Source organism: Falco cherrug, chromosome 8 (genome assembly GCF_023634085.1).
Source record: "Falco cherrug isolate bFalChe1 chromosome 8, bFalChe1.pri, whole genome shotgun sequence".
NCBI classification, from domain to species: domain Eukaryota; kingdom Metazoa; phylum Chordata; class Aves; order Falconiformes; family Falconidae; genus Falco; species Falco cherrug.
The window spans coordinates 37,012,788-37,084,876 of record NC_073704.1 but is presented as its reverse complement, the minus strand read 5'-3'; the positions used below and the strand labels follow the sequence as shown (position 1 = coordinate 37,084,876).

At 38.9% G+C, this 72,089-nt stretch overlaps 1 protein-coding gene across 1 annotated transcript; it reads right to left on the bottom strand.

Annotated features, from left to right (window-relative positions):
• Positions 1-12,184: 12,184 nt before the first annotated feature.
• SPOPL (speckle type BTB/POZ protein like) lies at positions 12,185-49,774 on the bottom strand. The gene is made up of 11 exons (XM_055718275.1): positions 49,512-49,774; positions 32,312-32,446; positions 32,030-32,151; positions 31,628-31,779; positions 27,579-27,706; positions 22,948-23,125; positions 22,798-22,853; positions 21,076-21,198; positions 18,716-18,858; positions 18,580-18,633; positions 12,185-16,452 (listed from the first exon to the last, which is right to left on the bottom strand). Exons 2-11 carry the CDS (start codon positions 32,387-32,389, stop codon positions 16,308-16,310), a joined length of 1,179 nt encoding a protein of 392 aa, XP_055574250.1. The 5' UTR covers positions 32,390-32,446; positions 49,512-49,774; the 3' UTR covers positions 12,185-16,307.
• Positions 49,775-72,089: the final 22,315 nt, after the last annotated feature.

Sequence of the window (72,089 nt, the reverse complement as noted above, 5' to 3'; positions counted from 1 at the left end):
CTCTGTTCTAATCCCACAGTCACACACCTCCATCCACCACATTTGCTTTTAAGGAGTACCTGAAGCACGCGCCGCACCGGCAGGCGATGCCGAGCAGGCTGGCGCTGCTAACCAGGGCTCCCAGTATGGAATATTCAATACAGATTTTTGAGCAGGTAAACCAAAGGATTAAAAATATTTCAAGTTGCCGTACTGAAGATGACAAGCAAGCCTATTTATTATATAGTGCTTAAGACTACTTAATTCCAATCCACTTCTCATGTCAGATATATTTAACTGTAGTGTTTCTGACTTCAATCACTGAAGATTTGGATTAGCTGAAGTACTCGGGGAAAACAAGAGGTTTCCATGCCCACCAGTCTCCTGGAGGAGATGCCATACAGGGCGGTCGCTCTGTCCTAAGGGAATACCCTCCCCTCTTCCACTTCCTTCTCCTGGCTTTAAAGTAAATATACCATAAATACCAGATCCACAGTGTTTTGCCACAGCCAAGCCCAACCTGGTTGCTCAAGGGGAAATGGGCACCACAGACGAACAGCGTGCAAGGCAGCCCAGACCCACCGGGTCAGCCAAGCTCGTCGGTGCACCAAGACATACTTACTTTATTTGGAAAAGGAGTAGAGAAGGAAATTTTGATTCACCACTCCGGTTATCTTTAAAACAAGCAGAGCCCCTTATTTGAAATACGAGTATAGAATTGTGTTGCCAGAAGCAGATTAATTGCAGCTTCCAGGAAAAACCGAGCTTATTTCACATTGACTTTTATTCCCACTTGAATTAAGTTCCTTATGTTACACCGACTCATTTAAATTTTTTGAATTGGTTTTGCATAGTATCATTTACTGATGTACTATCTTTAATTACATAACACACATACACTCTCCAACTGCATTATTAATGAAAGTGTTTTTAATTAAATGGCTCTCAGCATAATATTCAGTCATTAATTTCACATGCTCGGGATGTGGAGAGATTCTATTCTGATGGTCTGGGGAAACTTTGTCCTTAGATGAGGGATGCTTCCAAAGCAATAGGTTTAGAGTGAGGTTGAAAATCATGATGAGCACTGAATTACCCTCTCGGCAGCTGGTACTGCGGTTCTGCTCTGCTGGGTAATAGCTATTCTTCAGCTCAAGTGCGCCTTTTGCTCTGCCACGCTTCACCACCCGTCATTTTAAAATGCCTCTCCCTGGATATTCACATATAGTCTGCAGTGAATAATATCAGAGTTATCTTTTAGGAACAATTTATACTTAGACAGTGGCACTAAGGCTGCACCCTCCTTTCTAATCTTACGTCACCCACCCACCCCCTGCTCAAAGCCAGTCCTCTTAGAAGTGACAAGGAGCATTCACGCTCTTGGGGACTGGGTGTATTTTGCCAGATGCAGGCACACACCAGCCCCTCACGCTGGCATTGCTGTAAGCATCCTTAACCTTCACCTGCTGCAAAGATTGCCAGCTACGGCCAAGAGACAATAGAACAGCACTAAAAGGGTGGGGGGGCTTTTCCCCCCTGACCAGCACAGATTTACCGTTACGTGACTCTCAAAGACAGCAAGCAGACCTCTCCTCCAGCCCAGCTGGGAAAGGCGGCCCACTCAAGCACCTTGTACAAGCTTTCTCCCTTCCACAAAGTCTCCAGAAAGGATTCATTTTCACCTCGGTTCATACCCTCTGTCTCCTGATCAAAAAGAAATCCCTACTGCTGCTTAGAAAACTTTTAGGACAGCATTTTCGAGGAAGATTCTGGAAGTAAGTTTTTGTCTTTCTAGAAGAGCTCAAAGGAACTTGAGAGTAACAAGACTGCATGCGACCGTGCATGTTTGACCTGTGCATCCTGTGCTAAGTTTTTCCATCTTCCCCAAAGGCAACTGCATATAAAACAATATACTGCTAGGACTGTTCCTGGGACTCGTGTCGTCTAATTAGTCTCTACTCTCCAGGCAATTAGGTCCTAGCAACATGTAGTCCTGGACTTCTGTTTTTGCGTAATGAAGTTCTTCCAAAAAAAGTCCTCTAATTTCTTAGGCTTAAAAGCCTTTTCCCCTGTGCTAACGCACACGAGGAGAGGAACAGCTCTTGCCCATCCCCTTTTCCTGAAAGCACAGCACCCTGGGTTACATCTTACCTACCCATGCCCCCCTGCCTCAACTCAACCTCCTGCTGTAAGGCTCACGCTCTCAGATCCCTCTCTCTGCTGTGGTGCCTTACAGCTGCTGTCCTCTCTGAGCTCGAGGTTGTCCCTTCCAGCTCTGCTCCTGTAGCCTGACTGCGGTGAGATACCCGTCACGAGCTCCTGCAGCCTCCACCACCTCACTTCAGGCGAGCAAAGAAAACCTTGTAAAGAAGATAACAGAGAAGGACCGTATAAATTAGAATAAATGCTCAGAAACCTTCCATCCATAAGATGAAACTAATCCCTTACTTCCTCAGGAACCAAAAAGACTGGAAGGACTTTAGCTAGTAAGTTCAAAAACTTGTTAAAAAGTATCATAGCAAGACCCATCTCAGTGGCCACATGTTAGCGTGCTGGCTGGAGAGGAGCTGCGGGGGCAGACCACAGCTAGCAGCGGCACAGCCCGTATTTACAAAGCCTCTCCATTAAAGATGATTGCTTCACAGGGTTTTTAATGGAAGGGGAGAGCAAAAGGATAAACACAAAAAAACCCTAATAAAAATCTACTATGTCAGAAAGTTACTATACATGGACCTCCAGTGCATTTAAAATGGATTTTAGAGAAGAGACATAACTAATATTTTTCATATGACAAGTCTAATGATAATATATGCCCGCATTCCCAGCATTTCATGTCTACATAAAACATTGCACCATAATGAAGATAATTGAAAGTATGACTTTCATCAATATTTAATTAGCATTTGGTGCTAACTCATTATTTCAGTACAATTAATTTGACATCTTGCTGCATGGCCCACACAGACTTTCTTCTAGAGGGTTGTTTTATTGGCAGGACATAAGTGTCACCAGACATGGGCACCTTCCCGGGGGCTTCTAGAGGACTATGAAATATGGAGAATATGACTGATGTTTTAATCTCCTGCAGGATACACAAGCGTAATGCTGAAGCTCAAAAGATGTACGTGTATTTGGCTGGTGCGTTTTTGTAATAAGGGAAATGTTCTATTGAACTAAGGTTTTCAGAAAACAAATTGTACCATCAGCATGCCTGCCTGGCTCCCCTGGCTTATGTACCCAGCGGTAATTCGGCAACCCATATCAGCAGTGCCTTACGTTAGCAATCTGAAACCTCCTAACAAGTCTAAAGGAGGATTCCCCATGAATGTGCAGAAACCTCTACAAATAGCAGCTCTTCAGATGATCACAGAATACGAGATGACTCCTGGGATACACTTCCCAAGAGCAGGCAGGCAAAGAACAAAAGATGCCGGACAGTCATTCTGTCCGTCCGACTCACAGAGTTATTTTAGCGAGAGCTTGGTAGCAGACATAACGCCAAGTGCACAGCTTTCTTCCTACACCCCACCCAGAGGATACTACACCCAGGTGGTACACAGGGCATCGCTGCCACGGAGGAAGAAAGTAGGTGAGCTGTCCCGGCTGGAGGGAGTTGCACATGTACTGCTTACATTGCCAGATGTGAAGTGCAGGAATAGCGTGCAGCACGCTCAGGGATTTATGAACGGCCTGGAGTCAACACAGAGCCCGTTTCCCAAACGGAAAGCAGCCGTATACATGCTTGGTTAACACCTAACCCAGCATTTTCCAAAGACAAGGGACTACGGTTGGTAAAATGCACGATAGGGCTTTCAAAGCTGTTGCAACAGGTTCAGAATTGTCATTGATTGGAAGTCTGAACAGTTTTAAGCATCTCAAAAGTTGGCCATACCCTCAAAATTTGAGATTGCTCAAATAATTTTCCTGCACTCAGGACATTTGAATGAGATGATTAAGAAAGCTTTAACGAGCATTACAAATGACGAACCAGTACAGACAGCTGTAAGTGGGAAGTTTTAAGAGCGGCTTTCCTTCCCTTCACACATACTCACTTTTTTTTTTATCAAGGAAAAATCCCCTCCGGCTGATTTGACTTTTGGAATTTTCCTCACTTCTACATTTTCGAACATGTACTACTTGCAATTTTTAAGGAAAAAAGGTTCTTTGATGATTTTCAAGTAAGGTAAATCTAATGAACAGATTCTGTAACTTTTGTTATTTTTGAAAACTAGGAAGACAATAATATTGATGTCTAGCATGCTAACGTAGCAACATATTTAAGGAACAACAAGTAATCGTTCTTTAACATTAAAAAATGTTTCTCAGCTGGCTTAGTGCATATCATTTTTGACATGCAGGGTCTTTCACGTGTGTTTGTTCAAATCCCTTTATTGGGCTCCAGAAGGGCACACATCTCATCAACGCCCAGTTCCTGGGCAAGGACCAAGGAAAGGTCCTGCTCCCTTGGGAATTCTTCCTGCAGATCTTCCCAAGCACAGCCACGGCTGCTCTGCCATACACCTACTCAGAAACAGGCTACTGACCACAGCACTCACAACAGAGCCAGAATCCCATTTTATAACGTCATTTCTCTTCACCCACTCCCTTAGCAGCTGCTACCCAGGAGAGTGGGAGAAAAAAAAAAAATTCAAGGTGAAATGGGAAAGAAGAGTGCTTGGCTGACAATGGAAAGGTGGCATCAAGTCCTGCCAGCTCCAAATAAAAGCACTCGTCACCAGTGCACACTCTCGCTCACTGATTATTTGGCAAGTCCTCCATTTCAAATATTTGACAAAAACACAAAAGAAAAAACCCCACAACATAAACAAGCTGCAATTGCCGTGCTCTTTTTCTGGTTTGCAGAAGGCATTCCCACCTACAAGTGCTCACAGACAAGAACAAAGCATGAGCAACCTCTTAACAAACTCCAGTGGACTTTTTTGCTGGGTGTGCATGTGCACGCACTCGAAGTGTGCTTCAGGGAAATTCATCTGAAATGCATGGAGCTTGTAATCAAGCCAATGGTACGTTCAGCTGCAAACTCCAATGATGCAGCATGCTCAAATACATTTGTATTACATTCGAAGAACTGATCAGGAAAAACACAAGTGTTTCTACAGGTGCAAAAAAGGCGCTGACATGACAGCTGAAGCAGCTGAAGACCAGATACAAGGTGTATACGCACCATGAAAATCACCACTGATCAGGGCTCCAATACAGTATTTACTGCTCAGCCACTCGTTCCCACAGCCCTGCTGGAGAGCACTGGTGTGGACAACACAAATGCCCTCCTTCACTTCACCTTCCCCATTTAAGCTAAAATTGCTGATAAAACAGCTTTGACAACAGCGTAGAAGGACGTTAGCAGATGAGCAGTGATGCTTCAGCTCTACCCAGACAGCCAGGCCCTTTGCTTTCCTCCTCCGCAGAACTGGCATTTCCCTTATCTAAACCTTTTTGTCTGCAGGAATAGAAGCCAGGTCTGACACTCAAAGTTTAGCCTTACAAGCAGCAAGTAAACTTTACAAAACTATGCCAGCACTATCGATGTTTCTGTGATAGGAAACTCTACATACAGCTAAATAAGCTCATTTTTATTACCAACGTGGTCTCTGCCAGCCCTGGTTTGTGTGCTTGTTTTTAAAGAATGAAGAAAAACATTCATGCCAGGAAAACTTACTTTCATTTTTGTAATTCATGCTAAAACACAAACAAGGATTATAGTTAAAGACAGTCTCAGTGCAACAGCACCTTCCTCTACACATTTCTGTCTGGAGGAATTGGGAATAAATATTTAGCTTGCTTTCTGCAAACAAGCAACAAGGGAAGATTATGGACTTGCTGATAGCACTGACTTAAAGTACATACAGTGAGTGCTCATAGAATGACTATGACCAAGAACATGAGAAAATTAATTATTGCACAAAGTGAGCCCAACTTAGAAATCCTCTCAGTTTTATACCACGTGGAGTATCCTCAACAGCTGATGATTTGATATACTTTTTTGAAGTCCCCCCCAAACCAGACCTTTAACATTTCTCCTCTTAAAAGTCATAAAATACCTGTACTTTTTACCTGCTTCTTCTAACTGCCCAGAGTATCACCTTACTGGAAAACTGCAGCCACCTGCTAAATATGTACCTTGGTTGCTTGGCCCCCATCTCAACACTTCCTGAACATCCATACTAACATTTATATTTTCAGGATAATTCTTCCAGAGAGCCAGTTTCAATATTCTGCTTAAGTAGTTCAATTAAAATTTGCACAGAATATTCAGAGGTGAATATAACAGAGGCACACTGCCTCAGTAAACACCATATATTTAACTAAACAAGTGGCAAGACAGCTAAAATGAAATAGCTGTTGATTAAAAATAGTTGAAATGGCAAGCAGTCCATTTCTTTAATAGAATATGTATAAAGAAGTAGCCTTTTTATAGCTACCCAAATTGATGCCGACTGCAGACGTGCAGACCCTGCAACTCTTGCAGGTTCCCAGAGCTTGGACAGACCGATTCCTACATTCCTGCCAGTTCCAGTGGTCACCATCAGCAACCACCACCAGTTCAAGAGACTTGAACCAGTTTATGAGCAGAAGCCAACCTAGCATATATTCAAAAAGCTTTTACAAGTTCTACCCAACCACGGAGTATCCTAATAAACATCTGCAATATCCGTCCTCTAACCCGCAGGCAGGAGAGCGGCAGAGGTGGGGCAGTCCCTACGATCCCATGCCCTCAGCCCCTTAACTGATGTGGGCTACGGCAGCCCTCTGCTGTAACTGCCTCGTGGTGTTCACCTTGCAGCTCGTGGTTGTTTAAATCCACACGTTTTTTCTCAACCCTGCGAAAGAGGACAGACCATGCAAATGACTCCTTGTGATTTTTATCCCCTGAATGTTGTCTGTCTCCATGTTCTCCCAGCCATGGAAAAATGCTGCAAAGACCTAGAACCAAACGGTGATTTGGGCAAGAACAAAAGCGGAACACAAACATTTACCATGTCGCTTCAGACCTCAGCGTGATACCAGTCTGTAAACCAGTCATGCTGACTTCATTTCTGCAAGGTTCCATCTTGCATGGTGTTCATTATAGCCTCAAGGTATTTTTCTTTATTAGTAGCTTTAAGGCACCTCCTTTGCACAAATCTCTTTCAGCCGATTATTCTGCCAAATATTAAGTTCTATTTCTTCAAACTGAATCTTTACTTCCTGCCAATCTCTTACAAAGTTTTATCCTACTGCCCTTTTTTCTACTACTGCGAACATACTTCTGTTTGATCTCAGCTCTTTCCTCCAGATGAGCATTTGTATCAGAAGAGACAAGACTAATTAAGCAGAAACCAAAACTGTTTTTTCCTTTAAGAGTCAAAGGTTAGATACCTGCAGAGCAGCACGAAAAGCTTGAGTTCCTATGCAGTCAAAAAAACCCACCACACTGGCTTTGAAAACCTCATGCTAGTGATTTTAAACACAAAACTAATACGATGGTAACATTTTGATAAATCTCTCTATGCGTGCATGTTAAGAGTAGGATAAAATTGAACGACAACATGAAGACGGCATGTGAAGACTCTAAAAATGAGAAGAAAAAAACCCCACCCAAATGGCAAAAAACAAAACAAACCCTGGAAAAGCAGATGCCCTCCAGAATTGAACTGGTTTTACAGTCTTGCAAATCTAACTTTCCAAAGCTGATGCAACTCAAGGATGAGTTAAGGCTCCCGATGATAGCTTTGCATCCCTGCACTCCCTACCTATCCACTAAAGGGTAGCTGGGAAGAAACTGCTTTATAGAAAAGAACCAAGAACTGTGTTACGCCCACATTATTTCTTATGGAAAAAGCATAGTAAGCCTACCTCATGCATCTACTATATTCTCCCTGTTCAACCAAAAATACAGAACTGAAAGTCTGGAAAACCCCAGCACCCCAAAGAAATAACAAACCTGGCTTGCCCACATACTAAAAAAAAAAATAAAAAATATGTAAATTTGTGTAACACCGAAGCCTGCATATGCAAAGCATAAGAATGTAGTAATTATCATTAATCATTCCTTTACAAAGACTAGAACTAATTGGAGAAATAATTTGAGAAAATTGAAGTACATGACAGAAAGCATTAAGATTCATTACGTTTCAGCTCTCTGGTCTGTCAGCTTGTCAAAAGTAGATGCCAGCTATTCTAGCATTACTGGTAAAAGACTTCATATTTTCCTAATCTTGAATAAAATTTAACCCTTATATAATTGCATAACAAACTAACTACATCTGAAATGATACATTTTTTGTTAAAAGACATTTGTGTCTACATTTTTGTAAATCAGGGAAACTGAACTTGCTGAAGTTTCATTATAAAGCATTTGCAGATTCATTAGGTATTTTGTATTTATTTATATTATTTGAGAGGTGCCAGCACACATTCCAAAAAACAAACCAGAAAAGAGGCATTTGAATAAAAAGTTACATTGGAAAAGACATCCACACTGCTCCACACCTATGCCTCAAATTCACTTTGACCAGAAAAGCCAATAAACATGCAACAAGTTCTGACATTATTTGTCCTAATGGTTACAGCGAAGAGTGTGAGTAACTACAAAGCAATTGCAAAGATGTAAGACAAACTTAGAAGCTCGTCTGCACATAGCCATTAAATCAAACAGCTCTGGTTAACTTCAGCTGTGCTTTCAGCAACCTCAGCCTTGGTGAGCACACCCTGCACCCATCCCAGTCCTTGCAACAGCAGCAGGGAAAGAGACAAACAAATTGTATGTCCCTCTATTTGTTGCCCTGGGATAACCCTCCCCAGGTAAGCTGTACTGCTACAGGCTTTTGATCCATTGTAATAGAACACAGTCCTGCTGTAGGGGAGAAACAAAGACTTGGTTGTGTAAGAACTCCCACGTGTCTGAAAGGAACAGCCCATCTGCAAGATGGGACAAGATGCAAAATTTCATAGACTTTCCTCACCCCCCTCCTCTTAAAACATATGGTGTGGGCTTTACGGAGAACATCACAGGTCTTCACCTGGGGATGGTGCGACTACCCTAGCAAGATTTAGTCTTTGCCGACCACCGTAGATAAACATTTTAGTTGCATACTTCAGTAGCAAGTAGGTGGTTTGTCGTACAACTTCAAAACTTGATAAACACAGCTGTGTTAGAAAATAATGTACATAATGCATAAAATTTTAAAGCTTACAGAAAGTTACCAACTTGATGAAAGATGTAAATAGTTTACTTGGCAATTAAGGTTAAAATAGGAGGCTAGCCTGCAGTTAAAGCTTCCATGCTTTAAGAAGTCACCCTATTAGAATTTTTTTGCATATGCTTCAAATTTTACCTTTATTAACCGAAATAGCTCAGTCAACTATGCAGTGAAAAACGTGGGTAGTCAAAAAACCATAACTGCTTAAAATGCAGCACAAATTGCCTCCATTCTGATCAGCGCCACAAAGTTTGACATAGTACAATTTATTTTCTACATGACATCACTGCCAACACATGAAACATACCTAAGTTTGGCAAAGCACAGATCTTCACTCATTATATACACTGTATTTCAATCAAGGGCGTACCTGCACAAAAATATTATTAAGCTCCAAATTCTGCTAAGAATGCAAGACAAAACATTACTGTCAGGTAATGTTTTCTAAAGGAGTCCAGTCCACTCTCTGCTTTATGAGATGATCACCACATGCTGCTACAGCTCTAAGTCTCCTTCAAAATACTTTAACTGAGAAGTCAAACCACTCTTCATAGTCTCTCTACAAGCCAAGGACAAGGGAGGTCTGTAAAAAAATTCTTCCCCTCCTGAGTCTCAAATCACAAGCTCATTTCTGTTATTTATACTTGGCTTTGGAGAAACCCAGTGTTCCACTTAAAGCATCAACTTCACATACTCTTTAAAATACAACCTATTTGACAACCACTGGAATGCCATCTCCATTTGAAGCCACTCCTGAACAGTCAAGAGCTGAAGTCTGGGTGTTGGGGGGTTTTGCCTAGGTGCAGTGCTGGTAGTGGAAAAAGCACGTCCTTTGCATCATGCATCTGAAATGCTTCAGCTGACTCCTGCACTTGTATTTCTTCCAGCTTTCTCAGAGAATAAAGAAGGAATCTTCAAAATTGGCAATAAAACCACGTTCCCCTAGTGGAAAAAGTACCAAGAAGTTTGCAGAAAGATAAAACTGTTCAAAATTTCAACTAATTTTAACAGCTATTAACAGCGCTTCCTCCATTACCATACCATCACAATGTTAGGTGCAAAGTTTTGTGTATAAAATGGAGGCGGTTTGATCATTAATGTAATTTACTTAATAAATGTGGCAAGTAGTGGAATGGGTAATGCTAACTTAAACAGTAATTATAACAAAAGTAATCCAAAAATAGAAAACCACTAATATTACAAGGTTTATTCTTCCATATAAACATAGCTACGTGTACTGAATTACTTAATAAAACAGTAAGTTAGGTAAGATCTTAGAAAAAAAATCAGTATTTCTCATGATAAAGTTAAGATGTCATGATTAGTTCGTAACAGCTGTGATGTCTGGAGAAGTGGCTCAGGGACACACTTGAATCTGTATTTCTCACCTGTGATGGCTCAGGCTGCGCTGTGAAATACTTCTAGTGGCAGTGACAGGGACTGCTTAAGCTGGCACTACTCGGTAGGACATCAAACTATGCCTTCAGCGTATGGCAGGGGCAGTTCTGTACAGCGAGAGATGCTTTTTACTCTAACAGCATATCTTACCAACCAAGGTTCCTTTCCGCTTCTAAAGAAAAGGGAAGGATGTATGTTGGACTTCAAATGAGAATTCTCAGAAAGCTGCTAAAGTTGTTACTAGTAATATCTTAGTTAAACCAAGATTCAGATAAATTAAGACCATAAAACCTTTTAGCAGAAACATTCAACTAAAAGGAGGAAAAGCTTTATTTGTGTGCCTGGTTTCCACACAAAGGACTATTAGACTTCATTTTAGAAGGAAAATAGTTGCTTTTTTCAATCAATGCTAATTGAACCCGTTTTGCTGAATAACAAAGAAAACTTTCGTATGATGACAAGATAAACAGAAGAAAAATTACTTCATGAAGACTAAGGATAAAAATACAGCCTTCTAAAAAAACCCAACAAATTAGTGAAGTTTAACAATTCTTCACCAAATTCTTGAACTGAGCTTCAGATTTCAGGGATTGAATAAATAATTTTCATTACCATTCACAGTGGTAACCAGTCACGTTTACCTTGGAGGTTACTAAACTGTCTGGGAAGGTGTAAGTCATGCCATTGTTCATATAAGCCCCACAAGGAACTTTGAGCTGAATCATTACAGAGAAACTTAAGGGATGTATGTTTTAAGCAAACATTGAGAATTTTGCATGTACCTACACACAAAACAGCAACGTGCTGTGCTGAGATACTCAAGACCGCCCTGTGACGACAGCGAGGTATCCTTATTTGTTACCCAAGTCATCCTAGGAAGAACTGCAGTGGTTGACTGTGCCACATTCTTGCCGTAGCCTAAATAACACAAGACAGGTAACTGCGTGTGTTCAAATGACCTGCATCATGTTTATAAACTTACCTTGGCATCATGGTTTTCTGGAGTTTGGTGCATCCAAAGTCAAATACAGAGCAGCCTATCAGTAGCGCTACTTGTCTTCGCAAGGTATCGGTAAGCGTATTACACCCCACGAACTGCCCAGACAGATTATTCTTACATACCACTGCTCCCATAACAAATGCAAGCAACATTTCTGTGGTCACAATAAGCCTATACTCCTTGACAAGAAAAAAAAAAAAAAACAAGACGGTTTGCAATGGTAAATGGAAAAAGAAACCAAATCTCTTGGAAACCATGAGGCCCATCTTCATTACCACAGGATCAACTCTTCTTCCCACTGAGCATCGGTTCTGACAGTCTGTATAAAGGCAGTCATTTCTCAGGCAAGTTACAAGCTGTTCGGAGGTCTAAGTTATTTGAGTGTCAAAATGGAAAAAATAACAAAGTTATGGAGATCAGAGCAAGACTGCAATATGATCCTCCCCAGGAAAGGTTTCCAGAAGGACAGCAGCATATTTTACACTAGACTGATTGACAGTGCTAATAAAATGCTTCTCTCCTTTGAGAAAGGTTAAGGTAGCCATTGGGAACATATACAGGGGGAAAAAAAAAAAACCAAACATATACAAGCCACACAGACACATTCTGTATAAGTAACAACTTTATTGTAACTTGATGTGCTGAAATGCAAAAATATTTTCAGCAACAAGGTACAAAAAGTATTTCACCATTAACATCAGCTGATAAAAAAGGCTGGATGGTTTGATACAACTGTTTACATATCTGAATTCTCTTTAATCATTTCCACCCCAAAACAGGTCTAAGTTATTTCACTGGTTTAATTTCTAAAATAGGACTCATTGATCTTAAGCCTTCAAAAACCAGGTTACAAATACAGTGAAGTTCCTTGCAAAACACTTGAAATAGTGAATTCCCTTTACAAACGTAGTCCATTTACTGTAAGCAGAAGCCAGGTTATGAGATTAAGTCAGTATCTTGTTAGCTAAGGAGCTAAACTCTGCACTAAATATGCTATCAACACCAGACAAAGAGGACAGTTAACATTCCACTTGTCAATTACAAAAAAATAAATCAATTAAGCTTAGAAATTTTAACCAACTGTAAAATTCAACAATATTTCAGGTAGCAATACCTCACATTTGCAATTCACTGTCTTTTATGAAACACAGTTTCAAATACTGCACATAGTTTTATTCTCCCAAGGGAGAAATCTTACCACGAGCATTTAAAAGGAACATAATCTCCATGTAGATCTTCTACTGACCTTCTGTGCAAAGGTGAATTTTATACTAAGTACTCAACGTTTAGAAAAACATCAGAACTAGAGTAACTTGTAAAACTAACTTTGTGTCCATGATTATCACATTTTGACATACACTTATTTTGTAACAGCAAATATTTTCACATTTTCACAAAAATATACCATTACTTAACTTGTATCTGTAATGCTTATTTTGTGTGTAGTTTTTACCTCAGTGAAACTGAATTTAGGAAGCAAGAATCAACATGCAAGAGAGCTCACATGGGTAATTTGTAACTTTTCCATCTCAACTGTGTATCAAATAGCATTCTCCTTCACCTTTAAAAATCCCTTTTAAAAAGATCTTGTATCCTGTTAAATCTTCTCTTCATCATTACAACAGTTTCCTAAAAGGCACAATGTGTTCATACTTCTGCATGCAGTAAATGGACTAGGAGATAAGGATTTATTGAAGCATCTTCCACCCAAAGTATCTCCTTAGGAGAGGTTCAAACGGGAAAAAAAAATAAGATATATATATAATACATAGTAGCATTTTAACAGCAAATTTGAGTCCTTATTTTTAGAAAGTCAAAGTCATTCTTGACAAAAAACACCACACAGTCATACACACGCGCACGCACACACAGGACACATGCAGGGTTCTCCCCAGAGAAGTATGGAAGCGGTGGTTCACACGTATCTGAGGGAGTAGTGTTGGCAAGCCAAAACATGGCACCTTCATACATTATATTCCTAATCTGTATAGAAAACTAAGAAACCCCCGCTAAGATTTCAGCCTGAAAAAAAACCTGTCCGTTGTATGAGATAGTCTTATATCTGCTGCACTTAGAACTGGCAACTGAGGTTTAAAGGGCAAGCTCTTGAGATGTGGAGAATAAAAAAAGCTACTGAATCCAAAGGAGAAGGTTGCAATTACCAGCTATCCCGTTCCAGTGAGAACACTGCATGTAGTTATTAAAGAATAGAAGCAGTGAATAAATTAGTGCACTCACTTAAGAATATGGCAACCATTTTACCTTTTTCTTAAGAGCTGACAAACCTTGAAAACATACATAATAAATAAAATCAAATCTAAACAAATCAATTGTCATTCTTGTTGGGTTGGTGGGGTTTTTTTCCTGTTAATGCATGGTATACACTGCCTGACTTGAGAAGTGGACACTCTATGATGAAGACAATAGTACAGCACAGTGTCTGACATTTTTTGGTACAAAGTGTGCTATTAAGCTTCTAAAAGAAAAGTTTTCATGGAAGTCTAAGCTTTCCATTTGACTACTGTATGTTGTTACTTTAGAACAAGCTGAACTGGACAATCATTACAGCATTAAATATTCAAGTCACTTCGTATGTCAGAGCTGCAAGTTTTACCAGTGATAAGTATGAGGATATATAGTTCTAACGCATTACACAGTGCAGCAAAAACATCACTATTTTGGAGGGAACAATTATCTTTACATCTTATTGTGAAGAATGCTTACGAGACCTTATTTTAGATAAATATTTAAAAATTGATAAAAGGATAAATCTTTGTAAATATATAATTTGATGCCTTACATACTATTAAAGTTTCTGATTTTACACTTTATCCATCAAAGATTTAGTTAGAAGGTAAGAAGAAAATGCACATTTAGAGGTTACTTTATTCTTCAAACTTGGACCGGGCGTTTTTTCCAATTTATCTTTGCTAATGGTTTACTAGATGCCAAAGTATAAAACTATACACTCTTTCCTCTAAAAATTTTGTTCAGCGCAAATTTAGGTGAATCTTAATGAAATGAGGATGGAGATAGATTTTTAAGATGGTAAATCTGAAATTCTTCCTCTCTCCTCCCTGCATAACTCCTTTTAATAGAGAAACTAAAACCCTTATGCAAATATGTTTATAAATTAGGTGAGATCTCCTCCCATTCCCCACTGCTAAACCCAAGTCTTCCCAGAAAAGAAATATAGCATATTATCACTATTACAGTAAACTCAATGCAATAACTCAGGAAACATTTAGAGTGTGCACTACTGCAGAATTTTCCTCCCAATTGTAAACAAAGCTATCAAACACTGAGGATGTTGATATTAAAGCTAAGATTTATATAATAAGGAACTGGCCCATGACAAGCAGTTTACAAATGTTTCATCCTTTTCACATTATGCAGAATTTCAATACCATCCACAATGCTAGCACAATAACTGAAATGCAAGACTGAGCAAGTCTCTGCTTGCAAATACCATCTGACATTTTGGGGAAATATTCCTCTTGATGTGCACGTAACCTCCTTAGGTGTTAATGGAAGCTGTGCACATCCGTCAAGATGGGAAAAAAATCCCTTCAAAACTTTACCATTCACATGCCTTTTTCAAATAAGCGAAAAATATTCTGTTAGTTAAATATGAAAGCTTGCAATAGCCACCTTCAATTGAGTCTTAAAAAGACATGCCTTTCTTTCTAACAAAACTAAATCCCATGTGGCTGTGGGCATCTTAAAATGTATCTAAAAAGTTAAGCCACAATTACCTGTACCTCATTATCATCAAAAGCAAAATATATATGTACCACACAACATACAAAAGTTACACGTTAAAAGTGCATATTCAGAATCCATTTGGCCCATTTCTTCAATTTACATTTGGTCATTCTATGCATCCTTTACTTTTCTATGAAACCATACACGTGGGATATATTTTTTCCATACACAACACTATTCTGTTTTCACATTGAACTCTTTACCTCTCGGTCAGTTCTGCATTAAATGTAAACTAATGATGGACCGTAAAGAAACACAAGCAAGAGGTTTATTCTGTGTTTCTTTTTACCATTTGGACAGCTTTGACACACACACAATAAGCATTACAAACTGTAATGAAAATACATTTTTGGGCCAAACCATTGCATATTTGCCCCCACAATGAAAAATAAATTATGTTCAAAGCAGTATATTGCCATAAATAGCCTATAGGCATCTGCTGAAGGTAAACAGGCTCTCCCTATATTTAGCACTTGTCTAGGGTACATGATGTGCCTCTGGTTCAAGTGCTTCTAATGAGAGGCTAGTTAAAACCTTCCAGTTAGCACAGGACCAAACTATAATCATTTTCTTTTCTTCTGAAAATAATGGAAGATCCCTTTCAAAAATTAATCTTCAGTTATCAACTTTACTGCATTATGGAGCTAGTGCAATCCTGCAGAGCCTAGTCAAAAAGACAAGGCACATTTAAAAATAATAATAAAAAAATCAAGATACATTAAACTATATGGACTAGAGAGTCATTGAAGATAATTTAAGGCCTTTCAGTGAATTAGAGTAATCAGTCTAATTTAAAGCTGAGGATTAAACCATAAATTATCCATCTGAAAAGCAAACAATAGGCTTTTTCAGCTTCTGTTCTGTGGACAAGGATAACAAAAACTCTTGTTATGGTTTGTGAAAACACCTCTGGACATGGAGGAGTAGAGTCAATTCAATTTCTCTAAAGTTCATGGAAGATTTCATGACTGTTTTAGCCGTTTGCGTGGAATGCCAAACTGTGGACACTGTGCAGATGCTAGTGCGCGAAAGGCCTCTGCTACTAAGTGAGGGTGGGAGTGGATCATGGACTTCCAACCTGCTGTTTCCATTATGTCTGTTGCTTGGCTGAAAACAGAAGTATTAAGAATGGTCACACAATTTTACAAACCAAATGCACAAATGCACAGTGGAGAAGAGCAGGCAAGGCAGATCTACTGCAGAAGAGCAGTTGAGCACTATCAGACACTAGGCTTTATGAATGCCAGTAAAATTGCCATTCAAAGGCAGCAAATTGCAATTTGGTTATATTAATATCATCACATGTAGGACACAGGGTACTTACTCTGCTCTACTCTGTACCAGCAAGACCTCAGGTAGCAAATAGTGTCCAATACTGGGCACCGTGTAAAGATAACTGCCTTGAAATTGCTCAGGAAAACCAATAAAAATAAGAGGGAAATTAGAAGCGAGGTCTAGTGCAGAGACAAAAGGCAAGGGAAGACACGGTAACCTCATTACCTAGAAGGGCATGCTCAGTTTGGGGAGAGAGAAGGATGATAAGATGAATCAGCTGAAACTGCAGCAAAAATGATGTAGTTCATGCACTAGAAAAGCCACAAAGACAGATTAGCTGGCTAACTACAGAACCCTTTACTGGGAGCTCGCAGTTACAGTACCAGTAGAGCATACTTGAGAACATTTACTCTTTCTTCAGTACAAGATAACGGACTACATTTAGAATGGCTTTCAATGGCCACTGTTGATTTTGAACTAACACAGAAGGAACAACAGATTTCAGCAAGTAGAACACTGACATCCAGGTGATTAAAAACTATGTATTTACTTTCTTATGAAATAATGTAGAATAAAACCATAAAATCCATTCTGTACATGAAGAATATTACACTGGTTGGGATGCATCCCACATTGACACAGGATCAATTTGTAATTTGGAACCAACAGCTTATGCCTCAAGCCCAAGTTTCCACGGCCCTGCAATTTCAAAAGCCTCTCATGAGCACCTTCACACCTTCACACTGCTTCAGGACCACTGTCAAGCATAAAGTTAACAGCTGACCTCTACACTATACGATCTCTAAAAAAACCTTTTGCAGATTTCTAATGCAAGCCTTTAATCTTCTGCTGCAAGTCAGTAAAGGTAAGTGCCTGAAGAAACAAAACCAAAGTTCATACTCCCTGGTGCCCAGAGCCAGTAAATTAAACCAGGCCCTCTCACATTACTTCTTTGGTTTATTGCAGATGCTTTAGCTGAAGTTAAGATGACCAGCATCTTCACTACCAATTACCAAAGGCAGAATTCAGCTCAGTAAATTCCAAATCACTTGAGAAGGAACATGTCAACTAGTTTACATTATTGTGCATTCTGACTTATCTTTTTTAATTTTCCTACTGGCATTTTACTATTTACCTTCCACCACCCACTTCCTTGTCCATGTAATGCTTAATCAATAGGCCTGTGAAGATGTTTCTGGCCTTTTTTTAAAAAAAAAAAAAAAAAAAAAAAAGCGAAACACTAGTATTAACTGGTACAACACAGCTTATAACTTCTCTGGAGATTCTGACCGTAAGTAATAAGTGCTCTGCTATTCTTTTACTGTTCCAGCCTACCACTGGCTATTCTGAAGCTGGCTGTCTTCTATTCCATGATTCACTTGAGCTGTTCTAAACATATGCTGCAATCTGTCCTACAGTCCCACATATTCTCAACCTATTTCCAGTGTAGGCATGAGCACTTACGGACTCAGCCAGATCAGAGGGACCTGACTGACCAGTTGTGTGGCCTCAATACTAGCGCTGGCATGGGGGAAGGTGCACAAACATGTTGCCTAAGGCAAAAAGAGCAACTGCCCTCCTTTCTTTGGAAAGGCTGCAGGCTCAGATTGACCTAAGGAAGTCTGGAAACCACACTGGGGTTGTCACTCCTCCAGCCACAAACCTGGTTAGTCAAGAGAATGGTTTCCTTCATAAAGGTTGCTGACACCACCTCACAGCACTGCTGTGTCCCTAGGAAAGGAAGGAAAGCCAGCTACGGTTACGATCTCACACCGAAGGGCAGTTAACTGTCCCTGTCGTTTAAGGAGGAAGTCACAATCACAACCGGGTTAGCATCTGCTGAAGCCTACTTCCGATCAGTGACTGCCCTCAGCAGTGTGGAAATGAATCAACAGTTCTTAAGATCTGCAGTCTGTTTAGCATTGTTTGCACAGAACATTGTGAGGCAGGGAAACTTACTTGCTATTCCAGTTTTTCCCATCTTTACACCCAAGTTGTCTAAGAACACTGCACCTGTAAGAGAGAACTGTGCTAATATTGAAAAGGTACACAAAGCATAAATACAAATATATTTAGAGTCTCAAATATTACTTGCCTGTTAATAAAGTCTATTGCTTGTGCTTTTAACTGTTCAGCGCTGTGCAAATCTGCGAGGATAAGAATGTCAGCAACATTTTCTACCGAGAGGTTACTACACAGTGCTTCCTCACACATGACCTTCAGCCGTTCCAGTGCATACTGATAAAAGAAAAAACTACACTAATCATTCTTCAAACTCGTTCTTTCTACCGTTATCTCTACAGCTTAACACAGTTCCAGTCATGAAAATGCTTGGTGCCTCCCACACTTAACAAACTGCTTCCAAACAGGTAATTCAAAATTCAATATGCTGCACTGATGAGTCCTCAAAGGGTAAGAAATGCATTAGGTTTGACACAAACTGAGCAAATGCTTACTAAGAGAACTTTTAATAAAACAACAAAACCAACTTATTCAGAAGTTTTCTTTTTCCTTCAGTTTGGTAAGGGAAAAAAGAGCAAGGAACAGACATGGGCTCTTTATCAAAATCATCATTAGATGGGGTTACATCTCTAAGCAAGAGACAAGAAATTATACAATGGAAAGTATTTGTTAAACTGTCCAAGGGAAAATACATTAGCCTGTTTGAAACTACCTTGTTCCAAGTTTAGCCCCATCCCCATCTGAATTTCTTAATTTCTTCCATACCCTTGACACAGCCTACCAGAAAACTGAGTAATTGCATTCCCACATTATATTTGCGTGAATAAACTGTGCTTTCTTGAGGCATGCCATGGTCTGAACAGGTTTCATTCAGCTGTATACATTTCTACTGAGATCTTACTCATCCCATTTAGTTTAGCATCTTTCAGATACAGTTTTCAAGTCCAAAAAGAATTTCAGCCACATAAGTGGCATATATTCAAATTGCCAGTCACACGTTTGTGTTAGCAACTGTTCATGCAACAAAGAAACACCACTTAAGAAAACTCAATTTATTAGGCTAACATCTATCTAGACCTATGCATTTTTACTTCCATTTTATTACTACAGTATTCCTCAGGTTACCTCTACTTACAGTAAATACATATAAATTGCAACAATCTGTACCCACCAGGTAATTCAGCAGTGTAATGCCTTTGGTAATATGCAGAACACTCATTTCTTAGATTATTATTATTTCACATTCAGAACAAATAGCAAAAATTTTCTAGCAGTTTTTTACTGTTACAAAAAGCTACAGGGACCTCCTAGATCACCATTTTTGTTTTCTGGTATTGTGGACAAGCATGCAACTGTACATTATAATATTCTCTACATTTATCAATCATGCCCTAAATAAAGGCCATCATTCATAAAACACCACCATTTCCCCTTCCTGCTTGAGTGTACTGAAACTTAACAAAAGACCATCAGCTTTGGAAGGTGAGATGCTGGCAGTGACAGGTGAAAAGAGTGGTAAGTCAAAGGGCAGCATCAGGTCAAGAGATGATGAAAAAAAAAAAAACAAACACCAAAAAACAGAACACATTAAGCTGCCAGAAAAGAAATAAGTGTTTCTTGAAATTAACTACTGGGATGACTTACACTACCTTAAATGACTTAATTGAGATTGATTATGAGAATAGGCTGGTTTTATCACTAATGTTTTACGGATATGACTGCACAGCCAATGCAGAAATTGCAAAGTTAGTTTAACAAATTGCCACACTCAACTGAGAGTGAAAAAAGTTTCCAATTACACAAACTGAAATTAGTATTTTCCGGATTCTAAACTACTTACGCCTCCTCAGGGAAAGACAACTGTGTGCCCTCTGAGGAAAGTTAACTAAAATTTCTACCCAAGTTTTAAAGCAGTGAAGAATAAAACCAAGGTATGGGTCAAGTTTTTAAAGTGTAAGAAAAACTGTAAATGATGCTATGAAAGGGAATAATCTCACCTTAATTTCTGTGCTGTTATAAGTCCCCTCACCTCAAAAATAGTAAAAAAAATATTTCACAGAGCAACAATTTAAAGAATAGAAAAGAGCCCAATACAGAAGCTATGAAAGATTAGAATTACTATATTTGTAAGGAAGACAAAAAATGTCTGAAGCAGCAGTATTTTAGGGAGCAGAGTTAATTCAAACACTTGTATAAATCCTCTTTAAGAATACGAAGATCTAGAATACATTTCATTTGAGACCAATTTTCCAAATCATATTGCTGATAAAAAAATTTGGATAGTAAGTATAATTAATATCTGAAACTTCTGATCAAGAAATATTTATAAGACTTCTACTGCTAAAGATAAGTCTGTTCTCTCCCATCTTTCTCCATTTCTGATGAGATCTGGTTTTCATATTAATATCAAAATATATATCAAACTGAAAAGATACTTTTATTTTAGAAGAATGTTACAAAGATTAGGTTTGAGAACCGGAGTCCGTTACTTACTTTGTCTGCAGCTGCCAACAAATTGTCAGCCATTTTTTCAAGGTTTGGTGCTTTTCCTGTGTAAATGAATCTCATCATTTCTTTAAAAACTTCAGGGTCTACATCATTTATTTCTACACGATTCTGGTGAAGAAGAATAATCAATAAAAGCCTCTGGTTTAGCTACAACTTTAAAGTGAACATATCAAGTATCATCTGCACGGACACTACGAGCATTTGCCATCCATCATACAAAAATTCTTACACATTTAAGTTAACATTCAACCATATTAAGCAAAAAGTAATCAAAATCAGTAGCTCTTAAAGTCAGGCAGAAATCTGTTGGAAAAGCCTCAACAATAAAAAGTTATTGCTGCTTTTTTTTTCTAGAAATGTCTAATTCTGGACTCTATTGCACAGGCTGTACATAAAACTCAAGGCACAGTTTCAGAAATATTTAAAAGTGGTGCAGAGTTTCCAGCTTGACAATGATGTGTTTGGAACATCACAAGTCAGAGCAGCAGACAAAGTGAGCCATTTTTGGCTTGACTTAAATTGAGTCAACACAGCCTGTTTTGTTCTCAGAATCCAAAAAGCAAACAAAGCAGCACATCTAGCTGACATTGTGTAGCTGAAGACTGTCCTGATAGAACTGTGGTATTGTGTGCTTCATCCATGCTCTAATAGTATTCCCTATAAGCAACTAATGAAGTAGGAAATAATGTCAAAGATATACAAGCAAGCAACAGACTTTTGAACGGAGTACAAAACTCACAGGCTATCTATCAGCCCATGAGATGTAAACGTTCTGGTTCCCTGTCCACTGAACCACATACAGCATTTAGGAGTAGGGCTGCACTACTGAAGCTGTGACACGTCCAAGTTTCTTTCAGTCCAAAAATCTCGATAAAATGCTTCCAATATTCCAATTCTACCTGTGAAAGTTTCCAGACTAGAGAAGTGCAGCGGAGAAAAACACCACGTCAGTGAAACACTGTTGTGCTACAGCACCATATTTCTCTGATTTATTTGTTCACACAAGTGGCACCATTGCAGCCTCCGTAACTAAGTGATGATCACCTACTACAGTCCTTGAGGGAGCTGATCAGTCCCTTGCTTTTTCATGGATTCTGCCTGTAACCAACCCATTTTAGATATTATTCTTCATGAAATACACAAACAACCCCTCATAAAAGCAGAAGCAGCTCTCTGCTGATTAAGTAACTACCCTTCCAGAACACTTATACAGGTCAAGTGCCTGCAGGAACTGTGAATGAGGAGAGCTTCACTGCCTCCGGGCTTAGTTTGAGTCATAATTCACCTATTGTTTGTGTCATAGCTACCATATAAAATGTTTTAATGCACTACAGCAAAATCTTAATCAAGTCAATCAGCTTACGTGAAGGAATAAAAGCACAAAGGGGAAGAGATTACTAGGTCAACTACATCAGTAGCTAATGTTAAAAAAAAAACAACCAACCAACACTGATCTCGGGCAGATAGTACCTGAAAGAACAAATCCTCCCTCCAGAACATCCGTATGGTCAGCCCTATCTGCTTTTTCTACGCAAAGAAACTCCCCCAGAACTCAACAGGAGAGTGTTCAGGAGTAGTACCTCCTCCACTCATGCACCACCATGCAGTACTCATCTTCCTCAACTGGCAATACTTGAAGATCTCTGCAACTTTCCCCTTTTTCATAAGGTACAAATATTTACAGGTAAAGTTTTCTGTCAGGCTTACCTTTTTGCTTTCCTCCATTTCATGCTCAAACATTGCATTAAAAACCGGAGATCGTGCTGTATCAAGAAAGGTAAATATTAAATATAATCAAATTTTAAACTTTTAGCAATTTAAATTACAAAATAATAGCAATACAAAAGTAGAAAGTACCTGCAAGGACAGATTTATGAGCTTTGAATTCTTGTCCTCCTACATAAAAACTGCAATCTGTAAATCTTGTTGTTTCCCAGAGATTCCCTAAATCTTCTGCTAGTCGACATTCAGGTACCTTCAAAGTGTTTGTATTAGACTGTCCTGATATATTTACTGAGTCTTGGACCACGCTTACCTAACAGAAAATCACAGCAAGACAACTCCTTCATAACTGAATGCTAACAATAAATAAATTACAGTACCTATTGCTAGAACTTCAGCAATTCCAAAGCAAAGCAAAAAACAGTAGTTTCTGGCATTAGGCCAGAGCCATAAAAGCAAACTGTAAAGCATTGGTTTAAGTATCATAAAACAAACACAGCTTTACATACAGACTCTAATATTGTGTATTTATCCAACCAAAACAAAAAGAGAGAGCACAATACCACATGCCACCTGACAGAAATGCCAGAGTAAGTAAGTCAAGGACAGATATGGGTTTTGGGATACCAGTGGGATCAAAAAGCAAGTTAATGCTATTTCAGAGATAAATTTAACACTTTAACGTTCTTCGCATGTGTAATTAAAATATATACACTACAAAATCCTAAACAGATCATCAGGATCACAAGGTCACTGAAAATGTGAAGATCCACATAAAGTTTGAATAGTATGATATTTCTAATTTTAATTACAGTAAGTTTATATTTAACGTGCAATGTGATAATGCAAATTAAGTGCAAGTAACATAGTTCCTTCATTATTTCATTTTACTGTGTCCAACTGAGGCAGGAATCACAAGTGATTGTCTTCCAAACGAGATTAAAAGCCATTATTTTAGAAATAATAGCCAATGAAATACAAGATGTAGTAGGTAACTTCAATAATGAAACACATGGTCACAGGATATAATTTTCGTACAGAACTAGTTAAGAAAACTGCAAAATATGCGCATTTGAAGTGAATATACTGCTATTATTTTCCATCAAGTCTTTTACATAAAGACAGTAGCATTCTTTTTTTCATGTATCTTTACATACTAAGTCATTTTAATCAGTACGTTGTGAAAACAGAAGAATCCAGCAAGTTTCACTTCTGCTGTCTGAGATCACATGCCTGAGAATAAAACCTTCATAAGGAAGAGCCATACTACAAGATCTTGATAACTGCATCTCCCAAATACAGAAAATTAGGATTATATATTCAAGAGAAATGCTGACACTGTTAAGATCAGTGCTTTGTTTGATTTCCTGAGGCACAGCATCTGGAATAAATCTGGCATAAAGCAAAAATAGCATAGCTAAGCTTCACAGAAGTTGGAGCACTGCAAACCAAGCTCCAGATCAGAAGAGGGGGACGATCCAATTAAGACAGAAGCTTGGGGATTTGAATCATTGCTTAGTGCCCTGTTTCATCCCATACCCCCTTGTGATTATAATAAAATCCTTTATGTTCTTCCACCTTTTAAGGGGGAAAAATATATATATACCCCAAAGCACTGAAATTTCACTTTCACAGTAAGACTAGCTATTTACAGCACTGAAAAAAAAATCTATAGAGCTGTTGTGTACTCTATTTCACAGTTTTCATACACACAGAGTGATTTCAGGAGATATACACACACACAACAAAGTTTTAGCTTAGCAAAGTTGTCTTCTGTTGCCAACGGAGAACTCTGCTTCTTAAAACTTCACGACCCAAGCTGTCTGCAGAGCAGCCTCTTGTTAGCTACAGGCAGTGCCTAGGAAGTTCATCTACACATTATTTACAAGTACTTAAACTGATCTCTGATGTTCCCAGCTTCTATTTCAGAATGGCTAATATATAGACAGTTGTGCAACACAACCATTTGTTGAGACATCCTTTAAGGATATAAGCCAAGCAAGATTTTAGTTCAAGTCTCCTGCATCTAAGTGGCCTGGCATGTATTGTCTATAGATAATAACGATTTAAAGATTCTGAATACAAACACAGGGGTTTGATATTTCATCTCACTTGTCCTGACAGTAAGCTTAACGAGTAGGTTTTTTATTTAAATCAAGCTGAAATCCAATCAAGTTTATCCTACATACAAACTGAAAACTCATCCTCGGCTAAAAGTGACTGGTTTACGATTGTCTCAACACTTGACACAAATCCTTACACTTCAGGCACCTTAGAGCTGTGTTCATAAAAATCACTCACAAGAGTGAAGGTATTTCTTCACTAAACTGCAGGAATGAAGATGCTAAAACTAACAGCAGTCTAGCCAAGACTTCCAGGTACCCTACAAGGTCTGATTTACTTAGGAATCAATCCAACATGAAGCTTCTGCACAGCATACTCACTCTAGGGGCACAGGTCCTGTTTGCATTGCCTACCCTCACGTGTAAAGGTATATAAAAATCTATAAACTAGAACCTGAACAAGTTGTGTGTGATGACAGTTAACATTGATAACGTCTATCGTTTTCTTGGGTTTGAATCTCTGGTGATCCAATAGTAAAGATGCTGTAAGTGATACCCTAGACTACTCAGCCTAAGCTAAGTAAGAGATCTGTGAAAGTACTCACTAGGAAAAACAATCCTGCAGAGAATTGTCTGTTCTATCAGCAAATGAAAATAATTGCAAGGCTTCAGTAATTTCAAATCATATGGAAAGTGAGAATGAGTGAAAGAGATCAGTTTTCTTAAACAAATAAAAGTACAAAGTTGTATTAAATCAATAGGTCACTTGGTGGTGGCAACATCTGACTTTGCAAGAAGTATTTAACAACCATTCACCTTCCAAGCCAAGAACACATCCAACTGATCTTAAGAACGTTTAGCAACACAGAAGGAGTATCTTTGCTGCCAAGGAAGGCCAAATAATCCTCCTGCAACCCAACAGGGAGAAAAGAAGAGCCAAACAGCACAGTTGGTACTCAGTGACCTTTACTAAATACTTGCTCTATCTGGCAAGTTTAATCAAGCCAAGTGCAATATAGTTTTAAAGAAGTGGTAAGTCAGCCTTCCAAGCAGGGTACAAGTAGGAAGGCAAACACAGAAATTAGAACTTACACTTAAGTTCTATAAGGACAAAAACTTCAGATTTGTCTATAGAAACAGGTCCTTCAGCCAACATCTGTTATTTCTAATGACAGCTGAAGAGCTAGAACACATCCAAATAACAACATTTAAAAAATATGTTTATTTCCAATTTTTTTTTTTTTTGCTTTAGCTTGAAACACGCCAGGAGTTATTTTAACATGTTCACTGTGCACATTCAAATGTTGCACCTCCTTCAGCATTTATAATCAGGGTAGGTCAAACACTTCACAAAAGCCACTCACATTAAAACACGGAGAAGCATTGTAGGGAAACACAGTTATATTTAAAGATTACCATCAAAGCGTAACCAATATTTCTTCTGGAAAATTCAGTATTTGTTCCATTTATTTTTTTAAAAACTTTATCTCTAAGATTAGATAGCGACCTCTTTCCAAAACCAAACAATTTTTAAGTGTTCAGTTACATCAAAGTATTCATTACAAAGAAAACTTAAAATGAGAAAATACTCGAAAGTATCTTTACAGAAGAATAACACACTTGTTACATCTGTTTTTATCATCCAAATAACTGTACTCATAACAAATTTATCATACAGCTAATTTAACTTGTCTAAGTGAAAATAAGATGCACTATACTTGCAATATCTAGTCTCAGGGGCCACATTTCAATTATTCTTCCTACACAGCATAATGACATATAATTAAATTATAATCTTGCCAAAACAATTTTACACGTTTCCTGTAAATACACAGATCAAAGCAAACATAGGAGCAGTTAGAGCATCTATCATCCTCCTAAGTCACTAATCACTTTATGGCACCAAAGATAACCAGTCAATGTATATTTAACATACACTGTACTTAAACTGCAACTTCCTCTGGTTTCCATTTTTAAACACTGAGTAAGCTTTTCTCTGAATTTTAATATGACAATTTAGGTTAGCAATGTAACTGATATAGTAGAAGTGACCCATAATGCACCATCAAGTTACATTTACACCACAGCTCTCAACATCAATTCTCAGTATTAAGCAGTCCTTCTACAGGATACTTGCATTTGTTCAAAAAACAAAATGTTTAACAATTATTATAAAAATGAAGTGTTTAATTTACTGGAAAGGCCTGTTCAATGGTTAAAGATGTCAATTATGATATTATAGGAATACAGACTGACAAATAGGTTTGTTTTTTTTTTAAATTAAGAGAACCAGCATGTAGACATTTCCTTTTGCTTATATATTGAAAAACAATCCTATAATTCCAAATACAACTTCAAATAAAAGTGACCTCAGTAAAACCGTACATGCTGTCTATAAAAGTATCAGCCACCTTTTACTAAGTATTTCTACAGTCAATTCTAATTTAATCTGGCAGATTCATGGAGAAGCCCAACAGTTTATAAATGATCAATTCAGACTTCTTCTACACTACACTTTAGTAACATGTATCCAAAAAACCAAACAAATACAATACAGCCAAAGCAAATATGTACTTTAATATATTTATAGTTTACAGAAGACAATTTTTATAGCATATTACTGCTTGAATCAACATAAACATCTATCTACTAGAGCGGAAAACATTTTATTTGAAAGTTTACTACTTAAGAACCTATACCCACCTCACAAAATAATGTAAGCTTGTCATCTGGTAGAAGACCATTAGCTTCATCTAGTAAAAAATCTCTTCGGATAAATTTCTTAAAACCCCAGTCCTTGCCTTGCACAAATCGATATGCTCTTTGGCTTTCTGATAAAAAAATAGTTATGCACAAATAAAGCAAGTTAAATAAAAATCTTAACACAAAACACCACCTAAAGTCTATATTAAGGCTAAGTGTTTATCAAGAAATGAATCAATTTAACACATTTGGATCATGTGTCACACTCTTAGAAACCCCACAAAATTAAAACTTTTTAAAATGTTGTAATGGTGTTATTTCATAGAACACTTGACAGTAGAGCACAATTTGCAATTCAGACTATATCATCTCCTTAAATGTTATCTTAGGCACTATCCAGCAAGAGAGGAGTTTTTCAGTTGGTGTTTAAGAATGCCAATGTGTCAAAACAGAAATTGTTCACAGGGAAGTACCATTACAATGAGTTTGTCATCACAAATGCATTCTGACAACACTTCTGCAGTTGTCATAATCTGTTTTGACTTCTTCTTGAAACAGAAAATCTTGTTTCACAGGTTGAAATTATTTTGAAATACAGTAAAAGCATTAAAAAAGCAAAACAGAAATAAAAGCTTTCACATAAACTATTTTTTTGGCCATAGAAAGATATTTATATTTACCTTTTAACCATAGTTAGGAGAATTATTTTTTTTTAATCCATCAGATTTGATGTGATCACACAACCCTTTTCTTCCAGCTCTAAGGTTCATAGCCCACAAAGGGTTCTCCAAGGTCGTATTAGTGCAAACACAACTAATTCAGTAAGATTAGCTGTTTTACATGGCAGGTCCACTGAAAGGTGGCCACTTGTTCCACAAACCGAACCACAGTAAAGAGCACCATATACTTTTACATGGAACTAAAACATGGGAAAGAAGTTATTTGGGAATAGCTTTGAGAATGTAAGTAGAATAAATCATACTCTGAATTATGTTTAGAAAGAGTCTTCAAAATGAAGAGAGCAAGAATACTTCTGAAATAAGACTGGAGGGGAGGGCGGGTAATTTCAAGAAGAGTTCTCCAAGATGGAGCTTTCCTTTCATTCCAAAAAAGCTGGGTGAGAAAGATGTCACCATTTCATTTGCTGTATAGATACTTTAGCCCTCTGGAGAGCAAATTAGAAGTTAAAGTCCAAAGTATGTTATAAAAGCCAAGTATTTTTCATTACAGAACATATTAAAAATATCATTCCTTCTACAATGCCCAAGTTAGGCATCAGGAAAGTGTGTTCTCTACACTAGATAAACTGGTAGCATCACTGAAACAGACTTGACCATGCAACACACTCTGTATGTTACATGTAAAATACGTTGTCCTCACTGCCAATAGCTGGAAAAATGATATTCATAAGTTTTTCACTAGAATTAAGCAAAATGTTGTACAGGTGGTTGACTGGGGGTGGGTGGGTTTAACACAATGAACCACCACCCAGGAACGGAGAATGCATGAGGTGTCTCTACCCTTGTCACCTTATTACACTCACATATTCAAACAAAAAAAACGACGCAGAGCACAGAAGCAAAGCTAAAATGCACTTACTGAAGTGCAGCGTGGGCTTTGAGGGCAACAGAACAAATGTAAAATACTGTTCACATTTTTTTAATTTAAAATATATATATATTGTTTAGGGTTTTTTGGCATCTGGATTAGTGTTTTCACATTTTTACCAACTTGCCAAAAACTCACACACCTTAAGAAATAGAATGAAAAATCAAAATCATTTTAAAAAGGTTCAAAAATGTGTTCTCTATATTCAGCCCAATTCTTTATTCTGCAGACTTTGATTTTACTGTATCAGCAACAACCAGTGTGAACGCTCTGAAATTAGGTGATCAGTAGTAATTTCAGTACACAAAACCACAAAAATACAGCAGCATAAAAGCCTACACATATTTTCCTCCTAATAATGTTAAAATGTTAGTTTGTTACCTGTTTTATACACAGCTTCACCACTTGAAGCAGTTGTCTATGCATGAATTATCAATTTACAAAGGACATCTTAAGTCAGGCATCATTATACTGTATAAATAAAAACACAGCATCTCCAGAAGCAGATGGCAAATGGCTGGGAAGCCCAAGAATCAAGATTTCTGTTGGTAATTTCCCAAAACGAAAAGATGTTTAATGTTCCTGTTGTGCCAAATACAGGACAGCTACTACTGCAAAAGCTGCAGATGCATCTACCCACTGGATTTTGGTGGTTTAAGACCTTATGATTTTTAGCATTTAAGGTAACACTTGGCAAATACTCTTCAGGAGTGCCTCTCTGAAATGCCTGTAAACTCATGTATACAGCATGAGGAAGAAACAGAAGGAACTACAGGTCTGAGTGCAGCTGCAGGGATACAATCTCCCTGGCCTCACAGAGACACAGTGGGATGGCTCAAGTGACCGCAGTGCTGCAGTGGACAGGTACAAGCTCTTTAGGGAAGCCATGCCAGGAAGGTGAGGGAAGGGAGCTACCCCTTCCACGACAACTGCAGGAATGCACAGAGCTCTACTTGCAACAGATAAACCAGTTGAGAGTTTATGGGTCGGGATTAGACGGCAGCCCCATGCAAGTAATATCATGCTTGGTGTCTGCTGCTAGACCTACTGACCAGGAAGAAACAGGTGACTGGCAGTTGGGGTCCTAGCAGACAGCAAATGAACAAGAGTCAGCAATAAACCCCTAAGGCAAAAGACAGTCAGAAGTATAGAACAGGTTGCCCAGATAAGTTCTGGAGCCTCCATCCTCGCAGATATTCAAAGCATGACAGATCCTAAGCAAACTACTCTAACTGACCTGCTTTCAGCACGGGGTTTGGACTGGACAGCCTCCAGAGGTCCCTTGCAACCTCAATAATTCTGTGATACTGTGATTATCTCAAAATATTTTTTGATGCACACACTGCCGTTTCACTTCATTACATACACCAGTCCAGTAGTGGACTGGAATACTATCTCAAAGCCAAAAGCCATGATCCACCAAATGTATAGAAGTGTACCTTTGTTCATATAAGCTCCAGAACCAGGTGATTTGCATGGGCTGAAGCAACCAGCTCCATCAGCAGAAGACGATATACAGAGTGCAATTTCTTTAATTTACTTTCCACCTGAGAAGTCCAATTATTTAATTTTTATTTGAACTCAGTTTTGTGGATTTACTGCAAAGATTACAAGTGGGCCTAGTTATGTAAGGAGAAAGTAGCATGAACTTTGGGTATGAGTAGTGGAGATCTGCAGATGTCTCCAAGAAATTCAGAACTTGCAACAGAACAGACCCTGTAAGATCTTTTAAGTCCTGGAGTAGGAGGAGGGAAGAAAAGTACACAGATTCTTCTTATAAAGGACTAGCAACAGCAAAAACTTGGTGCAGACCAGCATTAAATTATGTGTTTTCATGATGATTCCAGCTTTCCCAAAAATGTGTTTCCAATGAAGGTGGTGCTTACAAGTTTGAGACTAAGAGCCATACATTTTTCATACCAAGAAGGCAATTAAATCAAGCTACCAGTTAGTTCAAAGTCTTCTAATTCCTTGGGTACATCACTCATGTTTTTGAGCTGATTACAGTGTAAATCAGATTAAATAGACCAAAACATTGTAAAGGAGTGTCTAAAAAAACCCAACAACCCTGCATGTTTATCCTAATTAATTATGGAAATCAAACACTTACTTCCACTGTAGCTAGAAACAAGAAAATACACCCGTACTAACAGGAAGCAGGAATAATCTGCTAGAAATGCTAAGTGACAAGAATCTGGAGTGACAGCAGTTAATAATGCGCTGTAATTTATACTGCTCAGGATAGAATTAACATCGCTCAGTGATCAGAAATGTATGAATCGTGAACAAGGCTTTTAATTAAGTTTCTAAAAGGATATAAAAAAGATATTTTAAAGTTTATCTCAATACTAATTTCTGTTCGCAACTATAAAAAATTACAACGCAGATTTTCTTTGGGATATTCTTACAAATCCACATGAAATACATTAAGATTCCCTTACCCATTGCTTTTGTTTCTTCTCTTTTTGCATTCAGCAGGGAAAATTTGAATTTTGCTCTGACTTCACTTTTTGGACAACTGACTAAAAGCAAATATAATGACAGGTAGTCTTTACTTTCATCATCTAATCCCTTTGGATTCACTCTCAGGCACCTGAAAGAAACAGAAATTGTACTTTAAATTTTACCCAGAACAAATTCAGAAATATTTTTATAAGATCCAATGATACATGCTATTGAAACGAATGTTTCAGTTAGGACTATTGAAACTTGGAAATTAGAACAAACCCATACCTATTGCAAAACTTCAATAATGTCTGAGTTTTAATATTTGTTTGCAATTTAACTTTCCAGCTTTTGTGAGTGAAAAACAAACAAAGCAGTTGCTAGAATAAAGACCTTACCACTTCATTTTGTCATTTGGCCCTGATGAAAAGGTAGAGCTCTTTAAAACTTCACCCATTTCTTCTCGACAAAAACTGAAGTTATTAATGGTCCACATGTAGGAAAATTTTACTACTTTAACCTGAACAAAAAAATGTAGAAAAAGTCACTAAAATTTAACTTACATATCAAAGCATTAAATATGCGAACTAGCTGGACTATAAGCACAACTCAATTTTAGCTATTTTTTTAAAAATTATAATTGACTAAAAAAATAAAGCCATTAGAATTTATGCAATTACCTGTGTGTAACACCAGCTTTCAGCCACAGGTCCACTGGACATCTCCCCAGGAGGAGGTGGGGTAGGAACCCTTGACATTGCCACTTATTGCAGGTTTATAGTATCAAGATAGCAATTCAAACTTCAGTAATTCTCCTAAAAAAAGTAATTAATATATTTTGTTCATCCTTTTTAAGTGTGAGGTGAAAAATATTTTCATATCCATATTACTGTGTTTACTAAACGATGCATCTGAAAATTAAACTTGAAAACAGGACGATGCCTTTGCTATTTAGACAGGCTAGGTGTCACACATTAATGACCACTTGTACTAAAAATCTGCAGGCTGAATCTTCATGCAACACTTTATAAAAGCAAGCACTTATGCATCGTACAATACCACTAAAGACATTAATTCAACATCACCTTTGCAAATCACCACCTTGATCGCTCCAGTCATGTTATAACTTTCTTCAGAATCTTCTTTGATTTGAAGAGTAACTAGAGCCTTGTAAGCACTCAGTTATTAGTACCAAGGTATTAGTTGCCCACACAGGCATAATTCAGTCCTAAAAGAGCACCTAGGCACCTGGGAGCAGAATACATTCAAACAACCCTGGGATTTCTCAAGGGAGGGTAAGAAATTTGCATTTGAAGTAGTATTTTCTTCACACATCTTTCAGCTGCCTTGTATCTTCAACACCAACAGATTCAACTGAAGAACTATAAATCACCACAACTGTGTGCCTGTTTCCTGTTGAAGCACAAAGCTGAAAAACAGTTTAAGTCAACTCACCAACTCTGAAGAACTTTTTAATAGCCCATAAAGCCATTTTGCCATTATCACTTAACAGAGCACTACAATTTCTCCTGCCCATCAGAAACTGAGTCACATGCCCAGATTAATCACATCCAGCTAAGACATGAAATTAGTCAGCCTACTCACACTAGCCTTTGTACACAGCTAGTGAAAGAAGGTGGGCCTGTCAGAGGGTAGCTCTAGGTTACTGGGCTGACTCTCCTTTAGGGAGGGTTTGCTGTCACCTTCAGACAGGTTCCTCCCAGGAGCACAGCTTATCACTTAAGCAGCTCCATTAAGTTGCTTAAAAAGTGAAACGAACCCTGATCAAACCAGATGAAAGTCACAATTGCTCCTGCCAGGCAACGTTTTCTCCTAGTACAGAAACATCTCCTGCTATCACTAAAGTGACATCAGAAAACTACAATCTCCCTGCAACATCCGAGTGTTTCACTATATAGGTCTTTTTACTTCTGATAGAACAGTGTTAAATTGTCCTACTCAGAAGATATGATTGCACATCACTAATCATGTTGGAACTCTGCCTTCAGGATAGGGAACATGTAGGAACAAGGTTTTATGCAAACATTGGTAAGACATCACTGCAAGACCACATGCAACTCAGTAACTATGTGAACAAGTTTATTATTCCTATGGAAAGGACAATTTTTCTGTGACTTGCTATGATCCTTGGTAGATGCTTTCACTCCTGCCTTTCTGGTAGGTTTCTCACTCGCAATATGAATTAGCTTCCACATTAAAGCCTGCTGACATGGGAACTGCTCTGAATCACAAAAGTATAAAACCTTGAAAATAAAAGTATTTCTCAGTTTTTATCAGATGAGAACACAGATGCTATACAATCAAACCCGTTAACAGATCTTTATTAGCAGATCTACTATGACAAGATAAAAAAAATAATCATTGAATAAGTTCTCCTTCAAGATATGGATCATTGGGACATGAAAGTGTAATCACAAATACACTTCAGCTGTCTCTCCTAAGTAACTTTTCCCAAATGAAACTTGTAATCATTTATGGCAATATTCAATACTTAATTAGTACTTTCCATAAATGAAAACTAGTAACAAACAATCACTCTACATTTGAAGATAATGGAACTTGTTTGCCCTGTGTTTTTTTTAAGTAGGAATCACATGGATTGTGGAAGCTGTCTTTACATGGATTTGGTTTACAGGATTACAGTTTGTTTTAATTCTCTGTACAGAACCACCCTGAGTAAAATTCCTAGGAAGGATACCTGTGAACATCCATCTTTTATAAAGCAAATATTAGTACTTATATTACCATTATTTCTGGAAGCATATCCTGTTCAATGATAACAACTGAAGCTGTTTCCCAAACACATGATGGACTGTACAAAGAACCATATCCTGGAAGTGTTGGAACAGCTTACCTCAGCCTTACTGAACCTGTTTGCTCTTCTTCAGTTCTCCAAAGTGAAAACCAAGAAATACAGCCCACTCCTTATTCTATCATTTGCATGAGATGCACAAAACTGTCTCACCTCTAACCTGTTCCTTGGTTCTTTCAGTCCATTAGAGCAGTCAGCTCCTGGTAACTATGAAGGAACAGCAGATCCGAGCCAAGTTTGCTCTGAAGGGGCCTCTAAACAGAAAAAGGCTGCAAATAACTGCTGTATAGTATCCTCTTCAGAAAGTGTCCAGTGACCTTAGGCCAACTACCTGTAGTCAGCTGCTCCCCCCGTCTCACAGCTAAAAATCAGTTTGATTCACTGAGAATTTAACTCTAAGCAAAGGTAGTTATTTTCAGGTCCGTCTGTTGACTTGTCTCTGTACCTGTTCTACCCAGGGCATTTGTACTTCAGAGGCTGCTTCCACCTGCTGGATGGCTTTTAATTATCTCAGATTGTGACAGAAGCCATGATTTTACACAAGTATACTTTTCAGATCCTTCTGAACAGCTTCAGCTTTTTGTAAAGTTTGCCATTACAGCATTAGGACCAGACAACTGATTTTCATGAGCTCTTGACACACCTTTGAGGAGCAGATTTATACCTCACTCTTTTGGGCATGAATTTACTAAACCAATCAAATTTTTAGATTGAGAAAACTGGGAGAAAAGCAGTAACTTTAAATACTTGATATCATACTGGAAGCCTGTGTTGAGGAACAGTCCTTTTTATTTTTTAATATGTCTGGATGCATATTTTTTTAAAAAGCAAGAAACCAACAAACAGCAAACTGAACAATGAAGAATGAATAAACAAAGCATTAGATGCTCTGCTCAGACATATAGCAAAAGACAGAGAACAGCAGGGAAGCAGTTTAGCAGTACTGCGTCCCACCCCTCACTTAATCCATTAATCGGGATTTGGGTGGGGACACGGGAATATTTACCAAAACTACAAGGTGAAAGAACACAAGCTTCAAAGATGCTATCCTGAAGTACACAGGTATATGAGGAAGGAAGCCCCCGGCCTGACACCCAGCCTGAGTGGGCCACTGCATGCCCTGCCTGCTTCCTGTGGCCACTGACGGTTGCCAGGGCCAAGCAGACCTCGCAAGGGCAGACTGAAGGTGAGAAGACAGACACAGAACCAAGGGTGAGTGTGCAGCTATGTACTGTGCTCTGTTTAGGGAGAAAACTAAATACTACTTTGGAGAAAATGTTTATGAATCACCAAGTAGCCGCTGTCATCAGCTCTGACAGAAAGGTTTTTCAAGCACCAAACCCTCACCACAGCCTATTAGATCAAATGGTTGGGAACAGAGGGAGCTGCAGTTCACAAAACCAGTCTGAGAATGACTGGGCAGAATTAAATCAAAAGCAGGAAGACAGGCCTGTTATCTGCAGGACAAAATAACTTAGAGGGACGATTTTCATGCTAGAACCTGCATTTATTCCTCCACAGGCTATCATGAACAAAGCAGCAGAGGTGATGGAACATTATCCTGCAACACCTCAGAGTTTTCAGGCACAGCCATACCTGTCTGGACATGGCTTAACAAACCAGTCAGTGTGGCCACTTTGCCAGGCAGAAGTCACTGACCATCAGAGGAAACATGCACTGAGAACAGTAAAACAAGTTTTAATGGATGAGGCAAAAGAAGTTTCTGGCTTTCAAAAGGGAAATGAGATTATTTTTAAAGGGTGTTAAGTACCTTTGTTGTTTGTTTGATTCTTTTAATGAAGTGAAATACCCATACTGAATGTGGTGCAGCAGTCAGTGATGATTTTACTCTCTGCAAGTTTGCTTTCATTGTCTTACTTCAAAAGACAGAAGAAAAGCTCAAAGGTATTTTACCTAACCAGTACTCCCAGACTCCAAACATGATGAGCTTATCACTACTTCTACAGATCTCTTAAGGAACACACTGGTTTCACCTGCTAATCACTCTGCCAAACAGACCAGTCTCTCTTAAATCAGGATCTTCACAGAGTTGAGTGCTACTTGCAGAGCAGTAATGGGCAAGAGGCAGAGATAAAAAAAAAAAAAAAATTAATGTTAAGTACATTTAGGAATCAACTGAAGTACTCTCCTAGTCAAACAAATACTTGTGGTAAACTTCAAGCCATCTGAAGTTGATTACCACTACCTGCAGATAGACTGTAAAGAAAGCATGGGCTAGCCCCCATAAAACGTATTTACACTGAATTTCATCAAAAGCTGTATCAGCTCTCTATTTTCTTAACTTTAAGATATCTTAATATTCAAAGCTACTTCACACATCAATGTAACATGTGAATTTCATCATATTGTTTCCCTTCCCAGAAACCGAATGTTTGACAACATTATTCTAGATACTTTTCAACCTCTTAGAGCTAGACAAGGACATATTCCCAGTCTCTTACATCTTGTGTTGGAATCACCTCAACTTTTTCACTGAAAAAATAGCTAGCTCATTAAAGTAGTACCATATGCATATGAACACACAAACAGCATTTTCTACTCCCCCAATAATAAACCTGCAAAACACTCCATAAACCTATTTGAAGAATCACCCGAAGTGTTAGTATGATCTTTTGCCAGTTTTCACATCTAAGAGCAGAAGCTTGGTGTAACAACTATATCGTAACAGTTCTTTCAGAGTAATAATAATGTAACAGGTGCATATAAGCAGGTGTGCATGTTAGCCAGTGACCACAGCCATGTTTTATCTTTGTATTTCAGTAAGGTATTACAGTCAACAAATTACTGGCAGGAATGGCTAAATGAATGGTCTTCTGCAGGGTATACAACACACCCTGCAAGTCAAATCCAGCCTGCCAGAACCTAACCCACAGATCAGTTCACCAAGCAAATCAGTGACCCCCTCAAGAGCAAGACAGAACATTGTGAACTGGATGATCAGTTCCTGCTGACCCTCTTCTATCCCTTCTTCCTGTGGCTTGAACCTCCAGGATCAGTTTTTCCCTCCCAGGTTGTCCATATTCTGGCACATGATAGGTCTTCCAACACCTCATCAAACGCTATAACTAAACAGGAGCCTGGTGCGGTGCAGACTTCTCGCATCCTGTCCAGAACCTGAATGACAAAGCAACATTTAACAGTAACGTCACGGTGCACTTTCAAACCATGACAGCACAGTTTCCACAATGCCCCAGAAAGAGAGTACAGAGCCTGTCCTGGCTGAAACATCAAACATCTCTATCCAACAAACCACTTCAAGCATTTAATAGTTAATGTAAAAGAAACTTAGTAAGAGTGAACGATAATACTATTTAGCTGTCTCTAAGGAAAGCCTAACAAATGCCCAGACCAACAAATCCCACATGCATGTCATATTCCATTTGAATGGTGACAGTCTTGTCCTGAACAGGGCTGAACACTTCAAGAAATGCAAAGCTGTTATGAATCAACTTTTTTTCCTCTGAAGTATCGATATTTCATCACTGGCTGAAATAAAAGATCACTTTCCAAATGCTGACTGGCAAATAACACCCTGTTCTGCCAACTTTATATTCCTAGTAAATACGTAATTCAGAAACTAAATATAGTTTGTCTAAATCTACAGCCAAAACTCTGGGTTTTAAAAAAATATATAAATCTAAAGTGAATAGGTCTACCACTCAAAATTAGCCTCCAAAAACCTGCTCAATATAAACATCTCTAGTTAGAGCCAGTGATTTCATTCCTCTCATTAAATGATCACCAGTGAATAAAGTACGTATTACTTATATAAAACTATGTAATAAGTATTATACATAATACTACATATCATTGTTTTTTATTCAAGGAATCAGTTTGGGTTTCTAAATTACTGAGACAAATCACTTTTGGGTAAGTGAGAATAACACATTTATGAAGCTGAAGATGGAGGAAAACAAACAAACCAAAATAATTAAGTCTGAAGTGAAAGACATTTTAAGGCCTAAGACAGTTATTTTTGCATCCACCCCATCTGAAGCAATGTTCCAGGTGACACACAGTTGTAGGTAGCATCAATTTAGGAAGGCCAAACTGTCTGAGAGCCAGGAAAGCCATGCCCCTTTCTCCTTGGTCACGGAAGATCTGTGTAACAGCCACCCATCATCGCTGGTCATGCTTATCCAATAGCATGAAACTCCTATGGCTTGAATGCTGCTCAAATCCACAGAAGAGACATTACCTTCCTCACTGAATCTCCTACTTAAAATTTCTCTCTTCAACTGGATGTTTTTTTACCATCTTCTTCTGTTTAAGATTTTGTCTTGTAAGCCAATTATGCTTGGTAAAATGCGTAAGATTTCTACTAGTAAGTAGAAAAAAGTCTGAACTTTCTAAAAGGTAGGATTGTTTTCTTAATTTGCAGGATCTGCATCTCTTCACAATTGATCTTTTTGAAAGAATTGCTGCCTATTTCCTATATAGGTAACTATTAAACTAAGTTTTCTGCTAGATGATACACAACACATTAACAGACATTTGAAAGGTCTATTAAGCTTAGCCAGTTTTCCAATTTGTTCAGTATATCATCATTTGCTTCTCTGAAAACAGACTCAAGATATATCTAGAAAATTTAAATACAGTGTTTAGTATTTACTGATTTTAATCCCTATCTATCACTGCAACATTTGAGTGGACAGTATTAATACTTAAACAACTGCAGCCATATCTACCTCTCCTACGTTAGAAAACCTACAGGTTAAGGACATACTACATTTTACATTATTTGTAGTACTTCCAACATACAAAATGCTGCCTTTCCAGGGCAAACAGAAGGGAACAGCAGCTGGGCTATGCACAGGGAAACCCCATGACGCTTAAAGAAGCAGCAAAGGGTCTGCAACAGTTAAAAGGAAGGGTTTGGGTGTTTTTTAGAACACAGTATTAAGAAATGCTTATTTAAGTACACGTTTGCTCTGGAACCACACAACAGCAACCAAGTTTACACAAACCTAAAGCAGCTTTGGGGCTTAAATCATAAGCTCTGGCTGTTCCTTCATGCTTCACGCTCTCACCCTTGCCATCCCCCAGATCTGCTGGAAGCTACCGCCCAGCCAGGAGAAACACACACACTTCAGCACCCACACCATGAGCCAACTCATAACCCTCTCCCCAGCAAGAAAAAAATACTACCCTGGACTGTGACAGCTGAGAAACTATGTATACATCCCCCATCACCCCTGTTCCAGGGACATACACTCCAGCAGAGACAGGGGCAGGCAGCTGGGGTCAGAGCCATCTCAAAATAGCTGCAGCTAAGACTCCAGAATTTAAAAGCACATCCTCGAGGTGGCTCCAGCAGAAGAGCCCAAGTAAGGCAAAGCCCAACACATGTGAAACACCCACCTTTTCAGGAGGATGGTGATGTAGCTATAACTGATAACACTGAAGTCAGCAACTCAATCAGCAAGATTATACTATTAGTTGTAACAACTGTAAAGCTGAGTAGATGTACTTTTCAGGTTTTTCTCTGATTTTTCTTTCCAAACCTAAGCCTTTGAAAAATAAATTGAATTTCACCTCAGCTGAGAGAAAACTTAGTGCCCAGCAGAGCCTGAACTGTAACTGGTTTACATCAGCCGAGCTTATTAATAAAAATCCCTCAGCACTATCCTCGCATTATTGTTCTGTAATATAGGAAGCCCATCGTGCTCCTTATTAGATAACCTAGATGATTCCCTACAAGAGTCACCTACACATTTCCCTTCAGAAGAAATGCAAGATTTCTTACAGGGTATTTCAATTTCATTGTCCAGTCTAGTTTTATGGGACCCAAAAGATGGGTATTGCCACCACAATTCCTTTTGGAAAGATATTCTATTTGAATAATCTTTTGCTGTAGGGTTTTTTTCCTGGTATACAGCCAAAGTGATCTTTTCCCCTCTTTAGTTTCACTCCATTACTCTTACTCAAACAAATCACTGGCATATGAAAGTATATTAAATGAAGACACTTCTTCCCTAAATACTTCAGTTACACACAATCAAGAGTTCACCAAATTGAAAATGCTAATCTTGGCTTTTGTTTTTGCACATCAAACAAATATCCATATCAGCCAACAGAAAGTTGACTTCAACTGTAACAAAAAAATATCTTTCCCCAGCAGATTTAGAGTTTGGTGTGTTCCGTTTTGATTTTCTCTTTAAATTCATAAGGTTTGTGAAAAGCAGTAGACTATACTCTCTGGAGACAAGTGCTTTCCTTTGCTGCAGAGAAGTTGTATGGAGCAACCGCAGCATGATGCTGTCCTTATTAACCTCTGCAGATTGTTATCACCTGGCAAATTCACACTGAAATGGTACAACTGCTTTCAGCAGCCAAAAGCTCATACTCACAGATGTTACCAGGTGGGGGATTTGATCATCCATTTGTTACCTTGTTACCTATAATGGCAAAATGTGGATACATTTGTGCACACAGCTGCACCTTCATGGAAACAGAGAAGCACAGCTCACTCAGGCCTGTTTTATGCCTCATACCAAACCAGTCACAAAGAGTATTAATACTTCGTGCAAGAAAAGATTGGTGCTTACAAGCTAGGAGATTGAGAAAAAAAAAACCCTACGCAATTTCCAAACCGCAAAACTCAATTCTGCCAGGACTAAATGCATTCAATGCTAGTTCACCCAAATAGTCTTGAAACTAAACTAATTTCAGTGAACTGGGTATTAAATTTCATCCACAAGAGCTGATTAGACAACATCCAAGGAAAGACAGGTACGTCAAGAGGTAGAGCTGCATATTCACTTGCTTTGGTGAACATGAAGCAGGAATCTCTGAAAGCATAGCTAGATGAAGACCTGACGAAAGCCATCAAGGCAAGCAAAACTTGACATCTCAGTCTTAGACTGCAGCTAAACAGGTTCACACCCACAGATGTAAAAACGAAAATCCTAAAAGTTCATAGAATCACAGGGATACAAAAGAATCCTTGAGTCCACTCCCAACTTCAGTCCAATAAAGACCAGTTTCTTAAGTTCAAAGACAAGTACACCATTTCTCCTACTCTATTGTTTTTAAAACATCCAGATATTGTTTTGCTTATACTTTTGGACTTAAGAACAATTTCAAAATAATATGTTTAAGATCCCTTTTTCCATAACAAAATAAATTCAAACCTCTGCAGTTTCTGACTTTTCCCACTTACAGCACAGTCTTACTTGCTCAAGACTAAAGAACTTGAAGTATGTCTTAACTCTCTAGACAGAGAGGTTGAGCAAACTCAGCAGCCATAAACTTTGAAAATTATGGATTAGAAACACTAAGTCCTGAGACCAAAAGTAGTATTCACATTTTTTTCCTCACAAGTGTTACTTCTCCAAAATTAGTTTGATCATTAAAAAGATTTCTATTGCTTTCAATCTCCATGGAACCATTTCATTCCTCACAAGAAAGACTACTCAGCAACAACTACTTCTTGCTTTGCAGCACCAAGCCCCACTGTTTCTCCAGCAGTTGAGACTGCAGAACTCACTGCTCCATTTGCAATCCTGGACTGCTTACTCAGGGTGAGAGGGAAAGGGACCAGGGGACAGTGCAGCTTACTCCATCCACATCAGGCTCCTCTACTACTGTCTTGCTCATGAACGTTAATTTGTCACCTGCTCACTTGACAAAACCTGTGTAAACTCTTTGATGGTTAGAACTGAGGCCTAAAACTATTTTCAAAACAATAGGAAGAATGAAGCCTTACAAAAAGCCCTAGTTACCAAGGCGTGAATGTGTAAAAACTTACTCACACCTTGTTGAACAGGATGTTCAATCCCATTTTTTCCCCTCCTCAGCCCAGACTCCTTATGCCACCAGTTTGTTCCTCTAAAGGCAGACTGTTTTACTAAGGTTTAAAAACAACAGTAAGGCAAACAGGCTGGCATAGGGCTGTCGGGTGGCCTGGCTAATCTGGGCACGGTTACGCAGATTTGTTTGACAAAAGCAACAGGGGTTGATAAAAGGCAGTAAGTTCTATCACACCAAACTCTTTTCACAAGCTGCTTCAGCTGCCTTCAAGAGTCTCTTTCTTGCTGGCACCATACACCACAAACCACCACACCACGAACTACTACTGCAAGCATCTGTCTTATTACCATGACTCCAGAAAGCTGCTGCACGGGCTGCAGCCGGCCCAGGCAATTGTCCACTGACATCTATACTTGAATAAACCAAACATCCCTCCTTGCTTTGCTGATGCCCTAGCACAGCTAGGCTTGCAAAGGCCTCCACTGGCTATGGCAAGTAAACAGATTTGGTTTCACCTTCAATGCTGTCAAACGAGGCAGACCAAGAGCTGAAGCAAGTCTGCTGCTTTTTGCCTCTGCCCACATGAGACATGACCCCACTGTGAATCATCCTGACGAGGCCGCCTCGTTAAACACAGCACAGTGCAATGCCTGCAGCACAGCTACAGAAAATTACTTTCACAGAAAAGAAGAAACAAAAGGAAGAAATGCAATTTAATATCAGGAAATCAAGAAGTCAGCTAACACCACGTGATGAGACCATCTTTACAAGTGACTATGAAAACCTCTACGAAGGCTTTGACACTGTAATTTCTCAGCGTCAAAGATTTGATGATGCTACTGCCATATACTTTTCCTCTCACCACTCAGTGAGCGGAGTCTCACAGTTGTTGAAGGGGAAGGCACATTTCCAAACACAACTGACATTTAAATCGTTAAAAACGATGCCTGGCCTGTGAAAAAATACTAAAAACTACTGACCACAGAATAAAAGTTTATTTTGCTTGATAATCTTATTAATATAACTATTCATAGCAACTAACTCTGGATACAAGGTTTCCCACATACAGGTTTTGAGCAGGCTACTGCCTCTCTTCCACTTCTACATATATCATGCTTCCCTCACCCTCCCCTTTTTTGTTTTTGTTTTGTTGTTTGTTTTTTTAAACAAGGCAACAAACACACTTTAGGATAACATTACTGATAAGGCATCTTTTGCCATAAGACAGACAGGAGCTCCTCTAATCAGAAGCCTCGCATGGGATGTAACAGTATTAATTCAAGTCTTCTAGATTTATTTAATGTCTGTCTTTTTCCTCAGATCAATGACCTGCCCTGTGTATTTTGCAAAACTTGCAAAAATGTATTGATGTAAACTTCTTCTGTATAGTTTTAGTTTCTTATAAATTATATCACCCATCGCAACAAATATCCTTCTGCTGCCATTTTGTATTTTAAAAGTTTATTATATGCACATAAGTAACAAGCAAAATCTACCTTGATATATTCCGCAGGAAGATAAAAAATACATCAAAACTAGATTTCATACTCTTGGGTCTGGCACTGTTTGGCGTATGTTGTTTCAGAGGAGTAGAATGTATGATCACACTGACTTCGTCAGTGCAGCAATGTATATGAACTTAAAACTACCCAAAGAAGCTAGAAGCTTCACCCAATTTGGTTTCTAGTATAACATTTCAAGAACTGAAGTAATATGACTCAAGTCTTTAAATGAGTTCATACAGACCATAAGCAAAACTTTCCAAATGTGTGAAAAAACACCTAAAAATAGGCACAAATCCAGATGTACACAAGTAATTGCTGCAATTGATTTCACACACACCACAGTCACAACATTGTTTGAAGGACTGTATTTTGTCCTGTTACAAGAACAGTTACTCAATTTGATACGTAAATATCAGTGTGACCACTGATACATTTGACACTTATAAAAAGGAGTTAAAGTTTAATATTTTCATTACATACTGCCCCATCCCAGAAGCTGAACTACATTAAACACTTTACCTAAATTACAAAACAGTTCTGATCTAAACTGCTGAAGGTAAAATTATAAGTAAACAAGTGACTGAAATTAAACTCAGTTCACAAGGAATGCATCTGTTTTAAAATTTAAGAAAAACTACCACTAAAGAGTGCTCTTTTGTTGCTGAGGTAATGTGTACAGTTTAAGTAATTCAGAGCCCTATTGTGTTACATGCTGCAGACAGTAAACAAGTGCCTCCTCTCAAGAATTCTAAGAAATTATTAGCTAACTAATCTGAATCATTAGATTAATACATTAAGCACCCAAAGCAACAAATGACTTGTATTGAGATTTTATTCCAACTTAAACCAGTGATTTTTTTACTCAAATTCCATATATTGAAAATAGCTGTCCTTCAGAGGTTACAGGCCACGCTGATGGAGAAAACAGATCCATCAGCTAGAAACTGAATATGAATAAAGAAAGCCAGGAAAATTAAAACTTTTGGGGAAAGTAGTTTTCCAAAAAAGTCAACATGGAACAGAACTAGAAATTATGACACCAGAGGAATGAGTTCTGCACCTACATGTAATTTCAGTTCTTCAGGAAGCAACAGCTGACATAGTTAACCTCAAGCCCTTTTAGAGTCTAATTAATTTTCCAAACATTTAATAAACAAGAAAACAAGCCATTTGAAAGAAATCAAGTGTAACTCACCACTTCCCCCACCCACCCCCCATTCCCTTCACCTCCATTTGTAACCCTACTTATGAATTGATTTTGCAAGGGACTTGACCAACTGGTAAGTGAGCTCTTGGGAGGGGATAAAAATTAAAGGAACAACCAGGAAGGAGGCTGAGAGAAAGTTTGGCTCCCAAGTTGCACCCAGTGATCCTCTCCACTGCATAACAGAGGCAGGTACAACAATAAAAGGTTCCACCCCATGAACTCTGGAAGTTTCCCAACAGCTGGAAACATTTACTCCACCAGCAGCAGCACTGCCTATGCCAAGAGCTACTCTGTTGCATTCTACCTGGCACACAACTGTTTTTTCTTTCTATAAAGCCACCAGTTAAATTACACATCAAATGATAATTCACCTTTGAACCACTTCAGAAGTCAAGTCACAATATAGTGCAAAGAGCAAATGTCACCGAAACAAAGGTGGATGGAACTGACAGACTGTTCACTACTCAACTCGTAAGGTACCTCTAATTATAAAGGCTACGCAGCTGTCTATTACAAAGTAATCCTACAGCAAGACTACAATCAAACTAGAGCTTCAAATCATACTTATCACATTTCACAAATAGAGCCGAGATCTGATGTTTAATCAAAAAAAAAATGTCTCAAAAAAAGCCCTTCGCAGACACACAAGTAGTAAACTAGCATACTGCAAGTGCTCACAAAACCTACCAGCCTCTTTCCATATATGTAGCAACGAAATCAAGGGACAGAACACTAGACATTTCTAATGCTTAAAGAAGGTTCCAAGTACATAAAGCAGCTTCTTTTACAGAGGTGAGAACAAAAAAAAATTCTTTTCCCCATTCTCCTAGCAGTCAACTTTATGTGAAGTCCACTTTGAAATCACTTAGTCCTTCCTGAATCTCTGAAGCAGCAGCATGGAAAAGAAACCAGCTTTTTTCACTAAAGCAACTGCCAAATTCTGGAAATAACATATTACATCTGGTTTGTCATTTGTTTTTGATGATTTCCACAGAAAGAAAAAGTAGCCGACAAAAAGCAGCAAGCGTAGTATTTTTCACAAAAATCAAATTATAAATGGCTTATGGGACATACAAGGCAGCATCAAGGATAAGTAATCTAATTCAGGGCATTTGTACATATGAGCTCTCTAGATTATTCCATGCCAATGAGTTTCTGACTCATCTGAAAGAGTATCTCACTTTCCACTACATTTCTTAAATGCTATGTGCAAACACTGATCACAACAAGATTGGCAGATGCATACATGCTTGCAAAGTGATTCCTTGTAAAGAACATTAAAAAGCCCCTTCACAGCTGACAAAGAATATTTTTAAAACAGTTTACCAAAAGCCACATTAGAAAGCTATTGAACTTGGGTAAGATGGAAGAGAGTTGAGAGGGTTTTCCGTTTAAGCTCACTCCAACAGCGAACATACATACTCCTGCTAAAATGTAGCCTTACCACACAAATTGAATAGCTGCAACATACCAAAAAATGAAACATTTAGGCAAAACAACATATAACTTGTAACATAGTATACACACTAAAGAAGCCCGCTGAACTAGGGCGAGCAACCATTTCCCTCAGTAACCACTACAGCATCTAAATCACCGCTATTAAAATACCTCCACCTCTCACACAGCCACAACAATTCTCCTCCAACTACTGAGCACAAACTGAAGGAGGTAATTTCCTACCTCCATCTGAAGGGACAGTTCCTATCAGACTCCTTTTGATATGGGTGGGACAAGAAGAAATCAGAAAGACATGAACTGAAAAGTTTCTCAAGAAATCAAAGCAAGGAAGGACACCCAAGAGAGAGGAAAGGGAATCAAGAGTCAAGGTATGAAAGCCTCTTGGAGAGCACATCTGGGATGTGCCAGAGCCAGCACTGGACAACCACTGAGACAAGGGCCTTTATTTTACCCCCAAGATGCAGGGACCAGGACATAGATGACAAAACACTGAGCCCATTTGGCTACCCAACTGCTCCTCCTTGGTCTGATGATCTCTGCAGAGTGTGGAGAGGGCTGCACATCCGTCCAGCTTCACTGTGCCAGCAGACCTCTGAAACAATGTAATTCATGCAAGCTGATATATCATCAGTACATCGTTTTGCTGCCTTATCATTAGTTGACTGTGTGGCATATTAGCTGATTTGATGGAGACAGTCAAGGAAGCACTCACTATGACTCCCACGAAGGCAAAGTGCTTAACATCAGTAGTGAAAGAAGACCTAAAAAAAAAAAAATCTGGAAAACACACCACTTTTCAAAGCCTTCATGTTTTGATCCAGGACACAGGATTTTGAAGATCAGAGGATTTTACGATTACAAGTACCAGGTTAGCGCTTTCAATGAGTGGAACAATCTCATCTGGATTTCCTTACTCTTAACTATGTTTTACTAAATACACAAGAAGCAGGATGGGCAGCATGCTGTAGACTGCTTTTTACAGAGACAGAAATACCTACAATAGCATATGAGCCTGTCACAAAAACAGTGAGAAAAAACCCAGATATATCCATTTATCAGTGGGGTGGGGGTGGGGGGGAACACTAAGCCAAAACAAATGGGATGGGGTAGTTTTGTAATGCTAGACACACAGAAGCCTACTTCCAAGTAGAACCTAGAAACAAATTCAAGAGGAGAAATGTCTAACTACAATAATTTCTACAAGAGCATAAGACGTAAGGAGAAATAAGTGCACAGATACAGTTCAGATGTGGAGACTGTATATGAATTAGTGAGAAAACAACAAACAGTCAGAAAACCAAGGAAGAATGAATAAAAAGATAAGTCAATGAGATCTATGTACAAACCTTAACTACACCGCCTATTACCATCCTCAGGTATTTCTTTTCCACTAACTTATGCTGTTAATGACAAATGATTTAATTATCTCTACTGTCAATTTAAGTTTAGATGCTTTCAAAGTCACAAAACTCAACAGATAAGCACATCATATAGAGGAAAAAAAAGCAGGTTTATAATTTTTAATTTCAACTGAACATCCAAGAACTGTAAGCCATATGCATTCACAGTTGGAATCAGTGATTAAGCCAGAAAAAACTTGGTGGCTTTTCAAATTCATTTTATATTTGTCTATTGCATAGACAAGTTTTTAATAGCAACAAGTAGCTCCAACGCCTATGCAGGTTCAGAATGTAATTCTTTATTTTCACTGACAGTTTAAAAGCAGACTGCAACGTACCAAAGTTGAAAGTTTGGCAGAAAGCTGTTTCAAGGCAATATAACACCAAGGATATTTCTGGATATTTAAAATCTCAGGTTTCCAGAAGAGAGTTAAAAGTAGTTTCTGGTGATGTATCAAAGCCTGCCATGTTTGCAGCTTTATATACAAAAGGCGTATTGTTTAAAAATTATTTTCCCTTTCCTGAGCAAATAGCCACTTACAGAGCAGGGGAAAAATGTTATGCAGTAGACACACGCTGGAAATCCTTTGCAAAAATTTATGTTTGCCCTAGTCACACATCCCAGAAGGCTCAGACAGACAGAGAAGCCAGGTAAAATATTTTCAGAAGTGACAGTGACTGCTAATGACCCCTCTAGGAAAGGGATTTTTATTTCCAGAAAAAACACCCGTTTTAGTAAAAATAGAAAAAGGAACTAAACCTTTTTTTTTTTTTTAACAGTTAAACAAAATGCCTTGGCAGTCATACAAAAGGCTCAGCTTCAGCATCACTGTGGCACAAATTCTTCTAACCATATGGGATATCAAAATAACGCGTTCTGCAGAACTGATAAGAATAAGGAATGACCCAGCTGAAGTCTCACAGGTTGTTCTTCCTGGCAGGAGGCTAAAACAATGCTTTTTGTTCATAATACTATTCTTGTAACTTTTAACACCACTTCAGAAAACAAGTTAAGAATATCTTCCACAGATAAAGCTACGTTTTAAAATAAACTGTTGATTTTAGCATACCGCAGTTTACAAAACATCGCGAACTCATCAAGAGCGCCCGCGTTTCCTTTGTTTTGCTTTTTTCCCGTCCTTTATGCTCCCTCTCAACTACCTCTGCCCTCCAGCAGCCCTGCTGTGACGCAGCCCTCAGCAGATGACATCACCAGGTGAAATCCAGCCTCGGCCAACTCCACTTCCTGACCACGTATAAAATGGTGCGCGCCGCGCGCAGGCAGCGAGCGCGAGCTCCCCAGCGCTACTCCCGGGCTGCTGCAGCATCCCGCCGAGCCGGGGGGGCCGGGAGCCACCCCCCAGCCCCCCGGGGCCTTCCCGGGGCAGGCGGCAGCGCGGGGAGACGGGCGGGACGGGCTGTGTGGCACCACCGCCTGCCGCAGCCCGGCGCGGGCCCGCCACAACGTACGGATGACATACGGGGAAGCGCCCCCCGCCACAACCCGCCGCGGTGCGTGCGCGCCGGGCCGGCTCCCCGGGCGAGGGGGCTTCGCCCCCGCCCGCCGCTGCCCCGCGGCCTGCCCGCCGCCACAGGGAAGGGCCCCGCAGGCCGCTGCCTCGGGCAGGGGACCCGCGCCCGCCCGCCGGGCAGGGCCCAGCACAACAAAGGCCCCCCCCACCCCCGGCCCGGGGCGGTACGTACCGGAGCGCGGCGCTGGCTGGGCGGCGCGGCGGGGCTCATACTGCCGGGGCGGAGGAAGGCGTGACGGTCACCGGCGCCCGGCGGGAGGCGGAAGCGGCGAGGCCGGGCGGTGGCGGAGCCACATCGCTGCCCGCGCCGAGACCCGCTGCCCGCCCCTCCCTCACGCTCGGCACCTCGCGGCTCCCGTCCGGCCCCGCTGCCGCCGCTCCTGCCGCCGCTGCCGCCGCGCTTCCGGGAAGGGAGGGGTCACGCCTCACGCCGCGCCGCTTCCATCCGGGCCTGGCGCGCGGGGCGGGGCGGGGCGGCGGGGGCGGCCGTTGGGGCGGGGCGCCTCCGGGCGAGGGGGGCGCCGGGCGCTGCCGCCCAGCGGTTTGCCCTGTCGCGGGGGTCGGGCGCGCTCCCCTGAAGCAAGCGCCCGGCCATCAGCCCCGCTGAGCGGCTGCCTCACGCCGCGGGGCGGACCTGGGGCTTCTGAGGACCCTTTTTTAAATGTGTTTATTTCTTCTCCTGATGAAATTAACCTGAAAACGACACCCCTGAGCTCCATCTGCTCCCAGGTGTTGGGAGCCGACGAGCAGCAGCCCTCCGTGGGCGCTCCCCTGGTGCAGCGCCGGCGCTGGGCGCTCAGCACCTCACCTGAGGCGCAGGCCTGCTCCCGGCCCGGGGACTCCGGCCCCCCAGCATCGCCGCCCAGCACTGCCGAGCGCTGCCCGCCAGATCCGTTTCCTTTAGCCCAGGTGGAAGGAATTTCTCCAAGTCATTGACGTATCTCCCTCGTTGCTTCTAAAAATAAATGATGTTATAATGGTAAATTCCACGTACGGTACCGCAAACTTCTTCGTGGAGGGTTGGAAATAAAACTTGAGCAACATGTTTTCTTTTTGTTTTCCTAAGGACCAGGGCTTTAAGGAAAATATAATCCGTGGAGACAATTAAGACTCAGTGACACCTTAATTGCCTCCCTTGTGAATGAACGCTAAGAATACATATACACAGCATTGTGCTGCATAAGGGTATCTGAGCTAGCAAGGTCTCAAAATCAATACAACTGCATCAGTGAGGCACAGAGCCCTGGATAATTCATCCGGCAGAGAAAAACTGCACTGACAGGGCCATACTGCTTTTGGTATTACTAGTTCGCTCAGACCTATTTCAGGAACCTGTCCAACATTGCGCTGTATTTTCAGATGGCTCAGCGTTTTTTGTTTGTTTGGAGTCTTTTTCATACCAGACCTTGTAGGAAATAGCTTTACAGCCACAGCCAGGGCTTACTCCATTTAGCTGAACAGGATGATTGGACGGGCTGTTACCTTTTATATGGCCCATTACTTAAAAGAAAACGCAGTATATACCTTTGTGGGTTGCATGAGGCGAGTAGAACACAGATGATCAGGATTTTTGGTATTATGAGCTGAATCGTTCAGGGCTTGGAGATGCTGTTGCAAATAGGTAGTGAAGTCCATTCACAAGGCAGAATTCGGTCTGTGCTACTGGAAATCAGGGATGTGTTCTTAGTTGTAACTGAAGAGTCTAGTGAGAATCTTATGCTTTAAATAGAGAATTTAGCACTTAGGAAAAGCAGTGAGCCAAGTGAATGTTCCTAGGTAGTAACTAACTACCATCTCGCTTAAATCCCACTCTAGAGATAAAGTCTGCAAAGATGGATCATTAACAGAAGCTGTGAAAAACACATGCGTATTTGTCAGCCGACAAAAGGTGAGATTACAGCTCATGCATCCCTCGGGCTGTAAAGTTCTTTTGCTCACCCTCAGATACATAATATTCTCGGGGGGATTTGGGGGCAAATGTCACAGACGGGCTTGTGAATGGCTGCCAAGCAAAGCAACTAGCATTGTCCAGATCCTGTGTCTCCAGTTGGTTTTAACAGAAATTTAATTCCTTCTCCTGTACTTTTAATCTACTGCTCAGTCCATTTCCCTGCTATTCCCCCTTAGATTCCCATTTTTGTACCCTGAGTTCATTCCTCCTCTCAGTGCTAAATTAAAGCACACCGTATAGTACCAGCCTTTTGTATCACATTAAGGTGAAATACTGTCATGTCAGGATGCATCAGTATTATTTGCATTATGGCAGCACTTAGTGGGTCAATTGAGATAAGTGGCCCTTTATGCCAGACATTTTACAAAACATATGAGACAAACAGTTTGTAATCTAATTAGACAGGATAGAGAATCCTAGAGAAAAACAAGACAGGGTGAAATGATTAAACACACTTGCGGAACAAAGGTTGTGGCAGAGACCGGAGGAAGGACAAAACTTTCCTAGGTCCAGGGTGAGTGCCCTAGACTGTATTTTCTCAAACTAGGCTGGAGGCCCCACAGGAATATGTTCTTAAAATCTACGCTACTTTCTGGCAGAAACTTGGGGGTATCAATAGTTTTCAAAGCTTTTCAGGGAAAGATGCTATGTAAATTTATTGTCTAAAAAGAGATTAAAGCCAAAAGAAGAAAAACACTGTTGAAGATGTGTAGTGTGTCCACTGGGACAGAGCCACAATTCCACTGCACTGTGGTGGTGCCATCCTTCATTGGGAAATCCTCAGAATAGAATACAATACAATACAACACAACACAGTAAATATTTCAGTCAGAAGGGACTCACAACAATCATCTAATCCACCTGATACTATGCCTTTACTACAGTCAATCTGGATCCCTTCTTGAGGGCTGGCTTTTTCAAACATGTTACCTAACAATTCTTAGGGGTTTCTTTATCAAATAATTTCACCTAAGGATGCTCCTAGAAAGAATAAGGAAGCATATTAACATACTATATTATATATACATATATACATATTATCTACTATAATATAACATATTAACATAAAAGGATTAGGATTTGGAGATTTTAAGTGCTGTAGTCTGGGCAGGCAACACAGTCTTTCCTCTTTCCAGGGTGATCGAGTTTCAGGGACTTTCACATTAGATAAACCCTTCAAAATACAAATTCTGTCTGCTGTATATTGAACACCGTATTTCCTGTGCTTCTATTTGAAAGACAGAATATATTCTAGGTTATTGACCAGATTTCCTCACCCTTGTTTTGTGATATGAGGTGAACTGTCTGAATTCAGCTACTGTACATGATGATGTTAACTCTCAGAATTTGTAGAATAGGTTGTTTTCAGTATTAGGCATATGAGCAGTCCCACAGATTTAAGGGAAGTAGTAGCATATATAAATATGCATTTAAATGATTTGCAAGGTGAAGTTACAAGTGGAAGTCATTCTGTACCCAATAGGTAGCCATATTTCAGTGGTGAAATTATGCATTGGAATTACAGATTTGTTGTAAACCCCTCTGAGATCTTTTTGGTGAAAGGAAGCATTGCACATACAGACATGCATAAGCATATTGCTGCAGTATGTTTTCAAGTTTCACAACAGTATTATATCACTAAAGTAAGCTTTCTGAAAGAAATTCAAGACAAGAATTTAATTTCATGTACTTATTTAGTCAAGTTAATTGTTTTTACTAACTTATGCTAGAAAAAGTCGATGGCAAACTACCCAAGATTGTGTTAGTGTCACATGCTTTCTGTTTTCCTTTCCTGTCATCCAAATGAGAGCTCTTTCTGGAGGAATCATGGTAAAACTGTAATATCTTATTTTATTCTACCCTATTTACTTTTAAAAGAGCAAGCAGACAACATTGCAAATGTACTGCCAAGATGTTTGGGTGATTTTGCATTAAGTAAATGCAAAGCCTGATCTAGCTGTTATGACTCACGATTTTACAGACAGTTTTAGAAGCATGTAGGATTTCAGCAGAGAAGTTTTTAGTCTTTTTATAATATAGTGGCTTCAGAATTTGAATTGCTTTTTAGAATTTGAAAATCCAGGGTATTAAGGCATTACCCAGTTTAGATTGACTTTTCCACCTTAACTTCTTTTTATATTTTCCTTCTAGATTTTCTTCCTGAAAAGGAAAATAATAAAACCTGTTAAGCTGCAATAAGCAACTCATTTCTTAAAAGTTAGTGATACAAGTCTAAAATTATTCAGTAATGTTTCAACAGAATGGGTGTTCACTTGAAAAGGTCAATGTTTTGAAACCAGCACTATTCACTGTAAAATATATGCTAGTTTTGGCAGAAGGATTTTAGGAAAGGTACAATTTCTTCTGAGGGCGGAGGGTGACATTGTATGAATTAACTGTGTTCCAGTGGCTATAGTGAAGAGCCTACCAGTGTTGGGTGAGTTGTTCAAGCCTGTTTTTCCTGATTTTGTGTAAGTATTTATCTCCTGTCTTTCGTATCACAGATAAAACCTTAACCACCAAGCTACTGGCTGATATTCATTTAGAACGTTCCCTGCTTGTACTTTGTATAAACAAACGTTAATTTTAGCAGAGACTTGAACTTGGGACTTTCAGTCTTTGCCTGAGCTCAGCAGCTGTTCTGTGTGAGCTTCCCTTTGTTTTTCCATTAAAAACAAATAAATAAACACTTAGAAGATTTTCATGGAAAATGTGAAAACATTTGAGTTTTCTAACTTTACAAGACAGGCAAACCTTTCTGACAGTTTTAGTTAGCTTTGCAATACATTTTAGTTCAAGGGAAGCTTATAGGTTAAAAGCATTAAAAAAAGAATTATTAAATAGAATTTGCTTTGTATTGTCATGCTCCTTTCCATGAGTTTATCTTTCTGTGTTTGCTCTATTCACTGTTACATCTTAAAATAGATAGTCGGGACTTCAGAGTAGGTATCTTATCTTCCTATGTGTCATATCAGGGAGAAAACTCACTGGAGACTGGTTGCAGCACTACATGGCATTAATTTTTCCACAGAATGGCGGACTGAAAATTGCTGACCATCTTTGGTTAGTTCCTCCTTAGTGTTCTTTTAATATGTTATCACCAGGGTTTTGTCCAAAAAATTCCCAGATTCCTCTCAGTCATCCACCCCTACAAATCTTCCACTTTTTTTCCTTATTCATCCTTCATGCATGTGCAAATTGTTGAATTCATTCATATTTAGTAGAACTCCACAACTATGACTGTATAACTGTGTGCTGTGTCCCAGGTTCTTTCTACTTTACTCGCTTTGCCATTGCAGTGTCATTGAGGATCACAACTAAGAGTGCAAACCAGTGGTATTATTTGATATGCTCAATAAGACACATACCTGGCAGCTACTACTGCTTTCAAGTTCATGTTCCCTGCGGCAGTCATGGCATGTTTACAGGTCTTTCAAATTAAGCAACCCTTTCCCCCATGCACATGTGTAGAATGAGATTTTTTTTTCATAATGGGAAAAGATAGGCAGTCTAAATAGAGGAATCAGTACTGCTGGCTGTGTATACAATTAAAAATAAGAACTACAACAGCCATTGTGCTTTGTTCAGATTTCTTTAGAAATATGGTTTCCCAGGCTGTAACTTGGAAACTAATTACATTCCTGGATGTGGTAAAATTTTTATAGTAGTCTCTAGTGGAAAAGATATTTTTTTTTTTTGGTGAATTTCATAGATTCTTCTCAGATCTTGCTAGAGGGTGATAAAGCCTCTTTTAAGTTCTTTGCAAATCAGCATTCCTCTCCTTTCCCAAAGAGAAGTAAAATCAACCCCTGTATTTTTAAATGTAATGCCAACTCTTTCCTCCTCTACTCCCTGCCACCCTCCAAAGAGCAATGAAACACAAAGGAGCATACACTTCTACAGACGTTTTGTTTCAGAGAGTGTGGAAACTTCTTTTTATACCAGAAAGCAACAATAAAGAGCGGATTTTGCTTTGTGGGTTATACTTATAAATTTGATAATGAAGCCAAATGCATAATATTTTCCTCATTTAAATACCAAGTAACTTTTAAAATGCTTTTAAAAGTCACTTTCATAGAAGGAAGAACAAGCATGAAGTTCTGAATTTTATGTGGGCTCCAAACATCATCATTTATAAATTCAGATAAAACCAGCATCTGAACATGATTCAGTTGGCTCAGGGAGAATACAGGTGGATTCACAGAAGAATCAATAGATTCTTCACTGAATGAAGGTAAAATTGGTAAGATGCATTCAGAGGGGAAAAGCCACACCTCAATTCAGAATGTGAGGAAGACAAGTTGTTTTGAACTTTATTACCTTTTTTGTTTTTGAGATTCTGTGGTGTTGCCTCTTGAAATGGCCTCCTGCTTCCTAGCTGGTAAACAAAATCCTTAATTATGCTACTCACGAGAGTACTTTTCAACAGCAATATTCCCCAGATTTTCTTGAGTTTCATGACAGGACTTGGCTTGGTTGTCTCTATGAATAGTAAAAACCCCATATTCCTTCTGACTTAGCATTTTATAGGACTGAGCTCTTCTGTCATACCTTGCAAACCTAACATTTTCAGCATGGAGCACTAAATATATAACTTTTATAATGACTAAAATAAACCAGCACTGTCATTTCAGTAAATGCCAATTTTTACACCTGCCAAATATACAGGACAGGTAACTGGATATTTACTGATTTTAGCACAATTGATATAATTTACCCATGGATTTATGAGGTACACATCCAATTGTCTATGTCGTTCAATTCTCTGTATTTCACCAAAAAAATCTTGTATTTTTCTTATTCTTTTTTTTTCCTATTGTGCTAAATTTTATAGGAAATAATATATGGAAATAGATGTAGGGAGAAATTTTAAATTGAGAGCTCATGCTTGCATGTTTTATACCTAGGTTGACCTCTGTTCATTCAGAAGCTTAATTAACTCCCAAATAAACCATGCTTTTACTGTGTATCAAACAGGATTCTTGTTTGACCATAAATTACTTTTTTTCCTCCATATTTTTTCTGAGAAATGCAAGCATTCTGCTGGCTGTTTTTTCTAATTTTTCAATATCACCATCCCTCAAAATCATAACGTATACAACTTTATTCACCACTGTGAGCTATAATTGATCTGATCTTCATAAAGTTAGTTAAAAATGTTAAGGGTGCAGCTATCCTCCAAATAAAGTTAATTTGAATGTGTGCTGGACCATGTACACTAGACAATAAGCAATATATATATGTATATAATAATATATGTGTATAATAGTAGACAAAATAACAAAACCTGTGCAATAAGTATGCCTTTCTGTTGGGAAATCTAAGCAGAATGGTGTCTGAGTTTTGCTGAAAACATATGACCTCAATGAATTTAATCTTACAAAATACTGGAATTTCTATATTGCGTGATTCACTGTTGGTTACGAATAGAAGTAAGGATACATAACATATCCTGAATAACAAAAAAAAAAAAAAATCAAACACCTTTCAGGATTATTGGAAGGATTCCAGTACAAATGCTGAACACCAAGCTGAAAAAACACAGAACAGGGCCCATGATGATTACTCATAGAGTCAGGCTTGATATTTGAAATTTTTACATAGCCAGCTTTTTCATTTTAAGGCAATACAGGGGTTATCTATTTTTATTTATGTTGGCCTCTATTTAGATTTCACACCTTTTTACATATCAGTGTGTGCTTTAAGTACTGTAGTTCTCATTAGCACAGATTTTGTACTGCTGATGTTTTCATCTAGTTCATTTCTCCTCGCTGGCAAGCGTTTTGTGTCTCAAGACATATTGTGATTCATAAGTTGGATAGCTTCCTATTGCTCTGGGATTTTAGTGTGTGTGGAAATATCCTATTCCTAGAGCAAAAGCTCAGATGAATAATGTCATATGACTAGGGTGTATCACTCAGTGATGGAGATATTCTGTCTGTATAGATAGCTTAAAACTGCTGGTAAGGAAAAGGTAGATTAAGGCAAATAATGGTCTTCTGAGTCAGATTTCCTCTGGCATAAGAAACCTGTAGTGATAAAATAGTGTTAGAATCATTCTGCAATACTGTAACTGGATGCAAACTTCATTTGAGATTTTAGCTTTCAACTGCCTTACTGAATTTACACAACACAAATGCTAATTAGTGAAGAAAATTACACAGTAAACTCTCATGCACATTACACTTAGACAAGGTCAAAATCCCACTTTTATCAAAAGGTGAAAGTAGCTTTTTTTTTTTTAAACAGTCTATTGACACCATTGATTTGGAAAGATGTGAGATTTTCAGTAATTATACATCATGATACAGCATATTTGCATGCAGGGTTTAATTCTGTATCTATGCATTTTAAAAGAATTTTCCATAGTTTTCCCATACATATATTAAAAGCCCAATTTTCGTGCAAATCAAAGTTGAGTTGCTTAACTTCTTTTGTCTGTTTCTGGTTTTATGCTTCTACTACTTTACATTAAATACTTGAAGTTTAGCATCTTTTCATGTGGCTGTTTTATGCCTGTGTATCTCTGTTAATTTCTACAGAATTATTCGTAGTAGTATAGAAGCTGCTTCAGTAATGGCTATATCCAAAAAGCAGGAATTCACTGTGCAACATACTGTAATGTAAGTAATAGTTCCCTAAATGAGTCCTGGTGATAAAGACCAGATAGCTACCAGACTGGGCAGGTATCTTGCACTTCAGCTGTTGCTTAATTAAGAACTAAAATGCTATATGTCCTTTGATTTTTAGTATTTCAGGGTGCTGTTACAAGCATATAAGGTAGTTAGCTAAAAAGGAAAAAAGCTAAATATGTTCATCCTGGATAAGTACTTTGAATTACCTTTTAAGTGTGAACAAAAATTTGAAAATTAAGTATTATCTCAAAGTCATTAGCCGTCATGGCTGAAACTAAAAATGTCTTCTGAGAACACAGTCAAAGATCAGATTTGTCATCTAAAACATCTGTTTGGTCCTGCAAGTTTTAAGATAACAGAAGATGACAGCAGCATCTCCTCAAAATGAAGAGTCAAAATGAAGAGATTCAAAGGAAGCCATGATCTCATAAACATAGAATAGCTTGAGGCTATCCAAGGTTCTCTGAGTCATATCTCCCTAATGATAATTTTAAGGTCACTGCTGAATACGGTCAGTTTATTTTGAGAGGCAAGAAACAATATCTGGCAAGAAAGAAACAGAGATTGGCACAATTGGCACAATACATAACTGTAATTCAGTTAATCAAAGTGCCTTTGAAATACTTCTGATTTGTAGCTTTGGTATTCTGTTGTTCTAGAAATCTGTTCTAATTTTTCATCTCGTACTCTGTGAAGGAGTTATGAATTCCATAATGTCTGGAAAGAGAATGAATTAGTTTTAATACTTTGATCTGTCTTTGTTGACAGAGCTTCATCAACCATTACTAGGATTAATTTTTTCTACATGCTATCATCAGTGTGGCTTCTCTGAAACCTCTTTTGAGCACCTGTATGCAACCAGTTAGTTTGTATCAACAGAGGGGAAAAAAGGCAAAACAAAAAGCTCAGAATACACTGGAGGAAAACCTCCCATCTAAAATTTGAAAGAGAACATGTCTGTCACCCATGCTGAAAACAGTTTAGGGTGGCATCTTGTGATTAATATAAGAAAACCTAGAAAAGTAAATGCTTTCTGAAGTGTTATTTCTGGTCCTGAGAAAAGAACTTGTCTATCCAAGTTAAGAAAAAAAGAAATAAAATAGGATTAAACTGCAGAATACAGGCTGCAGAATTTCATTAGATGATTCTCATGTCAAGCCTAGTAACACTTCACCAATATCATGTATTGCTAATAAGTACACCAGTTTCTATTTCAAAGATTTTATGCAAGGAAAAGACCTTTCACAGATATTAATACCTTGGAGTTACAGGCTAACTCCAATTCTAGAACAGTGGGGGGCATTTTGTGTTGATATGATATCCACAGAACAGCTGCATAGAAAGTGAGGGAATGTAAATCTTTGTCTGTAGAAATCAGATGTGTCTGAGGAAGCAGAGAGCCTAAAGAAAACCTAAAGCTAATGACAAAGCTTTTTTAGCAGGTGTACTATACATGTACATATGTGCAGATAAAGAACACTTTTAGACAGTGAAGGCAAACCATTGATACAGAAGGAAGCTCAGTATCAAGAGAAATTTGAGCTGGTGCCAGAAAAAAAGCTGTAATGCTTTTTAATATGTTTTAAATAAAGCTTTTCTCACACTGTTTTGAGAAATGTATCTGTATCCACCTGCAAAAAAGCCGGTACTCTAGGAAGTAGTTCTATTGTAAACAATCTACTCCTGCCTTTAATGAAAATATGTAAGTTCTCACCTTCCGATGTGGAACAGAAGGATCCATGCCCTCTGAATACTTCCAACTACTAGTTTTTTAGAGATGTGATCCTATCTAAACTCACTGTATGGCATTCCTAACCTTCTACCCTGGTGAGCTCAGAACTGCCTTCCTTCAGTCCAGGGATGGACTGTTGACACTGAACCCTGAAGTTAACAGAGAGCTAACTGTACTTCTACTCCATCAGTACTACCTGCTTCAGGTAAATTTACTTTCAAAATGTCTGGCATGAAAGCTCATTCTAAACAAACTTTAAATACTCATCAAAGATACGATAAAGATAAATATTTTCAAAAACTTGTTTTCATTAGTGAATCCCAGCCATTAACAGCACAATCTATTTTCTAGTGAAGGGAAAGAATTCCCTTGTACTTGCCAACTTTTATCTCAGGTAATATTACCTTCATCTTGCTTCTAGTTCCTTGACTACTTGTGCGTGTAGAGGTGGATAGGTCTTATCTCATAACCGTGTACACCTTGTCTCAAATGCTTTTACCTGAGCTTGGGAATCTGGCTTTTTTCTACCTAAATGAATGATCACAAGAGGAACTTCCAAAACAACTAGCTCATGAGAGTCCCTCATCAGTGGCAAATATATTTACTTATGAAAAATGTGGATGATGACATTGTGTTTCTGTTGGTGCATTTTAAAAGATAAATCTATCAATATTTTTCTTTGAAATAAATAGAAAACTTTTACATTGTTAACCTCTTTATCAGAGTATTTCAGTTATTGAATGGTGAATATTACTTGTTCTTCCCTCTGTGCACTGAATAATTGAGTACAGATATGCAACAGGACTTTCATAAAAAGTATACAAGGAGAGTGGAGGTTTGTGCAAACACATTTGTACAGATAAGGCGTCCCTCTGAGGACTGACTTCGGACTTCAGAGTATAGAACTGACAGAATTGTTTGGGGGAGCAGTTAGGGATAATGCTGAAAGAGAAAAATCCGTGGTCCTGATAGTACAGCCTTTTAGTTCATAGCAAAGCTGCAGTTATGTAGTATGGCATGCTGATTAATAAAACCTTAATTAGCTCTTTTTAGACTCAGGCCACCTTGGAAGTGTAGGTGCACTATTGCTGACCATTGCCTTACCTGAAAGAAAGTGTATTAAGAATGGTGTTAGTGCTAGCCATGAAGATAAGGCTTAAGCAGAGCAGCAATAATGGCTGAAAACCTGCAGCATTTGAAGCTTTTCTAATTCATATGCTAGAAGGCATCTTTCATGCAAGTAATACGTTGGATGGCACTTAGATGAGAAGTACAAGATGCAAGAGAGAAGAGTGTAGGTGAGACAGCACAAATCTATATGCACATGACTCAGACATTTGCCACAGTTCTAGAATTTCTGTAAGTAGTAGATAAAGAACAATTTGATTGTAAAACTGGAGCTGTTACTATTCAGCACTCCTGAGATGAAATTTCATGTCATTGAGCAGGTTCATGACACCCACAACATGGCAGGAAGTGTGATTAACAAGACAAAAACGCAACATCTATAGATAGACCATCTGGTAACCTGGATATCTGGACCAAAAAAAAACTTGCATGACATCAGAAACAAAAATTAAATCTTACCATAAACTGACCTAACCATGAAAACAATGATGAAAAGATGAAGATGACATCTGGGGGTTCTTTGTCTCATTTTTCTTTTTTTCTTTCTGTACTTTCCCATTGGGAAGGAAGGACGTAAAATGATTGACACAGTTACTGGGAATAACTCCTGAAATACTGGAATGGATATTGTGACTGATGAGAACTGTGACCTGAGAGAGAATGAGACTGTAGAGTGAAAAGGATCAAAACACAAATAGCCATTAGTACAGAACAAATCCAAAAGTTCAAGGTAAAGGAACGGGGAAACAGAATAGGCACACACGACCTGCGAAAGCAGGCGTTGCAGTGCGATGTAGAGAAAACAGAAGAAGGCAGGAAATAAAATGCTTAGCCTAAAATATTACTGAGAATTGTGTGGGCAAAGAAAGCATCCCAGTGTTTGTTCCCTAAAGGAAATGAATGTTGAAGCACCTGTGAGCACATGTAGAGACTACCAAGAAAGAACACAAGTTTTGTGACCAGGTTATCTCCAGGTTCTCCATATGCGCACTTACCCAGAAGAAGCTGACTGCTGGTTTTGCCACTGCTGTAAGACCCAAGACAACTTGGGTTCTGGCTGACTGACAGAGCTGTAGTCATATTCCAGCAACACTGATAAGCAACTGTTACGTGACCATGAGAAGAGAACTTCAGCATTGCGAGACCAGTGAACTGGCTACCAAAAAACTTCCTCACAAGATGATATATTTTTGCCTGAATTTTTTTAACAACTGGCACAGAAATACTCTACCTTTCAAGAATACTGTCTCCAAAACCAGCTCAGTATGTCTCAGATGAGCCATCAGCTTGACGCACCATAGAAATATTTCCTTTTTCTAAAATCAAGTTACATGATTTCATCTTTTTTTCTATGCTTTCTTTATTTTAAAGTGACTTCTAAAATGTTTCCTAATGAAAAGCTAAAACAAAACAATTGTATAACATAGACAGTGTTTCTACTATTCCAAAATGTGTTGACTTCTCTCATTACCTGCCATTTTTTTAGACATACCTAGACAAAATTTGACTTGAAATCACAAATAACTTTGGTTCTCTTCAGTACTTTTGCAAATAAATAAGCATTTGCCAAGCAAATCAAGGAACGTGCCACAATAATGAAAATGCATGCCTTGGTGGGCAGAATTCACTGTTTTGGAGTAAGGACCCGATCCCACTTCCCACACGAGAGACAGGACAAAGCATGAGTTTAGAAAGCTGTCTAGGATAACCAGAGAGTTTGCGCATCCTGTTTTTTAATGTTTATGTAAACAAAGCTGTCTGTGAATTACTGCATTGCTTTCCCACCTTGCATTTTTACAAATCCCAGCCTCTGTTCTAACAAAATCTCACAACTGACATAATTATGTAAGTAGACTAACAAACATCAAAACTGTTTGTATAAAGGATACAAAGTGTGCTCAGTTCAGTAGCTTGGATATAAACTAAAAGCTAAGAAGACAGCACATGTTTCTACACTTCAAAAACTTCCCCCAGAATCTTTCAGGGACAGCTTGAAAAGACAAATTGTATTGGAGTTTTTCAATCTGTCACAGTAGAGGACAGCTTCTGAGCTGTAGAGATGCCTTCGAATGAATAATATATCATTTTATCTGAGAACCTATAAATCCTTCTATTAAGTTGGGGGTTTTCTCTCTCTTTGAAAATCAGAAATATACCATCCAACTCTAATCCAAGTACTACCAAAACAACTATATTAATCCAAACCAAGTGTTGAAGTACCTAATTAGCTGAATTTTTTACAATCTTTTATACTCGTTCTGTCTTCAAAATTACAGTGTCAATGTAGAGCAAAGTGAGGAAGCATCCATGCTTTATTGGGAAGACCAGGTTAAAGATGATAGCCCATACTATATGAAGCTGGAATCCAGGCTCAGTGGATCTCATTAGAGATAAAATATAGTACAGGTGAGAGGTTATTGTCTCTCTTGCAAGAAGAGAGACTATGGATAAGACCCTACACAACAGATAAAACTCTACCAACCTCTGACTTAAAATATGTGGATTTAACCTGGGAGTTTTTCCTGGTTAGGAAAAATGAAAACCTGCATCAGTGTAAAAGAACTGATAGAATCTCATCATGCTCTTGACTTGATGCTCATAAAATGGAAAAAGAACACAGTATTTTCTGATCAAATGATTCAGTATAAACATAACTTCCTCAGTGGCTGACTATTCAGTGCTCATCCATAGGGTTGTACTTTCATATGAACTCTGTTCTAGCATGCTGTCAAGGGTGATAGCCTTTACAGTTTGGTAAAGTTCTTAAAAGTGACCTTTTTCCAACTGATTTTCTTCTTCTTGTGATTCCTTTCATTAGGAACCATGCTAACTGCAGGTTTTATTTTCTTTTCCGTGATGAAAGTTCATATACATTATTTTTTAGTTAAGCATTTTAACTGAATCACTAAGACTTTCTGTGAAGTAAGTGAATAACAATATTCATGTTTTATTAAATGTGGAAGCTGAAGAACAGAGAAGGAAAGTGACTTTCATGGTGAGTGGTGCTGTCAGTGGCGAGGCTGGGAATAGAAACCAGAGATCTTTACTGCCAGTTCCGCTCTAATCAATAGAGACCACTGTGCTGCGGTTGACATCCCCACATCCCCACACAGAGCTACATAACAACAACTTCAGCAGAGCAAAACCAAGCATTCGCGAGATATGAAATGACAAACTAGGGATGGTTATGTCACTTCCAGTTCTAGTCTGTAGGTGCCTGTTCTAGTCTACATCTTTCCTACCACCCTATGTTTCCTCCCACTCCAGTCAATGTTGAGCATCATCTTATTCCCCGGATTCTGAGTACTCTATCATTGCCTGATTCCAGTTCAGCTACATAAGCCTACCCTATCCCAGAGTGCTACAGCCCATTCAGGCTAGCTGCAATAAGAAAGTCTGAATAATTTGTTTAAAAGCATTGACCGATGCAGGGTCCCATCATAACCCTTCCATACGATTCCTAAATTCCTCCATAACTTACTTTTACTTTTTAAAGTCACTGTCCTTGCAGTTTTGCACAGATAGTGTGATAAATGATGCATTAAGTCACTTTTAGCAGTTTCATGCAATTTTATTGCAAAATAGCAGAAGGTGGTACTTTGGCAGTGTTCTGGAGAAAAAAAAACCCTGCAGATCTTAGTTCTGTTTCTTCTGAATTTTCAAAAATTAGAAGAGAGTTCAAGAAATGGACACATACAGAATTCAGAAAATTATCAAAAATATCTAAAGAAAATGTTATTAAACTGAGATGGTAGAAAGCCTGTAATGCCTTAAGAGAAAGGAAACATATAGTGGAGTTGTGATGGTATGTAACACAACACCTTTCCTTTGGAATGATTTGATGGTGTAGTAAATTAGGATTTTGAACTCCTAATGCCAGATTAGATAAAAGTCTTGTGTTCCAGCTGCAAACAACAATCTTGCATAAGCCTCATGTGCTAGTTAAAATGCTCTCTGTCTTCAAATCATAGTAGAAAACCATCATAAACATTATCATTAGTCTGGATAATTCAACAGAAGTGCAGTTTGCATCCATGGCTGATGTGGATCAAATTTAAACGGCAAAGTGATTTGATATTGTACAGATCTGGTGTTACTGTTTGCGGAGTCACGGCTTGAGTCAGAATGAACAGTATTGACAAATCTGGAGAGAATCCCAATGTCATCACTTCTTTTACCATGGTGAAGGTCTCATCCAGACATGGTTCTGCTTCCATTTCCTTTCTGGCTCATTTCTTTGACCTGTCCATAAACAGTTTTTTAAATACAGCCCTTGATTATCTCTTAAGCCATCTAGATGGCTGGCTGTTCTCAGTTGTCGGTCTGTTCTTGCTCCTCTGTTCTCAGTCTCATTCTCAATGGATGTGCTACGCTTGTTTGTTCTGCCTTCAGTATAAGACCATTCATTCCCTCTCAAAAACCTGTATGCTAATAGGATCGTCATTCAAGGTGACAGAAAGATTCAAATTCCTTATGCTGGTGATAGGCAAATAAGAAGTCAGCAAATTGCTAGGGACATTCTCTGATTGTGTTTAGTTTTAGTTAGAAGGGCTACTTCCTGAGCCCTTACCCCATCTGCTCTTGGACAGACCTAGGTGTTTCTTTTAAAAATATACACTTGCAAACTTCACACCAGGCAGCAAGCAGAGCTTGCTGACCCCTTACCAGCATGTTGGGTTGAGGAACCGCACCTGGCAACTTCTGTTACTGTTTGGGGGTGGGAGGTGAGCTGGGTTGAGCAGAAAAGCTGTATGAACTGAGCCAAGACATTAAATAACAAGTTTCAGCCCAGAGTAAGATTTCTATGCCTGAATTGTAAGCCTCCTGTAATAGAAACTGTAAGGAAAATTCAAACAGGCTATTAATTGTAGCAGTGCCAATATATTAAGATGAATAAGATTTTCTAAAGGTATATACTGAGCAATTTCAGTTCCTTTTACTTGCTTCATTAGAACTGAATTCTTTGTAGATGCATTTTCAATAAATGTGTGTGCTGATTTAAGAGCTCCTGTATTGGAGTCAGTCACCTCTGCCAAAGCTCAGAAAGCACTGCGTTCCTAATGCCACCAGGGTTATACTGCTGTTACATGCTCCACTATGCCTTTGGCTTTCTGTAATCTTCATCTGACCTGTGGTAAATCCATGCTGACTGTTCTCACCCTCAAGGAAATGAAGTGAGATTAAGGCTTCTAAGGGTATAAAGTTTTGAAAATGAATCTCATAGTCCTGAAGCGCCTTGGCTGTTTTAGAAAATGGTACAAGTCCGCTGGTCATGGTATTTTGTTCAGCTGACAAAACTGTTTTGAGGAAATGCTGAAACTTCTCCTTTGAGAAGGGCAGTTTCAGTTCTCCTTGGTCAATGAAGGTTTCCCTGAAATCCTGCCTGAAATTTCAAGCACAGAGAGAGAGAGAATCAATCCACTATTATCCATGGCATGGTGACTGTCACACAGCAAGAGAAAAAAGCTGGCTTAAGTCCCTGCTTTGCCTGGTTCAGTTCAAGGACTTGACTCTCAGTTGAGACTCTTTTGTCATAGTGCTCACTTCACCTGGTCCAATTTTTTTTATATATTTATTTGAACTAGAACGGTTCTTAGAAAAGACGCTGAAAAACAGAAATGAGGATTGACTTTCAGTTTTTAAAAAAACCTTTCAGTGGGAGCTCTTTTACCCAGATCTCATTCTGCAGGAGTAGATTGAGTGAAGTTCACAATACATATGCATAAATATGTTAGCCAGACATTAAAGCAAAAACCAGAGCAGGCTTAACCTAAAGTGATAGTCCTAAATTCACTTACAGAGGACACACAGCAGAATTCTAGACTAAATTAAGAACTGTGTCTATGAAAGTGATTCTTGTTATTGGAAGAAGAGAGCAATTTTGTTTCCATGAAGATTCATCCCCATTGGGTTCCTTCTAGTTGTGCATGAGGTAATAAGGTTGTTTTATTCCATTACTGGTTCTCCTGTGTTCTTACTATGCCAAGACTCTGCTTATGCTACAGTAAAGCAGAAATTTTGGTTACATCACTGTAGAAGTGCTTGCCATTGTGTATCTGGCTGCTTAGGTATATTTGGGGAACAGGCACAGAAACAACCAAGTAAAAAAATATGTATCAGCGTAAACGGTTCCCTATTTTTCCTGAATATTCATATTCTCATGAGAAGTATTTCCACAGACTTGCGTTAGAGGAATGAAGTGCTTAGAAAACCTAGAGGGACAAAAACCCATTTCCTCTGACTAAGAATCCCTAAATTGTTAAACATCATTTTCATAATACACAAAAATATCAGCTACTTCATTTGGCTTGTTCCATGAGGTATTGTTTTTCTGTCAACCTATTCTTTCCTCAGCTTCTCTGGAAAAGATATTTCCATTCTGAGGTCAGCTGCAGAAAAATTAAGGAATCCCATCAATGGAATAAAAAGAAATATCAGCCTTTTAGAGACAAAATCAGACTATCACAAAAGAATGAATTTTTCTTTTGTGTTCGTCAGTGTTTTATTGTGTATTGTTATCAATCCAGAGCAGTGTTCATTTCTGTCTGTACAGGAGCATATGCAAGACAGTTACTTCTCACTACGTCTGGCTGCTAGGTACCTACATTTAGCACTCTGAGTTCCAGGTGGGTTTTCTCAAGAGATCCATAGAATGAAAATAAAAAATGTGCTTTATAGCTACTGGACTACCAGAATCAGTGAAGCTATTCCAATAGATCGAAGCTGAGGATCCAGCCTGTAAGAGGCAGTGGTGTCCATCACTACAGGAGCACTGTCAGCAGGCATGTATACCTCACCTGATATACTCCCTCTGCTTTGTTTCTTGCTTATTTTCTCTGCACTGAAATCATGGTGCTTTTTTCTTAACTGCTATTCATTACAGTTCTCTCCTGGAAAAATACCAGTAATTTAAAGGTTAATAGAATGCTGATGTCACTGTAATTAGAGCAGAGGAAAAACATTTCTGTAATTACTGTTAATGCTTTCTAGCTGTTCAACCAATAAGATATGGCCCCAGTCTGAGGTGGAAGGTGGGTGTAGAGATCTGTGTGAGCAAGAACTTTTGACAGGGTGATCAGACTGGTGCAGAGATGATGCCTGAGTCACTTGGGAGCATGTTGGAAATTGGTCGTTAAGCAACCCGCCTGGGTAAGATAGAAGCCAAAATGTCAATGATAAGCATGTCATAAAAATGTAGTTTATGGAACTGGCTAGCCTGAAAAAATTCAAGACATGCAGTTAATCAAAATTCATTTTTTGATTTTCACTATGCTGCATTACAAATAAACCTATTACTTCCCTGTAGAGGAATTGTAGAGGAATGAAGGCAGGTTAATTAACATTGATAATATACAGCTGTGGGCTGGCTTCAGGGGCGGTGGGTTGGCTGGCATGGATAAGGTGCAGCTGTGGCTGGTTCCTGCTAAGTAGTTAAATAGCTCTAAGGGGGATGGAAGGGGAGCATGGGATGAAGGGCGACCTGGAAGAAGTAGTGAGCGTGTGCTGTGGATGAAGGAGAGGCCCTGGAAGAGGAACCTGGTGAGGGAAAGAATCCAGATGCAGCAGAGGTAAGAAGCAAGGTGGACTGGCCTGAAGAGGGTGATGAAACAGCATGGACAGAAGAACTTTTGAAGCCTTGTGGGGGATTGGTGACTGCACCAGGGCAAGGTGTGGGAGCTACTTATTGAAGCTAATCTGGTATGGGATGCTAAAAGCCTTGTTGCAGCCAGCTAGTTCTGATAGTGCCGTGGCACTTCCTGAGGTTTATGTTTTCAAAAGCAGACAGCGATACTGCAGAGCTGCCTGTACAACAGAACCTGTGCTAGTGACCCCTGGGGCAGGGCTGGGAGTTGGTTGCACCTGGATTGTTATTCCTAAAGTGGTGGGTTGGTACTGTGCCTGGTCACACTAGCAGCTTCCCATGGAGTCAGTCAGTGTTTGGAAGTACACAGTGAGGTCTCCATTCTGTCCCACTAGGTGGGAAGTGCCGTTTCAGAGCTCTGTGGGTTAGCTGTGAGTAAATGAAGTAGCTGAGCTTGGGAGGGCTCTGCCAGTGGGAGAGACTCTGAGAGTCTCTGCCTGAATGGCTGGAAGAGCCCCCTAGCTGTGCCACTCTGGGGCACCCTGGAGTAGAAACAGAAATCTCTCCCACAGATTATTATTATATCCAGGTAACGGGTTGGTCCAGCTATCTTGAAGTGACCTGGCCAACAGCAGTTTATCAATGAGAACAATCCTTACTACCTAGCAGGGTGCCCTTATTGAATGAAGGGCCCTAAAGCCATACCCTGGCTGCCCTGTGCTCTGCAGGTTGTTGATCTCCTCAGCAGTGCTGAGGGAGCACAGCCTGTGTCAGACTGACCTCCGTTGCCTTGCTTTCAGTGCCTAGAGTCACTCTTGGATTGAACTAAGATATTGGGCTATGTGTGAAGTCTGAGGTGCTGCTGTGAGAGGGAGAGTGCAGTTGTGTGATAGTGTCCCAACCACAACTATATTTGGTATATGAACACATCTCAACTCCCTTGTTACCCGTAATGACTATTATCTTTCTCTGCTGCACTGTTAATTCAGCATGTTTTCATTCTTTTCTTTAAAAGAAGGAAAGGTTTACTTTCAAAGTCTGTAAAACTATAAATCTTGCCGCTTTGACTTCAGATTCTTGGATTTCTGAGCTCCTGCTTTACATTTCACTGTCTGTCATTTGTCCTGTATGGCTGACTTGATTGTGATGGAGATTTCTATATTTTGAAGAAATCCTATTTTTTGATAACTCTTTATATGGATCTTCCTGGTCAGTCATTCTGTTAATCTAGTCCACTTGTTTCCTTTCAGGGTTATAGGTGCTTCTAATTAGTCAATTATCGTTTGCTTAAGCAGCCTCTAAGCTGGGCCTAAACACTAATTTACATTCTTTTGTCTTTTGGAAACTCTTTGTGGCTGCCTTCATTTTATAAGTTTATTTCTTCTGGTTTGCTAGTTTCTAACATGGCTTTTTTAAGGTTGATCATCTTGGTTATAGATTGTGGTCAGCAAGACTTGCTGGCTGAGACCTGTGCTCCTGGAATGGCTTCCTTTGCTCTGTTATACTGGTACAAAGCCATAATGTGGCCTTCCATCACTAGTGTATAGCAAAGTTTTCACAGGGCAGTATAATCTTGCAATTTATAGAAATACTTTCTTGCTATTTTGTTAATGGAGATGGAAATGAAATTTATAATTAATCAAATTTCTGGAATGTTGCAAGAGCATAAAAATTTTTGCATTGTGGAAGTTGTTTCAAGAAATGTTAAGAAATTCCTTTAAATGTCTTCCAAAAGACTGGTTTATGTGCATGTGCTTCTGGGTGACTGGTTTCCTTGATTTCCTTCAACATTGAATATATTGTTTGTTCACACACGATTTGTTTTTTTATAAAAGTGTATATTTAATGGACAGAAGTTCAAAATTAGTAGATTTTTTACAATAAATATTTTTGGCACCTGCCTAAGCTCTTAAGAAGAAAACTATCTACAAATAAGTCATTGTATGAGTTTTGCTAACTTTAATAGAGTTGTATTTGCACAATTAGTAATGAAATTCTATGCTGTGATGGATCCAGAAATCATGAGGTTACCACTGAGCAAGCTAGTGCAATGACAGGACAGAGTGCAGTATTGTGAAGACATGCTAACTTCCTTTTTTAAAGCAAGGTAACACTGCTAGCATGGCACTGTGCTTAGGCTAATTAGCTCTGTCCTGCAGAGCTGGCTCATTCAGTAGTAGCTCCGGTACCTCTGTGTCCTGTAGTATTGTACAGTGCAGATGTGCCCTAAGAAACTAGTCAGAGTAGGAAAGAATAAATTGTCATTGCTATTTTAACTATCAAATATTTTCCAGATTCCCTTTGGCAGACCTGTTGTTAGTCACCTCATTGCTTGCATGTGTCACAATAGATGTGGGTTTTTAAAGTTTGCAAAAAAAAGCTATATATTTCAATTCAGAGCTAACATCCCCTGGAGGAGCTTGGAATGAGAGAAGCAGCAAGTGTAGGTGAAGGTCAGAAACACTGGAGAGAAGTTGGATGATGTGATAATAGACAGGAGCAGATAACAGAAAAAGTTTCATTGCAAAGGGAACAAGCATGCTAGATTAGGAGGAAGATAAATAGGCCTTTGAAACTTCAAGTCTTCTCCTTTCCAATTTAACATATGAAAGTGAATTATATCTAAATGCTTATGGGGATCTGAAACTGAAAAATAGCCAAGGTTCTTTTCCAACTACTTTTCAATGTTCCAGAAGCTCAGTTTTCACTTTGAAACACAAGTGGCAAGCAAAAATATCATAATGTGATCTGTACCTTTTAGAAAGGTATGTCCTCCAGAGATGATTATCACAACAGCAAGTATTCCTTTCTTGTATTATCACTGCAGTGAACAGGACTCTTGTACGGACTCACAATGTTGTGCAAACTGCTCCTAAGTGACCTTAATGATTTGGAATTGCAAATAAGTTATAGTTTAGCTGTACTAAGACAAATGTAATACTGAAACCACATCCTTGAGTGTGTATTTCTGTACTACTTGTAAGTAAACTACTTGATTTTTACAGGATGTTGTGTCTGTAGTCTGCATTAAATTATGAATGTGGTTAAAATTCTGAGAGACCTGAGATCTTCATGGTCTCAGTACAGGCTTTTATCGTGCAGACCAAACCGATTACAAATTGTTACACCTGAAGACCTGGTATAAGTTCATTATCTCTAGTTTTGACTGTGTGACATGAAGTATGGATCAAATAGATTAGACATTTCAAAAACAGAAATTGGAGGACTTCTATCTCTTATAGATCCAAAAGTTCTTGACAATTCAGGTAATAAATGCATGGGAGAAGGAAGGATATAATTTTCAGCTGAACAAAATTTGGGTCTTAAGAAACCAGGAATCTTGCCCTTCAGTTAACTGTAATTTCTGTAATTCAATGCAAATATTAAGCACTTTATTGTAGTGGGAAGATGACTGTTCAGAAGGTAGTTCATCCCCTCACTTCTAGGTTCATTTTCCAGCTTTTTCTGACTGTCACTTCTGCTTACACTAAATCAGGCTAGATTGAAACTAATCATAGGCATGTAGTGTGGTAAATCTGCTTGTCCAGAAATCACTTTTCAATCCCTTTTCTCACAGGAGTAGGTCCTAATACTGTACTCATTCTGCCAGACTTTTCCTTTGGTCAATAGAATGACTGATGGTCCTGACCTTAGTGTTTTTCTTTGTCTCAAGGGCAAAGCATAACATGGCAGCCAGATGAGTCAAATATGGCCATACCAGA

Excerpts from the sequence above, each read along its gene's own strand:
- SPOPL (XM_055718275.1), bottom strand. The coding sequence starts at position 32,389 with ATGTCAAGGGTTCCTACCCCACCTCCTCCTGGGGAGATGTCCAGTGGA. Across the intron at positions 31,780-32,029 it reads CCAAATGACAAAATGAAGTG|GTGCCTGAGAGTGAATCCAA; the intron begins GTAAGGTCTTTA and ends TGTTTCTTTCAG. Across the intron at positions 16,453-18,579 it reads GGGAAAAACTGGAATAGCAA|CCAAGCAACAGACATAATGG; the intron begins GTAAGTTTCCCT and ends TTCTGTTTTCAG.